General features: G+C 41.4%; 5 protein-coding genes across 15 annotated transcripts; 3 read left to right on the top strand and 2 right to left on the bottom strand.

Annotated features, from left to right (window-relative positions):
- The first annotated feature begins 12,958 nt into the window (after positions 1-12,958).
- Positions 12,959-21,045, top strand: LOC113421759 (zymogen granule membrane protein 16-like). Of its 3 annotated transcripts, none has more exons than XM_087947812.1 (4): positions 12,959-13,100; positions 14,950-15,004; positions 18,527-18,659; positions 19,383-21,045. In XM_087947812.1, the coding sequence occupies exons 1-4, from the start codon at positions 13,038-13,040 to the stop codon at positions 19,744-19,746; spliced, it is 615 nt and encodes a 204-aa protein (XP_087803938.1). In that variant the 5' UTR covers positions 12,959-13,037; the 3' UTR covers positions 19,747-21,045. The 3 variants fall into 3 exon arrangements, with proteins under 3 accessions (XP_087803938.1, XP_087803939.1, XP_087803936.1); XM_087947813.1 differs by having other exon boundaries at positions 12,974-13,100; positions 14,919-15,004; XM_087947810.1 differs by having other exon boundaries at positions 12,997-13,100; positions 14,926-15,004.
- Positions 21,046-25,232: 4,187 nt separating this feature from the next.
- On the top strand, positions 25,233-34,197 carry LOC113421754 (protein mab-21-like 4). Its single transcript, XM_026682324.2, has 7 exons — positions 25,233-26,083; positions 26,219-26,300; positions 28,797-28,820; positions 29,021-29,083; positions 31,671-31,935; positions 32,635-32,785; positions 33,499-34,197. The coding sequence occupies exons 1-7, from the start codon at positions 25,538-25,540 to the stop codon at positions 33,910-33,912; spliced, it is 1,545 nt and encodes a 514-aa protein (XP_026538109.1). The 5' UTR covers positions 25,233-25,537; the 3' UTR covers positions 33,913-34,197.
- Positions 34,198-34,934: 737 nt separating this feature from the next.
- On the bottom strand, positions 34,935-44,660 carry THOC6 (THO complex subunit 6). 3 transcript variants are annotated; one of them, XM_026682325.2, is made up of 13 exons: positions 44,482-44,660; positions 43,435-43,550; positions 43,283-43,347; positions 42,883-42,986; positions 42,745-42,782; positions 42,607-42,655; positions 42,444-42,515; positions 40,334-40,436; positions 39,062-39,111; positions 38,642-38,704; positions 37,847-37,957; positions 36,806-36,934; positions 34,935-35,377 (listed from the first exon to the last, which is right to left on the bottom strand). In XM_026682325.2, the coding sequence occupies exons 2-13, from the start codon at positions 43,548-43,550 to the stop codon at positions 35,294-35,296; spliced, it is 984 nt and encodes a 327-aa protein (XP_026538110.1). In that variant the 5' UTR covers positions 44,482-44,660; the 3' UTR covers positions 34,935-35,293. The 3 variants fall into 3 exon arrangements, with proteins under 3 accessions (XP_026538110.1, XP_087801090.1, XP_026538111.1); XM_087944964.1 differs by having other exon boundaries at positions 44,476-44,559; XM_026682326.2 differs by having other exon boundaries at positions 44,413-44,515.
- On the top strand, positions 44,280-50,369 carry HCFC1R1 (host cell factor C1 regulator 1). Of its 6 annotated transcripts, none has more exons than XM_026682331.2 (6): positions 44,280-44,351; positions 46,830-47,017; positions 48,159-48,209; positions 48,740-48,904; positions 49,001-49,174; positions 49,422-50,369. In XM_026682331.2, the coding sequence occupies exons 2-6, from the start codon at positions 46,830-46,832 to the stop codon at positions 49,555-49,557; spliced, it is 714 nt and encodes a 237-aa protein (XP_026538116.1). In that variant the 5' UTR covers positions 44,280-44,351; the 3' UTR covers positions 49,558-50,369. The 6 variants fall into 6 exon arrangements, with proteins under 6 accessions (XP_026538116.1, XP_026538114.1, XP_087801094.1 ...); XM_026682329.2 differs by having other exon boundaries at positions 46,830-47,023; XM_087944968.1 differs by having other exon boundaries at positions 46,830-47,036.
- On the bottom strand, positions 47,428-68,772 carry LOC113421758 (ras-related protein Rab-35-like). 2 transcript variants are annotated; one of them, XM_026682332.2, is made up of 6 exons: positions 67,264-68,760; positions 56,375-56,425; positions 54,736-54,859; positions 53,506-53,630; positions 51,579-51,703; positions 47,428-51,423 (listed from the first exon to the last, which is right to left on the bottom strand). In XM_026682332.2, the coding sequence occupies exons 1-6, from the start codon at positions 67,316-67,318 to the stop codon at positions 51,295-51,297; spliced, it is 609 nt and encodes a 202-aa protein (XP_026538117.1). In that variant the 5' UTR covers positions 67,319-68,760; the 3' UTR covers positions 47,428-51,294. The 2 variants fall into 2 exon arrangements, with proteins under 2 accessions (XP_026538117.1, XP_026538118.1); XM_026682333.2 differs by lacking the exon at positions 56,375-56,425 and having other exon boundaries at positions 67,264-68,772.
- Between the last annotated feature and the right edge of the window lie 1,055 nt (positions 68,773-69,827).

The raw sequence follows: 69,827 nt of genomic DNA, 5'->3' as shown, positions 1-69,827 counted from the left end.
TTTTCTTTCCCACACAAGCTAAATGGTAAAGCATATGTTATGTATGTATGTGCCATGCCAACAATCCAAGTAAAATCTCCACTTAAAAGATAGCAGACGGCAGGAAACAACTTAAATTCTGATCAGAACAGATAAATACTGTGCTAATGAATAAATCAGTGTCTCAAATCAATTTTGGGGGCTTTCAGATGTCTGGACTTCAGCTCCCAAAATTCTTAGCAATGCTGCCTAGGGAATTCTGGGGATTGAAGTTTATCAATCTACTTTCTAAATTGTATATCCCTTGGAGAGCTCTTCAAGAGATAAGGGATCTTGCCTCTCCCAATTTGAGTCAGATTAAGATCCCTTACTGTTCACTTAGACCAGTGTTTTACAACTGTGGCAACTTTAAAATGTGTAGACTTCAACTCCCAGAATCCCCTGCTGGTGGGGGGATTCTAGGTATTGAAGTCCACACATCTTAAAAGTTGTCAATTCTGAAAAACACTGACTGGCCAATGCAAATGGAGTGTAAAGCAATAATGCTCTTCCCTGATTCATTGCTCTTTGAGGATGTGATTGGTTTTTCATATAATTAGATAATTCAGTCAAAAAAATAATCTAGTATTATAAATAATGGAGTTGTATTTTATTGTGAGAAGAATTCTGAAACACCAGCCTGCCTGGCCATCTTTTTTCTAAATCCAGAAGTACAGACAAAAACACATCTCTGCATGCTCAGGAACTATTTTTTCACAGGTCCTACAACTGATTTTTCACCACCTGGCCATCCCAACACAGACTGCCCCTGTAGCTCTGTTGGAGACTTAACTTGTCATTTAAATAGGAGGCACCAGTTAAAATCTGCACCTTCCTTCAAAGTGTTAGAGGAAAAGAGAGCTTCCAAGCTTTCTTTTGTGAGAAGGCAAATTGAGGAGTGCCTAGCTGGCAGGCAGGCATGGAAAAAAACTCTTCCTGTTTCCTTTGTAGCTAAAGTATAGCCTAAAGGCATCCTGATGTGCTTCCTCTCTACAGCTAAGTAGATGAGTCTAGCCAAGATTTGGGAAGAAAGAGAAAAGTGCTTTGAAACACTAGCACTCTTCACAAATGAAGCTGAAATACAGATATATTTTTTTTCAAGCCACAGTGAGGAGAATTCCAGCAGCTATTGATTGTCAAACCTTGAGAAGTTTTAATTTCAATATGCTAGCAAAAAGGGAGTCACTTCTGGCTCTTTTACAAAATTATTGGCTTACCAAATAGACTATACTCTTAATTTTCATCATATCTTGCCTCTGTTCAGTTTTTCCTTTCCTTAATCCGTGCGGTGAGTTGGACTAGATGACCTACAAAGTCCCTTCCAACTCTGATTATCTGTTATCTGTACCTGGAGGCTGATGGAGGAGTTAGAAAGCTCACCATTTGGGACTTGAAGAAAATGAAACAAGCCTTGGCTCTGAGCTCCCATATTTGTAAGCCCCAAATCATGGCTTGTTTAAGTGCGGGTAGCCTTATAAAGCATCTCCAATCAGTTTTGTGCAAATTGGAGATTCAGCAGGTAGGTGGCCACAGACACTGCCATCTCTGAGGATAATGCCTTTTAAGATTTTCTTCCCTCTGAAGGATTGTGGGCATCCACAAAATTAAGTTTATTTTGATGTTTTGACATTTGAGGAATAACCAGCTGACCTGGGTTTCTCTTTGGCTAATTGTTGTGGTTTGGGGTTCTTCTGTTGTCGTTTGTTTTTTGGGTTGATGTGATGTTTTTGAGGGTCATGTTGTGTGCAGTTAAGTCATCTTTATGCCCACAGAGGAAAACACCACTTTTAAAAATATGCGTTGAATAAACAGACTGCAGCACAATCATAGAGGAAAGTCAAGCTGAAGTGGTCACAGCACTCGCGTTCCATTTTTGCTGGTACAATATAACTTAACAATAGAGTAACAGAATAATAGAGTTGGAAGGGACCTTGGTGGTCTTCTAGTCCAATCCCTTGCTCAAGCATGAGATCGTATACCACTTCAGACAAATGGCTGTCCAATCTTCTTAAAAAACTCCCATGATAGAGCACCCACAACTTCTGAAGGCAAGTGGTTCCACTGAATAATTGTTCTAACTGTCAGGAAATTCCTCCTTAGTTCTCGGTTGCTTCTCTCCTTGATTAGTTTCTACCCACTGCTTCTTGTCCTGCCCTCAGGGGCTTTGGAGAATAGCTTGACTCCCTCTTCTTTGTGGCAGCCCCTGAGATATTGGAACACTGCTCTATCATGTCACCCCAGTCCTTCTTTTCACTAGTCTTTCTTTTCAATGTCATCCTTTTCGTTTTTGAAAACCTGCACCCCAATTACAGTTGTTTCTTTTGAGGGGCGCAGAAAAGGCTTGGGATGTGTTATTTTTTTCACCATGGCTCTTGCTAGTACAAATAGATTTTTATACAGCCTTTCATCTTCTTGATGCTAATTCTATCATTCTATTTAGTTTTACTATCTCCCCACCCTTCAGGTCTACCTTTTACCTAATCTCAATTATTTAGTAGACCAGTAGATGGGGAATATTACAGGAGTTTTAAAAACTGAAGGTTTAAACAAACCTTTGTGTATTGTTATTATACAAACAACAATGTCATTTCTTTAGCTGGTGTTGTCTTCATACAGAATAGAGTAGAATAATAGTTGGAAGGGAGCTTGGAGGTCTTCTAGTCCAACCCCCTACCTAAGCAGGAAACCCTACCCCAGTTCAGACAAATGGTTATCCAACAACTTTTTAAAAACTTCCAGTGTTGGAGCATTGGGAAGAACAAATTCTCAAGAATCTGGGATGTTGTAATGCATCAACGTAACACATGTGTGCATCCAAGCAGTGTGGCCTTTTGCAATTGACAGATGGAATTTTTGTCAATGCACAGATTTTTCTAATGACCTTCCGAGAATTTTTGGTATGGCACCAAGCAGATAACCACTGGAATCACCACAGATTATTTATTATTATAGTTGGTCACACAGCCAGATGTTTAGACCAAATTTGGCATTTTTTTTATCCACCCAATGAATCCTTCTCAGGGATTTGGAATAAGAAGATGTTGTTTAGTGTTATTATTATTACGTATTATTGTGTGTATAATAATTGAAGTCTTAACCAAGGACCTAAAAGTTGTTAAGGCAGCATCTAAGAGTATAGTTCCAAGCAGGGTAGTTTTAAATTAAGGTGTTTAGATCTGATTACTGAGGAAGTCTTTTAGGTATCCCCTAAAGGGATTCTATTCACAATTGCTGCAAAAATGGATTTCTTTTCCCATAAGCATTCAACTTCAACCTGCCAGGTATTCCATACCTTTTTTCTTAAGAAAGTAGTCTTAAAAGATGATTGTTATTATTATTTCCACTTTTGCTTTCTTTTCACTAATTTCTTTTCCCACTTCTTGTTCCTGTTAATTTCCTTTCTCATTTCCCTGTACTAATTTTCCCCCCTCTGTGCCGGCTTTTCTTTCTTTACAGCCTCTGGTTCCTTTTGTTCAGTTCTTAGCTGCTGCTGCCGCAGCCTCCCCCAGAATTTCCTTCTCTGTCTCTCTGACTCATTCTCCCTTTTCTTCTCCTTGCCCTTATGGCCTCCTGGCTCTGCATTCCTGTCCCCTTAGTTCATACCAGCCTGTCCCAGACACCACCCAGTGACTCATCTGAAGGTGGCGGGGGCAGGGAGGAGGAGAGAAATAAGGCAAAATCGGAGGTGTTTCTCCCTCCTTGTGGTCGTGCTCTTCAGAACCTCACAGTACCTGAGTCCATCAGACCAAGCCAAACTCAACTTTCCACAACTTCTCCCCACCCCAATGGAATGACGGCCTGAAACAGCTCCATACCGGATTCAAACTAACCCGGGCTTCCCAAACTTAATTACTCCAAATGGGGGTAATAGTGATTTTGATTTGGATAACAGTACAAGAATCCAGTCACGGGAGGAATATTTCAATTGATTTAAAGCAGGAGTTGGTAACTAGGGGCCCCTTTACCACCCGTGGACTTCAACTCCCAGAATTCCTGAGCCAGTTGGCATTCTGGGAATCGAAGTCCAAAGGTCCCAAAGGGACTATAGTTGCTCTCCCTTACTTAAAGGGATTTAACTTACATTGGGTAAAAGGACTTTCTGATAAGCAGCACAGGTAATGAAGGAAAATATTTTTATGCACTAATCTAAACTGAATCCAACTAAGAGGTGAGAAAATCTTGGGATATTCAGTCAGAGCTGTAACAATTGAATACTTACAGTACAAGTAGTCCTTGCTAAATGACCAATCGCTCAGTGACAGCCATTGACTTTGACAAAGTTACAATAGACACCCCCAAAAAGGTGCTTTCAACCCAGTTTCAGAGCTCCAATGCTTGCTCGCTTTCCTCTCTCCCCCCCCCCTCTCTCTCTCTCTCTCTCTCTCTCTCTCACACACACACACACACACACACACACACAATCATGTGACTGCATTTTGGGTACCTGGCAACCAGCACACTTTTACAGCAACTTGCAGTGTTCCGCAGTCACATAACCACGATTTATGGCTTTTTAATTTGGGGGTCAGTTTCCAGTTTCCAACCTTTTTCGGACAGTTCCTGGCAAAAATACCCACATAAATAAATGAATACAACCACTGCGTTCACCTTAAAACTATCGCATTTGCTTTAAAACTGCAGCATTTGCTTTATGACTGCTGCAAAACATCAGGTCAGTCACATGGTGCCTCTATTCATGGATTTACGAGGGAAATTCTGGACTCCGTTACAGTCATAAACCAAGGACTAACTGTAGAGGCTTGACAATATTTCTTGGGGGTTTGGGGCATGCACAGAGTGCTTTCCATCAGGCCAGCATACTGTATCTCTGAACAGAAGGGAAGAAGTTTCTCCATCCCTTACTTGGCATAACAAATATGCAAGCTTCTGGATTAGATCAGTTTCTTTGTCCTGGGGTTGCATGAAAAACAGAGTTTAATTCTCTGCTTTTTCCAGTGAGGGAAAAAAGTGTCATGTGTTGTTACTGGAGCTGGTCCAGGACTTTTCTGCAGTATGGCACATAGATTGGAATAGGTACCTTGTAGGGTAAACGTTTCCTTTGCTATGTGTTGGCTGTGTTCACACATCACTGATTTTCTAGGTTTGCAACAACAAACCAAATATTAAGAGAGCCCATGTCATAAAGCACAGTTTCTCTGGAATAGCAATGTGTCCTGGGACCCCCGAAGAGACCTGGCTGGTCCCCTACCAAATAACTGTTAGGAATTTCTTAAAAACAAAACTTTTTCCAAAATCATTTCCTAACACCTCTTGTTCTTATTATTTTCTCCTCTTCTGCCTCTTTTATTTTTATCAATTTGAGAATGTGCGTTTGCTTAATTCTGTTGTTATTTTTCTTTGTGGAGATATGAGATTGTCACGGGAGGAAAAAACGGGAACGAGCTGGACTCACAGCTTTCTAAGACAGGAAAACAAACACATTTAAAATGGTGGGGGAGCATGGGGTGTTGCATGAATGCATTGACTGGGAATTTAGCTGACTTGGCTGGGCCTGTTATGTGAAGATAACTGTTGTCTGGTAGACACGAAGAATTCCACAGAAGTGTAAAAATGTCAAGGTGGATGCCGCAACCATGCCAATGAAGCTCTGCTTCATGATTGTGGCTGCCATGTTAACTTTTTTTTTAAATCGCAGCCCCTCAAACACCACCAACAGGACAGGTGATAATTACCGTTGCAGAGGTTTTTATCACTCAGATTAATTTGAGGGGCACTTCGGTTTAGAGAAGTGTTTCTCAACCTCGGCAACTTTAAGATGTGTGGACTTCAACTCCCAGAATTCCCCAGCCATCTATCCTATGCTGCCAATATCAAGAAATACTGGTTTGGATCAGCAATACATGCACATTTCTGGATTAGACAAGTTTCTTCCGCCAAGCAAATGGAAAAATATGACTTGTATCTCAATTGTCTAAGGCCTCAACGATACCTGGTGTTCTCTGTTTCCGGTGAATAACCGACAGGCCGAGGCTTGCCAGGATTTCTAGCAAAAAAAAAAATAGAAAAGGATCTGGATTTCCCAGCGAGGGCAAGACTGTGCTTTATAGCTGAGGCTGCTCTGATGTGGGTGATAATGCCAATCATCACATGAGTGTAAAAAAAAAAATGATTTATAGGGGCTGAATGAATTTAATTATTGAAGCTTCCACCCACAAACCAGAGACATGAAGTTCTGCTTGATGAGAGGAACCGTTTAGTACTTAGTCTAATTTCCAGAATTTCTTGGCAGGAGCTACTTTAAAATCTCCAGTGAAACGGATCTTCTCATTTCCTGCCTGGAAGCTATTTTGTGGTCAAGTCAAGGGGCGGAGTCATTAAGCTCTGCCCTTAATCTGGAGAGGTATAGCAAAATTCAGATTAGTAATGAAAGCCTCAGTAGCTTGCATCAACCATTTCTGTGCAAATTAATTACTCTGAGTGACTTCCAAAAATTATGCAAATGGAGGCACAGTCTTCTCTCCACCAAAATGCCAGGGATACAACTGGTTTAAGGCAGTTTAGACCTGAGTTCATAATTTTTCTTTTATTGAAATGTCATAGATCTATTTTAATTTTATTTTGGTTTTAATTTAATAAGAAACATTACAATACAAACACACCCATCTGCAAAGATATTTATTTATTTGATTGATTGATTGATTGTTTGATTGATTGTACAGGTAATCTTCAATTTATGACGCAAATTGGGAACAGAATTTATTTTGGTAAGCAGGTGAATTGCACCAAGTTTTACAACTTTTGTTGCCAAGTGGACCTTTGCAATTATTAATTGAATCATGTCATAAAATAAGGACAAGTTGTAAATCACTTTTTTTCAGTGCTGTTGTAACTTTGAACTAAACGAATGTTGTAAGTCAATGAATGTGCATTCAGTTTTACAGTATTATCTGGGGTACAAACTTTCAGAGGATCACTAGATGGCACCAGTGTTATGCCAAAGTTCTAACTCCTTGCTGCCCACTAGTGGCTATTCAGAACTTTGCAGCACAGACATGATAATTTAATTAAAATATGACTTTCAGTCAGCAATCAAGTTTTCAATAAGCTGTCTAATGTAGACTTTAAGTATGAATTTCCTATCCGATTGTGTGGATTTCTGTTCATTGCCCAAAAATAAGACGGGTAAGTTTCAAAACTAGATTGAGGAACAACTTGGATTGTAGCTACAAGGCAGCCTTCCTCAACCAGGCAGCTCCCTGCATGTCAGACTACAACTCCCATTATTCACTATGGTCTGATCAATCTAAAAGGCTGCCAAGTTGAAAATTGGTGGTAAATCCAAAGGTAGAACTGTGAATGTGCTGGTTTTTGGATCAGGAAAAAAGAGTTCCATCTTATATCTTTTCCCCCCTTTTAAATTCTCCATGTAAAAACATACATCCTTGAATTAGATAATTTTGTTCCAGGATTCACTTTTTGAAGGTTTATGTTTTTTATACGTAAAACTAAAGTAATTTCTTTCTTAGGGCGATCCTTGTGTCACCTTGATTGGATTCATGCAGCACTCAGACTAAAATGGCTTATATTGTGTGAACCCAACAAAGGGGGGAGGGAGTCACTCCAAAACTGAGCTTGATTTACCCTAGGAGTTGTCTGGTTGTCTGAACCCAGCCATTCTGTGGCATCTCCAGAATCCAGCAAGCAAAGGCTGCGTCCAAACCACCCTCCGGCCTAGGTATACTGGTCCTCGTCCAGCGCCAAACTTACTGAGCCCGTGATCTCCCTGGCCATATAAAGAGAATGAAGCCAGTGATGATCAGGAAATCCATCAAGTGGAAAAACCACCTTTCCCATCCCATCGGGCAAAAAAAAGAAAGAAGTTGCCAGCAAAGGGAGGGAGGGAAGGAGGAGGAAGATTAAAGAGATGTAAACCAGAAGACAAGGAAGCCCAGACGGATAAAGTCATGGGGAAGGAATGCATAACACTCTTGTGTTGTTGCGTGTGTGCGTGCCGGGCGGCTGGAGAGAGCAACCCAGCCAGAACAGGCAAAATGATTCACAGACGGAGAAAGAGAACCGGAGGGGAGCCAAAGCTATTTCAGACAGCCCTAAGCGCGCGCACACACACACAGGAGAACTTGGGAGTCTGAGCTCCGTCTGTGCCTCCCAGCCCAACCTGGGCTACCAAGTGGGATTTGGTGAGCTTGTCCGTCCATGATGGTGCCCAAGAGGCACCCGCTCACAGCCCCTGTGGCGAGGCTACAGCTTCCCCATCAAAAACGCCACTCGTTTTTTTTTCAGCCTTTGCAAAACGCAGAAAAGGAGAACAATGATTGTTGGAAAGACAAAATGAGTCAGAAAAGTAGGATGGGACGGGAAGTGGGGGAGGACTGACACTCCCTTTTCACTGTAATCATGTTCTGTGTCCTTTTAATAGTCAGGTTGCAGGGAGGAATTCAGCCGTGGCAGAGACAGTGAACATGAAATGCTTTCAATCCTGAAGAGGAGTGCTGAATTAAAAGACAATTTTGAGATACTCTGGATCAGGGGTCTCCAACCTTGACAACTTTAAGCCTGGAGGATTTCAACTCCCAGGATTAATTCTGGGAGTTGAAATCCACCAGGCTTAAAGTTGCCAAGGTTGGAGACCCCTGCTCTGGATATCTTGTCTAGAAAACCTCCAGATACGGGTAATCTTCTACTTTCAACCATTCATTTAGCGACCGTTCGACATTATGACAATTACTTACAACCAGTCCTTACACTTATGACCATTGCAGTGTCCTTCCGGTCATGTGATCAAAATTCGGGCATTTGGAAACCAGTAACCAATGGTTGCAGCATCCTAAGCTCCCGTGGTCACCTTCTGTAATCTTCCCAGCTGTTTCCTCCAAGCAAAGTCAATGGGGAAAACTGGATTCACTTAATGTCTGTGTGATTCACTTCACCACCATGGTAAATCACTTAACAACTGAAACAAAAAGGTTATTAAATCAGACATGACTCACTTAATGGCCGCTTCACTTAGTAATGGAAGTTCCAATCCCAATTGTTGTCGCAAATTGAGGATTACCCATAGCCATTTTTCCCTCATAGTTCCCCTTTTTTTTCCCCAAACAACAGCTTGAAAAAAATAAACAGGTTAAGTTTTTCTGATTCTTGTATCTTCTAAGACCTGACACATTTTGATTTTTCACCATTGTACAAATCTTAGGGTGAGCGTGTCGGAAAAAAGACTGTGGGATTTTTCTAAAATAAATGGTACTCGGAAGGAACAAGCCATCACAATTTTTAATTACCAGTCTGTGCCTGGAGTTAAAAAGAAAAGAAAAAGAAAGAGGAATGTAGATGGTGCAGTGAAGCCACATCCATCACAGAAACATCAAAGAAGCAAAAAGTGCATTAATTTTCCTAAAGTACCTTTAAGCCTAGTTTGGAACAAATACAGAATTTTTGGAAACTCTTATGAGGAATTTCTCAATTTTTTCCATGCTTCCTCCCAGTCTCCCTCAACATGGCTAAACTGCATTTTATGAGATAATTGTCCATTGACTCATCCACTATCTGGACACTTTATACCGGTGTTCTTCTCTGTCCTTTTTTCTAGCCTCCACAAAATCTCATAAACTACATTTTTAAAAAGGGCACAGATTTATTTATTTATTGCAACTTCTGAAAACTTCCAGGCTGTAGAAATGTTGCCCCTGTCACCACCAACTTTTAATTCCCCTAATCCAATGCAGCCATGCCAGGGATTGGGGGGGGGACGGGGGACGAAAGGTTTTTAAAAATCATTTCATATAAACCGAAAGGAGTTTGCAAGGCATGACCAGGAAAAAGTCAAGACAGGGGCTGCAACATTGCACATAAAAAACTAACCAGAGCTTTCAGTGGCACCATTGCAGCTTCATCCTGACTTTTTTGATCACAATCTGCAAACACCACTGAATCCCTGGATGCCTGAGTTTTCCAAGATACAAGTCGTTTTTCACTTACAACAGTTCATTTAGTGACCACTCAAAGTTACAACGGCACTGAAAAATGTTTTTCATGCTTACAACTGTTGCAGCATCCCCATGGTCACAGGATTAAAATTCAGATGTTTGGCAACAGACTCATACCTATGACCATTGCAATGCCCCAGGGTCCTACTGACAAGCAAAGTCAATGGGGAAGCAATTGGTTATTCACTGAGATTCGCTTAACAATGATGGCAAGAAAGGTCATAGAATGGGGCAAAACTCACTTAACAAATATTTTGGGCTCAATTGGGGTCGTAAGACAAGGACTACCTGTAATGTCGGGTAGAGCCTTAGTGATTTCACTTGCCTTGCCTGGAATCAAAATTAGGGGGGGAAATAATATTTAAATGCTAGAACCCTTTGATGACTTCAGCTTCTGCCATTCATGGACTGAAGATGAAATGAAAACAATATGATGGGGACATGTCAGTGGTGGGATTCAATTTTTTTTTAATATCGATTCTGTGCGCATAGTTTGGTGAGTGTGGCGTGGCTTGGCGGGCATGGCAGGTTACTGCAAAATCCCCGTTCCCTCCCCACCCCACTAACCTGCTTTCCAACTCTGTTCTCCTGTGCAGGGCAACCAAAGAAGACCCAGCCGATCAGCTGGGACTCGGGAGGCAGAGAAGAGATGGGGGCGGGGCCAGTCAGAGGTGGTATTTGTCAGTTCTCTGAACTACTCAAAATTTCTGCTACAGGTTCTCCAGAACTGATCAGAACCTGCTGAATACCACCTCTGGGACATGTCATGCTGGCTGGGGAATTCTGGGAGTTAAAATCCAAACATCTTAAATGTGTCCAAAGTAAAGAAACACTGATATGGATCAAAGCCCCGCCCCTTTTCAATGTCCCTCAAAAGAGGCAGGACTTCCAATCCTCCATCTTGGTTTGTTTGATTCTCTTGCTGTGGTGCTAAACATCAGATCAGGCCATCTGTGACCTGGCACTTCTAGACACATTGGAACTTCAACTCCCAGAATTCCTGGCCCATTCCACCTATCAGCCATTCAGAAAGAGAAGTTTGGGATACTGGGGTTAAAGCTATACAAGCAGTTTTATTTGTGAACAGTAATCATACAAATCAATTGGTAAAAAACAGATTTTGCTGCACTCAAAGGCAGCTGATACAGATACATGATACTGTAGAAAATTAAAACCAGTGTTTTTCAACCTTGACAACTTTAAGAAGTGTGAACTTCTTAAATTAAATGGTTGTGTGACCACAAACAGATTAATATGACAAATTTAATTGGTGCCAGTCTAGTGTGTAATATGTATATACCATGATATAAGATCATCCACGAGTAATATACATGTTACACAGAATATGACGTACATATGGAAACGTATGACTAGTTTTTTTTCCCCTAACTACTTGTATACATGATGTACAATGACAATAAAGGCTTTGAACTTTAACTCCCAGAACTCCTCAGCCAGTGTTATTCATCGGGCAATTCTGGGAATTGAAATGGAAGTTTGCTAAGATTGAGAAACAGATTAAGAAAGCATGCATTATTATGGTCTTTATTATGGTCTCTGCTGCCATCATGTGGCAGTTATGTGCCTTTGCATAATGTTCCTCTATGCTTTACTATCCTAGTAGGAGAGCACACCATCTGGGCAAGGAAAAATTCCACAGGGCTGCGAGTTCACTTGTTTCAAGAGCATCTTCGGGTTCCCAAACCACAAAATTGGGCATTTATTGGCAGTGAATATCCAGTGACTGTCTTAGCATAACATGCTAAGCTTGCTTAGTTTGAACACTGGATATTTTTTCATAGTTTACGCTGTGTTAAGCAAGGCCACTCTGTAGTTATTAGACTTTTTTTATCCTGCATTTCTCTTAGAAGCTTTAATACAGGTAGTCCTCGACTTACAACCATTTACTTAGCAACTGTTCAAGGTTGCAACTGCACTCAAAAAAGTGATTTATGACCTTTCCTCACACATACAATTGTTGCAGCATCCCCACAAATGGGACCAGAATTTCTACTGCTAAGTGTACTCAATTTTACAACATTTTTGCCATAGTTGTTATGCGAATCACTGTAGCTGGTAAATGGATCATGCAGTCATTGAGTGAATCTGGCTTCTCCCATTGCTTTTGCTTGTTGTATTATTTAGCACAGGGGTCTCCAAACTGCAATCCATGGACCAGCCCTGGTCTGCAGCATGCCAGAAACCAGGCCATGCAAATAAGTGAAGCCCCATCCGTGGGATGCAGGCAGTAGATGAAACCATGCCCCATCTGGTCCATGGAAAAAAAAACACTCTCCACGGAATCAGAATAGAATAGAATAGAATAGAATAGAATAGAATAGAATAGAATAGAATAGAATTCTTTATTGTCCAAGTGTGATTGGACACACAAGGAATTTGTCTTGATGCAAATGCTCTCAGTGTACATAAAACAAAAAATACATTCATCAAGAGTCAAGAATCATCAGGTATAACAATAGTCATAGGCATGTTATAACCATCATAAATGAATTCTAAGTGCCAAGTGCCCAAATTTTGATCCTGTGACCCTGGGGATGCTACAGTGGTTATAAGTGCAAGAACCAGTCGTAAGTCACTTTTTTATGGCCTTTTAACTTCAAATAGTGGTTCAACAAATAGTTACAAGGACTACCTGTATAGAAAGGTGACTTCACCCCCACCCACCCCAATTCAATTTCTCTTTATCCAAGTGAATCAAAAGAGGAGCCCATATTACTTTTATCTGCCATGCAAGTGACTGAAAACTGAAGTATGATTTATTTATTTTTTTGTGGTTAAAAAGACAGTATGGTGCAACCACTCAAGTGTAGATTCATCCAATGATGGCTTTCTGGAATGAAGATCTTAGGAAAGCTCACAATAGAAGCTCTGTTCGTGTGCCCTGCGGCTAACAACAGGTAAAAAGAAACTCCAGAAATGTCCAAATTGTTGCCAAACCAATAGGAGCTCCTTTCTTTCAAATCAGGCCACATTTGAGCAGCAGGAGCAGAGATTGAAAACAAGGGATTATTTGAAATCTGAAGCCTTAGGAAGATGAAGAGAATAAATCCTATTGCCTTGGGCTCCTCTCACCAAATAACAATTCAGTTTCATAAGGTAAATTACAGAGTTGGGCTGCAGAAATGTGCAAATATTATATTTAGATCCACCTATGGTGATAATTACAGGGGTGAAAAGATGCACCTTGCATCTAAGGACATTTTTATGGGGAGAATCTCCTGGATGGATGGATGGATGGATGATGGATGGATGGATGGATGGATGGATGGATGGATGGATGGGAGGGAGGGAGGGAGGGAGGGAGGGAGGAAACAGAATAAAAAGGGAACAAGGCAAGGAAGGAAAGAGGGAGGAGGGAGAGAGGGAGGAAAGAAAGAAAAACATGTGGAAGGGGAGATGGAAGCAGAAAGAGGAGAAAGAGAAGGAGAAAGAAAGAGAAGTCTTATAAATCCAATCCAAAATACATTGGCTTACAAATAAATTTACTAAAATTAACAGGACCTCCTTCTGAATTGACACAGAAATATGGAAGGGATGGTATTTTAATGACACCACAATCAGAGCTTTTATTTTTTTATTTTGCTTGCATGATTTTTTTCTTTTTAGGTTTTTGCCTTCAAATTCTTATTTCAGCCAACATCATGACATCCTAAACCCTACAGCTCCCTAATACTGTAGTAGAAGACTGAATTTTAAATAGAATAATTTAACAAAAACCTGAATTTAAAATAGCATTTTTGAACTGACAATTCCTTTCAGTTGCCTTTCCTTTAAAAAAAACTATCTCTTTTTTATATCTTGCTGCATTTTACCTGCTTCCAATTCAATTGCCTGCCATCACTGTGTTAAGATGATATCCCCGCATCTTTATTTCAGTTAGTCCTTAACTTGCTATCACAATTTGACAGAATTTCTGTTGCTAAGCAAGGCAGTTTTTAAGTGATTTAAGTGATGTCTGATTTTTGCCACAATTAAGAGAATTACTAAAGTTGTTAAATGAGCCTGGTTTCCCCCATTAAGGCTACTGACTGCCGGCCGCCTGCAATTTGGCAGAGCAAATCCCACCAGGCTCAAGATTGACTCAGCCTTCCATCCTTGCAAGGCTGGTAAAATGAGGATGCAGATAGTTTGGGGCAATATGCTGACTCTGTAAATCACTTAGAGAGGACTATAAAGCACTATAAAGCAGTATAAGTGCTATTGCTATTAACGTTGCTTGTTTGAACCAGCTGGGCAATCCCATGATCCTGGCATGCCACAACCAGCTGATTGCTATGTAACCTGAATTTTTATCACATAACCATGGGGATGTTACAATGGTCATAAGCATGACGACCAGTTATGTGTCTCTTTTTTTAGTGCCACTGTAACTTTGAATAGTTGCTAAATGAATGGTTATATGTCAAGGTCTACATGTATTGTAATGAATTTAAGGTTGGTCTTCTAAACCAGGGTTGTCAAACTCAAGGCCCAGGGGGCGGATCCAGCCTGCAGAGTGCTTAGATCTGGCTTGCAGGGCTACCCTGGAAACAGCAAAGGATCAGCCCGCAGTGCTCTGCCAGTGAAAACAGAGCTTGGGAGGGCTGCGTGCAGCTCTCCCAAGCTCCGTTTTTGCTGGCAGAGGGTTGCAGGAGGCCATTGCAGCCTAAAATGGAGCTTGGGAGTGCAGAGCACTTGGGCCACCACAGGCGCCCTCAACATGAGTGACGTCAAGCTGGCCACACCCACTCCACCCCCCACCCCCCCAAGATCAAACACAACCCTGATGCGGCCCTCAGTGAAATAGAGTTTGACACGCCTGTTCTAAAGAGATATATTCACACACAAAAAATCTGTTTAATTCAATGGTACATCATGCTTAAAACTGTATTGTAAAAGATAACATGTTAACTATAACTCTCTCCTGTTCTGCAACTTTCAGATTAAGCCAATTTCATTTTTCCAGATGCTGTTTTTTGTGTTTCTTTCCCTTTTTTGTGCTGAAGTGTCAACTACTTCAGGTAAGCTCTAGCTGGCTGGCTGGGGAATGCTGGGAGTTGAAGTCCACACATCTTCAAACTGCCTAGGTTGAAAAACATAGATCTAGAAACACTCTCACTGAATTCTATCCAATGCCTGAGGAATAAGAATTGTAGAAAATTGTGATAATTTGCACTTAGAAAGGTGTGTTTGTATACATGTGGATTTTTTCTCATGTAGCTTTTTCTCTGTAATATTACACTACTAACTAGAGCATACAAAACATTTGCTAGACCAATACTCGAATACAGCTCATCAGTTTGGAACCCACATTACGTATCTCATATTAACACAGTTGAGAAAGTTCAGAAATATTTCACAAGAAGAGTTCTCCACTCCTCTACTTGTTGCAGAATACCTTATGCCAGAGGTCTTCAAACTTGATAGCTTTAAAAAGTATGGACTTCAACTCCCAGAATTTCTCCTCCTCCAGCCATGGTGGCTCGGGAATTCTGGGAGTTGAAGTCCACAAGTCTTAAACTTGCCAAGTTTGAAGACCCTTGCCTTATGCCACCAGACTCGAAATTCTAGACCTAGAAAACTTAGAACTACGCCGCCTTCGGTCCGATCTAAGTATAGTATATAAAATCATACATTGCAATGTCCTACCTGTCAACCATAACAATACAAGAGCAAACAATAGATACAAACTCAAGGTTAATCGCACCAAACTTGATTGCAGGAAATAGGACTTCCGCAACAGAGTGGTCAATGTCTGGAATACTCTACCTGACTCTGTGGTTTCTTCCCCAAACCCCAAAAACTTTAACCTTAGACTTTCTACTATTGACCTCACCCCCTTCCTAAGAGGCCTATAGGGGGCGTGCATAAGCGCATCAATCATGCCTACCGTCCCTGTCCTATTACTTCTTTTATTTTTCTTATATGTATCCATGTATTCATAACTATGTTTTTACTTATACCTATAATCTTGTAAGCAATTGACAAACCAAATAAAATAAATAAAAATAAAATAAAAATGTCAATTGCAAGGACCAGATGTGTACTGTAGGCAAAAGTTAGAGGCAGCCCCCCCCCCCCAACCTATATGTTAAAAGCATAGAGATTTGGAAAATACACATTAAAACTTTATATTTTTATGCAGATTTATAAGGCTTAAACACTGTGACTGCATGATGAACAACCCCAAAAAACAATAAAATAGAATTAAATATATTTTTTTATTGGCCAAGTGTGATTGGATACACAAGGAATTTGTCTTTGGTACATATGCTCTCAGTGTATATAAGAAAAAATAAAATACATTCTATTAAAACAATAAAACAAACAATAAACAAAAAAGCACACCCCCAGACCATATAACTTTAAAACATGTGCATTGTATAAGATCCAAAATATACAATGACAATTAAGCATACTGTATAAGAGAGCAACTAAAGGGAATTCTTCTGTTTGCCCCTAAAGCTTGAGGGAATGGCCAGGTTTAACAGCTCTTTAAGGTGAGGATAACAGATAACAGATAATCAGAGTTGGAAGGGACCTTGTAGGTCATCTAGTCCAACCCCCCGCCCAAGAGGGAGACCCTACACCATTTCTGACAAATGGCAGTCCAAGGAGAATTGAGGCTTATCCAAATAACAGAGCAACCACAGAAAAAGCATATTTTCTAGGTCTCCTAATATTGCAAGATTTAAGAGAAGGAACCCGTTACCTATTTAATTAGAAAAGTATTGGTTAAGCAGTTTTTCCCAGCCAGCAATATATGGATAATTGTAGCAGATCTGAGTTACAAGGGCTGGCCAAAAAAGATATAATTTGAATTAAATCACTAATTGATTGCATAGATCTCTACAATTACAGGACAGGATTAAATGATTAAAAATGGGTTTGAAAATTGTAATTCTAATGTAATACTAGTTTAGTAGCCAATCTTGTAGTTTAGTATACAAATCCTTTAATCCCAAATATTAATAGATGGCTAACCCAATTCTCAACATGGGTCTTCATTCCCACGCATTTCAATTCTCTTCTGCCTCAGCTAAAGGAAGCATCTGATTGGCCTTATATGGACTAAGAAGCCAAACAGGCTCCATGATGACTCATATAAAATTTCACTACAGGATATGTTTTAAATTTCTTTTTTCTCTCTCTCTCATTTTCTCTGTGAGTAAATCTAAAGCAAAGCATCAGCTTATAGTCCTGATATGTACAACAGCTTTGTAAATACATCTGCAGAGGTTACTAGCCAAAGAAAAATAAAAAACTAGCCAACCAATAATTTATATTATTTATAAATAATACTTATAATGTGCCCCCAGAGTATGGTCCAACTGTTATCAAAAATTAAAAGTAAATTTTAGTTAAAATGGTACATAAGCAACAACTTCAAGATATACCATGATAGATTTATATAGTAGAAAGAACATTTATACCATTATAAAATCCTAAATTTATAATCCTGACAACCGTTATCTCACTTTGCTTGTACATGTAATCCTTATGACTTTAATGAAACCCAGAGTTTCAGTCACAAATTGTTGCAGTCATAAGTGAAAACAACACATGACAACTCAATTGGATGACCATTTTTACAATGGTCAGTAAACTAAGTCTCCATGGCTGCCAAGCAAATCCAGCATACTCAGTAAGTGTTTGTTGTGTTTTCTGCAAAAAGTCATAAGACTGCAGGATGCTGCAACCAGTTATAAATGGGAGTTCGTTGCCAAGATCCTAAAATGTGTTCTTGTGACTTCAGAGGATATCAGTAGTGGGATTCAAATAATTTAACAACAGGTTCTCTGCCCTAATGATTTATTCCAACAACCAGTTCCCCAAACTGCTCAGAAAGTTAACAACCAATTCTCCCGAAGTGGTGTGAACTAGCTGAATCCCACCACTGGAAGATGGGTGGTAGTTGTAATTTGGAAGATAGGTCATAAGTGGCTGTTTTGAAGTTTGTCGTAACTTCAGACAATTGTTAAGAGACTGGTTGTAAATTGATGATTCCTGGTAAGATTTACAAAAGGGGGAAAAAAACCCAGCATTTCTCAACCATGGCAACTTTAAGATGGGTGAACTTCAACTCCCAGAATTCCACAGCCAGCATGCTGATCTAACTCTTAGCCATCATTCTCAATAATCATTCACAACCACCTCTATTGATTCACCTTCTTTATTAAATAAATACATTTTCAAACATTAATGGTGTTGCTTTGTTTTGAATTTGAGTTTCAGTAGAACATATAACTTCTTCAATAATATTTGAGCTCCTCGAGGATGGGAAGTTAGAGCAGGAATCTGCAAGAGGACTTCCTATCTCTAGCAGTCTTCCTTCACCAGCCTATGTGATTGTTTGTATGGGACACTAGTTCCCCTCTGAGTGATCATGTCTATATACACATACAAGGCTGTTTAATCAGGGGACACAAAATGGGATACAGCTTCATGAGCTATTCTGCAGGGGCATAGAAAGATCAGGAATGGATTGGTTGATTGAATAACTTGTTCAATTAATTGGTTCTCCTTCTTCTTTATGGATCCAGACCAGAGAAAGTTTTCTTCCTACTCTGGGGAATATGGTGGTAATGGTGGAGACTATTTTGATCAGTCCAGCAACCAGTTTGAAGGCCCTATATCAGCGATGAAAATAAGGTCAAATGACAGAGGTATACTAAGGTATGCATATCTACATGAACCGTATATAGCTGGGCTTTAACTTGAAAGCTAAAAAATATGAATCAACTGAGGAGAGCATAAATAACCCAAATGTGGAAATGGTTTATTGATAATTGATTGACTAATCAGTCAATAAGCTATTTATATGTGAAAAGACATGTCTAAGGGCTGCAGATCGTATCTAAAGTACATACCTAGATCAATACTGAAGGAAAATAGTATTTCTGAAATCTCAGCAACATGAAGATGAATGGACTTCAACTCCCAGAATTCTCCAGTCAGCATAGCTGGTTGGGAATTCTGGGAATTGAAATCCACAGATCTTCAAGTTGCCAAGGTGAAGAAACACTATTCTGGAACCATTTCCTAGCTCTTCTTCATTCTGGGTAAGATGACAGAAGTGTAGGTGAAAGACCTTTTCCCTTTCTACGGAGGTCTGCTGGGATGAGCATCATCAATAAAAGAGAATATATGTAGTTCAGTGTTGAACTGAGGGATCCTTGGTGCTTTTTGAGCATGCTTGTTTTCTTGCAGACATTTCATGACCCAACTAGGTAACACCATCAGTGCTGCCTGTAATACTGATGACGTTACTTAATTTGGATAATGAAACACCTGCAAGGAAACAAACAAGAGAGCACCAAGGACCCCTCCTGAGTATCATTATTAATTTCCATTTAAGGTGATTCTACACCTAACATCATCTTTCTCTTGTTAATGCAGCATCCAGGTTTGCTATGGTGGCATATGGTCCAATAATGAAGGAAATACAGCAGGCCGCCCCTTGGACATGCACCTGTCCTTTGGGGAGGGATTGGTGCAGGTGAACGGCCGTTTCGGAAACACTGTGGAATACCTGGCCTTCCGCACCAATATGGGCCATGTCTTTGCCTTTGGGCCAAATTCTGGTTTGGGATTGCCATTCACCGCAGAGCCTTCGCACCCCAACACAGTTCTGAGGTTCATCAGTGGGAGGTCAGGATCGATGGTCAATGCCCTCGGTTTCCACTGGGATGAAGATCAATGGATGAAAGGGTGGAATGAATCCGTCCGCTCTCCAGATCCACCACCAGTGACCCAGATATAGATCGCTCTACCTTTAATCCTCACCCTTAAAACCAATACAAATGCTACACAATCTCTTTTGTTGTTTTCCTTTGGATCTTGGGGGAGGAGAAGAGGGAAGGACAGGGAGTAATACACTTTTGCTGTTAATACCCTGATTTTGATAGTCCCTACTTTCACCATTAAAAGTTGTTGAGCTCAAATCATGGATGAAAGCACTGAGAAAGTATAGGTCGTCCTGACTTACGACCACCATTGAGCCTAACATTTCTGTTGCTAAGTGAGATACTTGTTAAGCGAGTTGTCCCATTTTACGACCTTTCTGGCCACAGTTGTTAAGAGAACCACTGAAGTTGTTAAGTTAGTAAGAGGGTTGTTAAGTGAATCTGGCTTCCTCATTGACTTTGCTTGTCAAGGGATACTGCATAAATATGAGTCAGTCTCCAAGCATCTGAATTTTGATGACAAGACCGTGGGGATGCTGCAACCGTCATAAGTGTGAAAATTGTCATAAGTAACTTATTTCAGTGCCGTTGGAAGTTCGAATGGTCACTAAATGAACTGCTGTAAGTCAAAGACTGCCTATATCTTGAAAAAAAATAGATTAATACCTGTAATATATAGTTACGCCTTGATTTACAGCCATACATTTAGTCATCATCATTCAGAGTTAGGGCTAGGGTTAGGGTTACTAGTCCTCACACTTACAATCATCATCACATTCACATGATCAAAATTTGGACACTTGGCAACCGGCGTTTTTACAATGGTTGCAGCATCCTGGGGTTGTTTTATTGCCATTTGTAACCTTCCCAGCCAACTTTTGACAAGGTAAGTCAATGGTGAAAGCTGGATGTGTTTAACAACCAGGTGATTCGTTTGATAACTGCACTGATTTGTTTAACAAACATTTCACAAAAAGGTCAAAAAAGTAGGCATGACTCACTTGCTTAGAGCAATGGAATATCTGGGCCCAATTTTGGCTGTAAGTCAGGGACCACAGTAATCTTATCTTCTGCATGTCTAACTCTATCCAGAGACCCTGGAACCTACAGAAAAGATGGACAGTGTTCCCTGAAATACATTTGCTCAGCTCATCCAGTAGATGTCGTGGGAAGAAGGAATAACCTTGAGGAACAGGGGGAAGAGATGCAACCAGGGCAATAGATAAAAGTAACCTGGATCTGGGCAGAACTGTAACATGAGAAAGCGTCTCAGACAAAATCTCATGAAGATAAAGAGAGGGAGAGGGAAAGGGTATTCAGATTTGCAAGATTCTGTAACTGTAACCTTATAATAAAAGCAGGATTAATATTCATAACTTTGTTTCCTGGTCTGGTCTGCTTTGAAGGGCTGACAATAAGGTACAGGGTTTGGCTAAGGGCTCCTCGTGATCTAGTACAAGCTCTGGATCCACACAAAATCTCCATCCTGATGCTAGAATGCATCCACACCTTTGATCTCACGCTCTTCAAAAGCATTACAATCTGATCGGGATAAGATGCAGCTATCCAAAGTTTCCAAAGCAGGGTGAGGCATAAAATTAAAATTGAAACATGATTTGAAAAAGAGAAAATAAATTTGGCAATGGTATCTAATGGATAGATAGAAATGATAGACAGAGGGAGATCACAGATGATGGATGGATGGATGGATGGATGGATGGATGGGTAGATATAGACAAACAGACAGATTTGGAAGCAAATCAGCAGGCCTATATTGAGGAATCAAGTCATTAATTGGGTTTTTGCTATAAAACTACAGACCTGGGTTGCAAATATCTGGTTCTTTTGTGTGAGTGCGTGTGCAAGTACACATAACTTCAACTCAATTTTTGACTCCTACTCAGGGATGGGATGCTCCTGGTTTGGTCTGGTTCTGTAGAACTGGTAGCTCTGAAGGACAGCAGATACCAAACCGGTTCGGTGCAACGACCTTTTCGGTTGTCTGATTGGCCCACCCACCTACCCTGGCTCTTGGCTGTCCTTTATTTCCTGCTTTTTCAACCTCAGTTGCTTTGTGTGGCGCAGCTGAGATTGAAAAAGCAGGAAGAAAGAGGCTTGCCAAATGCTACACATCTGTGCGCAGCACTTCTCAGCTGTCCAGATAGCAAAGCTGATGTTTAATTGCTTTATACACGCGCATAGCACTCTGACCGAACCGGTAGTAACACAGGTTGAATCCCACCCCTGCTCCTATTGACGGCCTGGACAGGTCCCTGCAGTTTTTTGGGGAAGTAGTTTGCCATTGTCTGCGCCCTAGGGCTGAGGGAGGAAGACTGGCTTAATATCACTAAGCAGGCATTATACCTAAGTTGGGACTAGAACTCTTGGTTTTTAGCCTAGTGCCTTTAACTACTCCATATAAGTAGTCCTCAACTTGGAACCACAATTGAGCCCAAAATTTCTGTTGGTAAGCAAGACAGTTGTTAAGTTTGTCAAATGGACTTTTGCCCCATTTTATGCCTTTCTTGCCACAGTTCTTAAGTGAATCATTGCAGTTCTTAAGGTAGTAACATGTCGTTGTTAAGTGAATCTTGACTTTGCTTGTGAGGTCACAAAAATTGATCACTTAACCCCAGGACACTTGCAACCATGGAGATGCTGTAACGGTTGTTAAGTGTGAAAAATGATCATGTCACTTTATCAATGCTGTTGTTAACTTCGAAAGGTCACTAAACAAATGGCTGTAAATCAAGGACTACCTGTACTGTACATCAAACTAACACTCTTTGGTAGCCACTAGAGGGCAGCAAAGTTGGAAGTTTCTGTATCATTTTGTGCAGCCAGGAAAATGGCTGCCACCTCCGCTGAGGGTGCTCTGCCCCTTTAAGGCCTCTCTCCAACCCAGCCCAGCCGCCCAGCCACCAGCACTGTAAAAACAACAGAAGACAGCTGGGAGTGTGTGCGTGTGTGTTGTTGTGCAGTAGTTCCTGTGTTGGGAATTTTTCTGGGAATGAGAGGGGAGGTGGTTTCTGTTACTCTGCAGACATAGAATAAATGGAAGCAGCCTAGGGATACGAGAGAGGAGTGAGTCTACTATTGGTAGTAGGACCAGTGGTAGATCTGGGAGAGTGTGAGGGAAGGAATTGTGTTACCGCTTGTGTGTTTGTGAGTGAGTTGGCAGAAGGCTTGTGTTGGCTGATTGGGAACCCACTGAATTTGGATACCTAAAAGGATCTGTGACCCACTTGATTGTCTTCTAAGGGTTGCCTGTAATATCAAAGCCTAAATCTGGCAGCTCTGCACCCATGGCTGGGGAATTCTGGGAGTTGAAGTCCACCAGGCTTAAAGTTGCCACGGTTGGAGACCCCTGGTTTAGAGGAATACAGGTAATTATCCATTTACATCACTTCATTTAGTGATGTTTGATGTTACAACAACACTGAAAATATGACTTGAGTGTTTTTCACACTCAGAACAAGAGAATAACAAGAGTTGGGAGAAGAGGTGGCATTCAGCAGGTTCTGACCAGTTCTGGAGAACCGGCAGCGGAAATTTTGAGTAGTTTAGAGAACCGGCAAATCCCACTTCTGACTGGAGATTTTACAGTATCCTTCCCCTGCCACGCCCACCAAGCCATGCCCACAGAACCAGTAGTAAAAAAATTTGAATCCCACCACTGGTTGGGAGGGATCTTGTAGGTCATTTAGTCCAACCCCCTGCCCAAGCTGGAAATCCTACAGATGCTAGTCCAGTCTCTTCTTGAAAGCTTCCAGTAATGAAGCTCCCACAATTTCTGAAGGCAAGCTGTTGCATTGGTTGATTGTTCTTACTGTCAGAAAATCTCTCATTTCTAGGTTGAATCTCTCCTTGATTAGTTTCCATCCATTATTCCTTGACTGGTCTTCAGATGGAAAACAGGTTGCACCCCTCCTCTCTGTGACAGCTCTTCAAATATTGGAAGACCGCTATCATGTCCCCCATGGTCCTTCTTTTCATTAAACTAGACATATCCCGTTCCTGCAACCGTTCTTCATAGGTTTTACCCTCCAGTCCCCTAATCATCTCTGTTGCTCTTCTCTTTCTTTTCCTTTCTTTTTCTTCTCTTCTCTTTCTCTTTCTTTCTAGAATCTCAACTTCTTTTTTATCGCAACCCTCGCAGCTTCCCCATGTTCACACAATCAAAATTCAGACACTTGGCAACTGCCTTATGAAGATTGCCGTGTCCTGGGGTCATGTGATCACCTTTTGTGACCTTCCGACAAAGAAAGTCAATGAGGAAACCAAATTCACTTAGCAACCATGTTACTAATTTAACAACAGCAATGACTCATTTAACACTAGGGCAAGAAAGGTTGTATAATGGGACAAAACCCACTTAACAAATGTCTCATTTAGCAACATAAATTTTGAGCTCAAGTGTGGTCGTAAGTCGAGGGCTACCTGTTGTCTCTGGATAGCAGAAGAAGAAACTTCAGATTCTTGCTAGAAATCCTGATTGAAATGCTCTGCTAAGAGCAAACACACAAAGAGCTGGGGTACTCTCTGATGTGTGGATGATTTTGACACTGTGGGGTCCTTGGTATTCTCTGCGCTTGGTTGTTTTCTGGCAAACGCTTCATTACACAAGTAGGTAACGTCAGTGCTAGTGAGTATGAGTTTGCTCCCTATTTGTACACTTATTAGCACTGATGTTATTACCTAGTTGGGTAATGAAACGTCTGCAAAGAAACAACCATGCTCTCAGAGAGCACCAAGGATTCCACAGTTCAACCCTGAGGTACAGATATACTCAACTTACAACCAGTTGCGATCATGTGACTGAGTGTGAATAGAATAGAACCGAATAACAGAGTTGGAAGGGACCTTTGAGGTCTTCTAGTCCAACCCCCTGCTCAGGCAGGAAACCCTATACCATTTTAGACAAATGGTTGTCCAATCTCTTCTTAAAAACTTCCAGTATTAGAGAATTCACAACTTCTGGAGGCAAATTGTTCCACTGGTTAATTGTTCTAATTGTCAGGAAATTCCTCCTTATTTCTAGGTTGCTTCTCTCCTTGATTCGTTTCCACCCACTGCTTCTTGTCCTGCCCTCAGGTGCTTTGGAGAATAGCTTGACTCCCTCTTTTTTGTGGCATTCTTTGTTGGGCATTTGGCTACTGACCTTCATTTATGGCTGTGTGCAGTGTCCTGCAGTCATGTGACCATGTTTTGGGGTGGTTTTGCTCAAAACTTTATTTCCTGTTTTTGACAAAACAGCTCATAGCAAACCATTTCCTTAACAACTGCTGCAAATAAGGTTGTAAAATTGAGTCAATTACATGGTGACGTGATTGATGACTGTCACAGCTTATGACCATATTATCCAGGCTTCACATAGTTGTAAGTCAAGGGCTACCTGTCCTGATTATTGCTATTCCTCGCTTCACAAGCTGAAAATCAGAAATGTACAGTATTAAGCTCTCAGCTTGTATTATAACTGCTTAGAGTTCTCCTGAAAAAATGCCCTTGCAATAACAAGGAAGTTAAAAACAGCTTAAAAGTTCTCTCTCTCTTGCTTGAAGGAGCAGAGATTAGGAAAATATTGAATCATTGCTTGACGCCTTAGTTTCGCTTTTAAAATCTGCCAACTTTAAGGAACAGCAAAAACCTGCATCTTGAGGGTTAATGTTCTTCTTTTTTGCTTATCCGCTTGCTGGAGAAAAAAAGAACCGCTTTTTCTTCCTCTTCCTTCTGCCAAGTACAAAAGTCACAAAGAGCCTGCCAACCGACAGAAAATAAAATTTGAAAAGAAAAGCGAAAGGAAGCCCAGAGGGGCGAGGTCTTCATAGACGGAACGGGAGAAACAAGAATTAAGGAGGAAGGTTCAAAATGAGCGACGCCGTCGTAAGTGAGCAAGAGAAAATCCTGCAGGAATTCCATGCAGAAAGAGTTTTCCTTTCAGGAAACAAGGAATGGCTTGCAGGGAAGAATTTCTTTGTGGTGAAAAGCACGGTGGAGAGAATTGTGAAGTGGGCTTATGAATCCAGCACTGGCTTGTACCGCTTTGACCCCATTCCCGTGGGCAGCTACAACGAAGGGCTGCACCTGCAAGTGGAAAACGCGTCCAATGACTTTGACTTCCTCATCCCAATACGGTATAACTCCAAGTTGGCGCTCCGGAGCAGAACCGTCCCCATTAATTCCTCCAGCCGTCCCACCCACCAGCTCCCCACCTACATTTTTCGCTACAAAGGAATCTGTAACCGTCCTGACAAAGGGCTGCCGGTTTTTTGCCAGGGCACCAAAATGTTGGTGGATATTGAGGATGTGGCAGAGACAGATGTGCAAATCTATTGTGATAAGCCAAAATCAGCATTGGCGGAAGAGGAGGAAGAGGAGGATGATCCTGAGTATTGTAAATTAGAAATGTGCCAGGTAAGTATCAATAAGATGGCCAGGAGGAAAGGTGGCGCCCCCTAGTGTTGAAATCTGGGACATGTTTGCTGGGGAAAAGGTCTTTTTCTGCTGAGGAAAAAAAGCTTTCTTTTTCTTTTCTTTCTTTTGTGCTAGGAGAGTCTCGGCCACCATAATCTGGATCCAGAGCAAATCCTGAAGGACTTTCATCAATACGTAGGAATTGCCTTAAATCCAGGTGCACCATTTCAGAAAAATTAGCCAGTGCAATGGGAGTCCAGTGCAGGAATGGACAACTGTTAAAATAAGAGAGAGTATGTTGTGAATGCTTTAAAAAAATGGAGTGGACCTTGCAGATTCATAAAATTAATTTTCTTGGTGGGTTGGGGCTGTTTACAAAGGATTCAGTTAGCAGAAGGAACCTGATAAGGAAGGAAGGTCTGTAGAGCAAGGGGCCCTGGGCTGTGGCCCATTTCTCAGTGGTGAGTCGAGCCATGGAAGCGGCAGATGAGTGCACACAACACGTGTACATCTCCACTTCTGCAAGCAGCAGGCGAGCGTGTGTGCATGCATTCTATTTGTTCAAGTGGCATGTATGCACGCTCGCCACTCGCACAAATAGAGCTGTGCTTGTGCAAAACTATCGCCTCTCCCCCTCACACACCGGTTGGCAAAACCGGAATGTTTGGGGAACATTGCCGCGTAGAGCCTTCACCCTGCACATTTACTATTTATTTATTAAAATTTATATGGTCGCCCAACTCACGGTAACTCTTGGTGGATTACAGAAAATTAAATCCCAGTACAAAACCCAATGAACTCCCCCATACTCCCTGGGGACAACAAGGAAACAACTCTTGATGGAGTTACATGTCACCTTGGACAAGCAGTCTTCAGGGCCTTTCCAAAGGTGGGGGCGGGCAATCTTATTTCTGCAGAGATGATGACCACAGGAAGGGAGCCACCACAGAGAAGGCCCTTTTTCTTGGTTCCGCCCCCTCCCCAAGAGAGAGGACCCAAAAAGTCACTTGTTTCCCTGCTCTGGTGGGTCGGGTAAATGTAAATGGAAAAGACAATCCTTCATTTTTCTTTTTTTGAGCTAGGCAGACCTGAAAACTAATATTACACTGTCAATCATTTCAGTGTTCAAAGATCTGTCATTGTTGTGAATAAATATGGTGGAAACAAGCATTGTGCAATGTGCCAAACATCCTATTTGCCTTTTAAATGAAATAATTGTAGAAAAGTAAATCCAGATGTGACCTACTTGGTTTATATTTTCATTAAGGCCGATCCAAATAGAGGAAAGCATGCAGGCTCTTCATTAAGCCAGATGTTTCAAAAATGTTGTTTGTTTGTAAAATTTAGGGGCTCCTAGCCAGGCAAAAAGCTTTTAGAGACTTTTAGCGTATGAATAATCACATTTTTTTTCCAGATACATTAATTTGCCAATTTACTTTCAAAATAATAGCTGCTGTTGTTATTCTGCACTGCTCAATTCCCAACAACCCTGAGGTACAAATTTATGGACTTCTCGCTACAGTTAGTCCTCAACTTACAACCACAATTAGGACGAGAATTTCCATTGCAAATCAACATGGATGTTAAGCAAGCCTTTTACAGCCTTTTTTGCCACAGATAACAGATAATCTGAGTTGGAAGGGACCTTATTAAGACAATTATTAAGCAAATTAATGAAATTGTTAAATGAATCATGTCATTAAGCGAACCTGGCAGCCCTGATTGACTTCGCCTGTTGGAAGCTGGTGAGAAAGTCACAAATGGCCCTGGAACACTCCAGCTGTCAAAAATACATGCTGCTTGCCAAGTGCCCAAATTTTGATCATGTTAGAATAGAATGAGTGGGAAGGGACCTTGGAGGTCTTCTAGTCCAGCCCTCTGCTCAAGCAATTTCAGATAAGCAACTGTCTAGACCAGGGGTGTCAAACTCGCGGCCCATGGGCCGGATGTGCCACGTGCTGGCCTCATCCCCGCCCGGTTTAGTGAAGGGGGAAAAAGTTCCAATACATCACATGATGATGCCACGACAACACGAGTTTGATACCCCTGGTCTAGACTCTTCTTAAAAACCTCCAGTGATGGGGCATCCACGATTTCTGAAGGCAAGATTGATTGTCCTCACAGTTAGGAAATTTCTCCTTAATTCTAGGTTGCTTTTCTCCTTGATTAGTTTCCATCCATTGTTTCTTGTCCTGCCCTCAGGTGCTTTGGAAAATAAGTTGACCCCCTCTTCTTTGTGTCAGTCCCTCAAATACTGCAATGTTGCTATCATGTCACCCCTAATTCTTCTTTTCTTTAGACTAGCCAAACCCAAACCCAAATTCATATGTTTTAGTCTCCAGGCCTTTGATCTTAGTTGCACTTCTCTGAACTTTTTCCAAGGTCTCAACATCTTTTTTGTAGTATAATGACAAAAATTGGTTGCAGTATTCCAGATGTGGTCTTACTAGGGTTTTATAAAGTGGTACTAATATTTCACATGATCTTGATTCTATGCCTCTGTTTAATGTGACCAAGGGGATGGATTTCTCTCTTGGTGCAAGTCACGTTTTTTTCAGTGCCATTGCAACTTCAAACCATCGTTAAACCGTTTGTCAAAATACCATAGAAAGTTGTGTCTGCTGGTCTGTTCCCTGGTTCTTAAATGGGATTGTTCTTGGAATTACAACAGATTATCCTTGACTTTTCCTATTTCTCTCTCCCATCTCCCCAGAGTACACCCATCCTCGACAAAACGGTAAGTCCGGAAAGTGTAAAATGTTAACATTTTTCTATTGGGATAATATGTTGAGGGATTGGATTGGGCTCCTGGGTTCCTGTTACTGGTTTATTGGGTTTTAATAAATGAAAGCAGCGATTACAGTGATTACAGGTGATAAAACTATAAAACCAGACTGCGTTCGTTAAATTTATACTGGATTCCTCTTCAACCTTTAGATCCCGTTTTCCAACTTCGGTTGTTCCCTTCCCGAGTACCCACAATACATAATAGCATAAGAGGTAAGTTGAAATTTTTTTTTTTACTGCCCATTTTTTCAAATAAGAAACATTCATCATGAGCAGATACATCTTTGTTATCCTTTAAAATTATCCTTGTTATCCTATAAAAATTAACTGACCATAGATTAACGAATTTTAAAAATATCTTAAGAGACCCTGCATAGCAAGAAATTAGCTTCTCAGAGGTGCTTTTTCAAGAGAAACTGGACTTTCTTTGTTTTTCCTTGAAACTGTTTTGCTTCTCATAAAGAAGCTCCTTCAATATCCGACAGGTGGAGAATGGAAGGATTTATTATATCCCTTGCAGTTATATGGTTATTAGCACTCTCTCTGAGAGTAGTTGAGGCTACTTGGAAGTTTATCTGTGCCCTCCAAGTGACCTCAACAACTCTGAGAGTGAGTGTTAACAACCAGATGACTGCAAGGAATATAAATCACTCCATTCCCTACCATTCCACCAGAACTGAAAAAGCCTCTTGGATGAGAAGTGAAATGTTTTCAAGGAAAAACAAAAAAAAAGTCCCATTGCCTATTGAAAAAACACCTTTGGCACAACCATGACCTGGATGACTAAGAACCTCCATAGATTTTTCAGGAATGAATCAGATTAGGGTTAGAGGCAGATTCTTTGAATGGAACTAATGCCTTTTGGTCTTTTGTCTTTGAATTTCAAATGGGTTCCATTCCATTCCCATTGTTTGTGTCTTTACGTAACAATCTTAACCTTATTTTTAATTCAAACAAGAGGCCTTGAATTCAGTAATTTTGCTATTTGCATTTGAGCCACTTTAGAGAAGTACATTTAAATAGATCCACAACAATGAAATGTGAAATATGTACTTATGCACAAATATATACCAGAAATAAAAGTACAGGACTGTAAAGGCAGTGACTCAGAACAAAGTTTGCAATAGGAAGGGCACTATTCCAGCTCACTATCCCCAAAGAATCTATTTTAAGGATGCCCTTATGTTTGATTATATGCCATTAAGTGATGATCTGTCTCTTACTTGGTCCTTCAAGTCTTCCAAGGGTGATTCCATTGCCATGTTAACTGAGTCCATCCATCTTGATGGTGGCCATCCTCTTCTCTTTCCTTCTTCTTCTCAGCCTCAAAGCCTTCTCTAGAGAGCTGAGTCTTTGCATAATTTGTCCAAAGTAGGACAATTGTGCTTCAAGTCTGAACTCTGTCTTGATTTATTTGATGATTCATTTGTTTATATATATATATATTTTGTTGAGTATTTTCCCACGTCATTATAGCTGTGCTTTTAAAGTTGTGCAGCGTTTGACAGAATCTCATCTGCCATCATCAGGCTTGTGTATTGTGTACTCACAGACGAACACAATACAGAAGCCTGATGATGGCAGATGAGATTCTGCCGAAACGTCGCTACAACTTTAAAAGCATGACTATAATGACGTGGAAAAATACCCGAACAAAGCTGAATACCATACATATATACTGTCTATCTGTCTGTCTGTCTGTCTGTCTGTCTGTCTATCTATCTATCTATCTATCTATCTATCTATCTATCTATCTATCTATTTTTCTATCTATCTATCCTGTATATTCATTCGTTCATATGAATATTTTTTTTACTCATATGAACATGCATATATTAACCTATGTGATAATTATATATGCAAATATAGTTTATATAATGGTATATTTGTGCATTATTTGTATATTATAATTTATTAACAACTGGATAGCGTAGTAGTTAAAGAACTCTTTCATGTGGCAGACCAGGGTTCAAATCCCAGATGGGTCCCTATGCAAAGACGCCCTAAAATTCACCTTACTTCAAAATATGAGTGACGTGTGTGTGTGTGTGTGTGTGTGTGTGTGTGTGTGTACTTCCTATTCAATTAAGCCTTTAGATCCACTAGTTTTATTTTCCCCACCATGCAATACAGTACTCAACTTATAATAATTTGTTTAGTGACTATTTGAAATTACAATGTCCCTGGACAAAATGACTTATGACCAGCTTTAAAAATTTATGACCCTTGTACCATCCCCATGGCATGATCAAAATTCAGGCAATTTGATAACTGGCATGAATTTATGAGGGTTGCAGCATCCTGGGGTCACATGATCTCCATTTGCAACCTTCCCAGCTGGCTTTCAACAAGCAAAATCAATGGGGAAAGCCGGATTCATTTAATGACCATTTAATGGTGCAGTAATTAGTGCCGTACTGTAGGCTACTTCTGCTGCAGCCAACCGCCTGCAATTTGGCAGATCGAATCTTACCAGGCTCAAGGTTGACCCAGCCTTCCATCCTTCTGAGGTGGGTAAAATGAGGAGCCAGATTGTTGGGGGCAATAGGCTGACTCTGTAAACCACTTAGAGAGGGCTGTAAAGCACTATGAAGCGGTATATAAGTCTAAGTGCTACTACTATTGCCAACCGCCTTGGCAAAAAAAAAAATCGTAAAATTGGGCATGTCTCACTTAACTACCTCACTTAACAACAGATCTAAATTGCATTTGTCAAGGACTACCTGTAGTTACAACTCAAGGTTGTGCATCACTTTGGCTAATAATACCCTGGATCTGCTTTCCTCCGACACATTTCTAGGGAACATCAGATTAGAGACCTTGGATTTAAGTGGTCCAGCCATCCAGTTGGTTTTCAACGAAGGGAATGAAACTATCCCGGTGAAGCTGGTGCCAGCCGTTCGGGGAGCAATAGAATTCTCCAACGAATGGATGAGGGAGGATCTCACTCACCTTTCTGACTGGTGGGATGGTGACCTCACCAATGAAAAGAAGAGCTTCCTCCAGAAGGTCCAAGCCCTTAAGGAAACGGGGCTAGAGCTCGTCCCAAAGGGAGGATTCTGGAGGTAAAAAAAACCCAAGTTGTTTGGTGGAAAGAACGGTGTGGCCAAGGTTGAGGACATGGTTTTAAGCCCTGTGGGATGCTGGATAGGGATGCAGAATAAAACACCTGACTGGAACAGGGCCAGGATTTTCCACTAGAACCTGAGACTGCTTATCTGGGTTTTTAATAAAAATGTTTTAAGCATTTGCCAAACTCTGCTTTTAATGGGATTCTTGAACCCTCATCTAAGGAGGCCTATGCTGATGTCATCTCCCTTAATGAAAGAACGACACTGGAAAGCCTCTTTTGAGAAGTTGTGTGCTTCTCTTGCTTATATTTCAGTGTTTCTCAACCTTGGCCACTTGAAGACTTCAACTCCCAGAATTCCCCAGCCAGCATGTCTTGACTGCACCCATCTTCAAGTGGCCAAGGTTGAAAAACACTGGACTTGTTGCTCACAGTTCCCATCATATCCAGGTGACCCAGAGGTACCAATCTACCATAGCACTTCTTTGGAACTCTTTAAAGCAGCTGCATCTTTTCCCAGATTATGCATAGGTCTAGAGTCCATCGGTTTCACTTTTTCTGCCCAAGTTAAGAAAGGCCAGTTGCAAACTTAAGATACACCGGAAGGACCCTTGAGCTGGATACATGGTTCTAAAGCTCCTGTTTGCAGAACGATTACAATATTCCTAACCACCATTTCCCCCCCCGGAACCAGGCTGTCTTTCAGGTGTGCTGAGATGATGATCCTTAAGGAAGTCGACGCTGATGGAGGACAGAGACGGGCAGCTTTACGACTGCTCAAGTTTGTTAACCAGACTAGATGGACCCCGGAGTATGGCAAAATCCTGACTTCCTACCATCTTAAGGTGAATCTTCTGAACTAACTCCTGCGCTAGGCCAGATTAAGCTTCCACCTCACCCTCATGAAGATACATTGAAACTCCCCATATGCAGGTAGTCCTCAGCTTATGACCACAATTTCCATTGCTAAGCAGGACAGTTCTTAAGTCAATCATACCTGATTTTGACCTTTACTGCCACATTTTTAAGTGAATCTCTGCAGTTGCTAAGTGCATCATGTGGTGGTTAAGTGATATCTGGCTTCCCTCACTAATTTAGCTTGTTAGAAGCCGGCGGGGAAGGTCACAGTGTTTTTATAACTCTGGTCTTTAAAGGAATGGGTAAGCTGAGGACTACTTGCTGCACTTGTATAAAAGTACATACCAACTCACTTTTACCCCACGTGGGAGCATGTAAAATTGGATAGCAATAAAAACACCTCCCTTCTGCCATCTCCTTTCCCTCTCTGCTGCCATGGTGTGTGTATGTTAGGAGAGAGCTTTGTGTGTTTTAGTCCCGATAGCATCAATTGCCGACTTCTTCCATAAAATCTCAGCTCCCCCTCACCCCGCTCTACAATATAACCATTGCCCTGCCCAAATTCCTTTCCTCCTACCTCTTCTTGACATAAACCTAGGAGCGTGATGATTGGCTGACCTGAGGAAGTCATGAGGCCCGAACCTCCAAAGTCAGCGCAAGGTCTAAGCATGGCGGCTCTGTTGCCTTTCCTCTCTTGCAGACCATTTTGCTGTGGAGCTGTGAGATCTATCCCCGCAGGGAGGCCTGGGAGACGCTGCTCTCTTCTCTCAAGAACCTCCTGGGGCTGCTGAAACACACCCTGGCCGAGAAACGCCTCCCTCATTACTTCCTGAAGCCCCTCAATCTCTTCAACAAGCGTTACAAAACCAGCAACGACATCTACTGGCCCTTGTCTTTGGAGACCCTCGGCCATGAGGTTTCAGCCATGCTGGCAGATGCCACCGCCTATCTTGTCCTGGGCCACAAATCCCCAGGCTGCTCGGCCAACCAAGGCTATGAAGAGAAAACTGCAGCTCTCCGGGAGTTTAAAGAAAGCCACCGGGAAGAACTGGAAGAACTGAAGAGAATGGAAGATGAACATATGTACGAGGAAGTAGAAACTACTGAAGAATAAACCCTGCTGGGCTTTCTTCAGGAACAAACTGCTTTTGGCTGCCATAAAATCTAGCTTTGTTCCCAAGCCTGTGATTTTCTGGTGGTTTGCAGGGAATATTTGATTTAGTTTGTGTCATTTTTAGTCCAGGCTGTCAATGTGATTTTAACTTTGAATCTCTTTTTATGGTTTTATTTTTTGGGGGGGGGGGGGAGAGGAGGGGTTTGTATGCTGCCCAACGTCCAGCAGAATTGGTCAGCTCTAATGATTTGAAATAATAAATAACTTTTCCTTCATCTCAAGAAATTGTTTTCTACCCTAAAGTAATTCCAACCTTTATGACGACGGAAGAGGCCGAAACTGTCTAGGCAAATTTCTGCAGGAGGCTCAAAGGCTACAAATCTAAGAGGTTATATCCTGAACAGCTCTTTATATCTTGGCTGCTCTGTTCCCATCATCCACTGCTAATTCTGGATTCTAGCCAAATGGTAAGGTAGAAAGAGCTGAGTAAAGTCACATTTGCCCCCCCCCATAGTATCCAACTGGTAGCCAAATGTGTAATGGCAAAATGGCCAATTTTAAAAAATAAGAGTTGTGGAATTTCCAAACATACCTTCCAATGGGAGATAGTTTGGTCAATGGTTAAGGCACCAGCCTAGATTTCTAGTCTTGTCTTAGGCATGAAAGCTGGCTGGGTGACTGGGTCAACTCATTCACTCTTAGTCCAATCCACCTCATAAAGTTGTTGTGGGGAAAATAGGGTGTGTGTGCGTATGTGTGTGTGTTTGTGTTTGTGTGTGAATAAAAATGATAGAAACGGGGTGGGGAGCCATCTGAAGACCTGCTAAATCCTACACTTTGCTCCCAAATTCTGGCAGTTCATTCCAGCTGTTTGGGGAAGAACTTTCAGTGCAATTTTTTTAAAGATATAAATTGAAGTAGTTAAACTTGCTAAAGTTCCCACTACAATCCCCACCCTCAAAAAAACCAACAGACCAACAAACAATCTTGTTGAAATACTTGTGAAAATAAAAGGGAAAGTATAGATGGAAAATACGTTGATTTTTAAGAGTAGAAAAACAAAGGGGTGGGGTGATGGTTTCCATGTCTTCATGAATAGATTCAACAGTCCAGTCCTGGAATGAAAACACGCAGATCAATAGTAGACTTAGGACCTCTGCTTTCAGGCAAGTTTCAGTTCCTTTCCTTCACTTCCATATTAAGTAATCCTGCTTGTTTTTGGAGTTTCTCTCACAACCCTTGTGGGGGGAGCAACCTCCCCCCCCCCCTTTTTGCAGGCAAACTTTGCAAGTTCTTCAGCAATCAGAGATGCCCCCTAGACCATACTGGATTTGAAATTTCACAAAACCAAGATTATTCACAAAAGAACACCATGTGCATCTCAGGTAAAAATTAACGAAAAGGCTCGGTATCCAAAGTTGGTGAAGACATCAATGAAGTGGCTGCTTCCAGCTGCTGTCAATACCTGAAGGGGGGGAAAAAAAAGATTTTTGGGATGAGCCTACATGATGTGCTGAACCAGATTAGCTAGCCACAACTCCAACTTCATGCTTTGCATGCTACTCTGATTCAAAATGCAGTTGATTGGCACGAGCACTGTTTTCAGACAGGTGCCAGCAGCTGTTGGACTTCAGAACATTTTCTCGTCAACTATACTGTGTAATCTTCTCAGTGGACAGCTTAAGAGACAGCTAAAATTCTCATTTCATCTGGTTCAATTGCTGGCTTTGGTTTTATATCGCTGTATTTATTAGCTGACTTGGAACCTCCTTTAAGACAGGATACAAATGCTATGATGAATGAATCCAAACAACCTCCACATTATTCCCAAGATCCGAGTTTCTTCAAAATCAAAGATCCAAGTACCCGCCTCCTTCCCAAAATGGAAACAACTGCCACCTTTTCTAATTCCCCATTGCTCCTGTCGTATTGCATTACAGTCTGGTTTGGAAGCATCACGGCTTCAGATAGGAAGGTGATGCACAGAGTGGTGAGGATGGCAGAAAAGGTTACTGGCAGTTCACTCCCTTCTATCCAGGAAGCAGCACATAAGCGATGCTTGAGCAGGGTCCGTGGGATTGTCTAGGACACCACACCTCCTCTTGATAATCTGTTTTCCTTCTGGGAGGAGCTTCGTGGTATCCAAAGCAGAATATCCAGATTCAGCCACAGTTTTCTTTCATACAGTATCAACTCGTGAACCATCAAGCTTCCTCTTTCTGCTATATATTCAAGCTGGACAGTGATTAATATTTGTACGTATTTATATGTTAGGGTCTAGGTATATACATATGTGTATATATATATATATATATATATATATATATATATATATATATATATATAGCATATCTATATGTGTGTTATGTATGTGTACACTTTTGAGAGCAGGCAACAGAATTTCATTTTTAATATGTGCCAGTGTGCCCACAGAAAAAAATGACAATAGCAATAGCACTTATATTATCACTTTACAGTGCTTTACAGCCTTCTCTAAGCAGTTTACAGAGTCAACATATTGGCCCCAACAATTTGGGTCTTCATTTTTCCAGCCTTGGAGGGTTGGAAGGCTGAGTGAACCTTGAACCAGTGAGAATTGAACTGCCGAACTGCAGGCAGCCAGCGATCAGCAAAAGTAGCCTGCAGTACTGCATTCTAATCACTGCGCTACCGCAGCTCATAAAGGTTATCTTATCTCTTGATCCCTTTCTTATAGTAGGCCCCGCCTTATCTGATTTGAGCTCCACCCCATTCATCCAATGAACAGGCCACAATATCTACACCACCCCCTCACACACATACCCGTTCCAATTCTGCTTGCAATTCTGAAGGTACCTTACGAAATTTATTGTCTGTCCATCTTACCACAGGGTAACTCTGGTCAGCTATGTACCTTATGCTCTGCAGAGCGTTCGTTGATGGAAATGGAGTGGACACAACGAGGGAGGCAAGGGATTTGGGCTTTCACTTCCCCACTGATCTGTAAATGATTAATGGTTGGACTGTGGCCAGCAGAGAGAATCTGTGAAAGATGAAGAAAGGAGACAGAAGTACTTTAAAAAAAAAAATCAGTACAGTTAAACAGTGGCAATCTTAGGTCACCCAAAACAGAAACAGTATTTCCTCCTTGTCCCAAAAGTGCTTTTTCAAGAGGCAACCAGACTTCCTGTTTTTTCTTTGAAGACGTTTTGCTTCTCACCCAAGAAGCTTCTTCAGCTCTTCTCTGAAGAAGCTTCTTGGATGAGAAGCGAAATTATTTTAAAGAAAAATCAGAAAGCCCAGTTGCTTCTTGAAAAAGCACCTTTGGAACAACCATGAGAATCTCCATAGACAGTAACCCTCTTTGATACACAATCTTTGGAGAATCTCCTGTTCTTCGCACTGTTTACTTTCTTTTTCTTTTTAAAAATCCACTTTAATGAATTTCAAAGATAAAATACAATTAACAGAAAAAGGAAAGATTGTTTAGGAGCGGGGAGGGGATCAGACGGTAGAAAGTTAAAAAGTGACAAAAGAAAAAAGGAAAAGGAATACAAAAAGAAGGAAATCTGATTTTATTCAGTACAGGTATATTACAAACCTCCTTGTGCATCAGCCTTGTGAAATTATCCCCTCTGTATGGTAAGTGCAAGATATTTTAGGTGTTTTTTAAACCATGCCTCTTACATGGATCATCTCCAGCCATACATTCTCACTAACATTTTTTTTAAATGTTGACTTTCGTTGAATTTCTAAACCAATTTGGAAATCTTTGCACTGAGCTTTGGCAGATCAGTGGGTCTTTTTCAGATACCCACACATAAAAAAATAGAGGCAGAAGAGAAGGGTGAGGCTAATACTGATTAAATAAAGAGGCAAAAGCAGCAAAGCAAAGTGAGGGCGTCTATCACGGGGCAGCGGGGCAGGTTCTGAAACTCAGGGATGTAAGACTTACCAGATCTTGATAGAACATGGCTTGCTGCTGGCACTGAGGCAAGGGAAATATAGTGGTGGGTGTCACTGAACGTAGGTGCCAAAGAGTGAGCGCTGGGCCCCCGCCACACACCTGTGACATTTTAAAAAAGTATATTTCACAGTATCCTTTCCCCAATCTGGTGCTCTCTACAAGCTTGAACTCTCAATCCACAAACCGATCCCCCACTTCAGAATAAACTGGAGATCAGGGACTCCAAAAGAACAAAGCTATAGGGTCCTCGGTGCTCTCTGAGCTTGGATGTTTTCTTGCAGACGTTTCATTACCCAGTTAGGTAATATCATCAGTGCTAGATAGGGGGTAGGGTTTGCTCTGTTTATATAAGAATCACCTTCTAGGGAAGATGGGCTACCTAGAAATATAATTAAAAAATAAATATATCAGTGGCTTGGTTTGCCCTGTCAACGTTGGTGGGGATGTTCTTAGTAGTTCCTTGTTCACTCTGTTGTTTATTGTTTCTTTGGTAGTTCCTTGATAGGGATATTGTTTACTGCTTGATTGTTAGTCTACAAATAATCTTGGTATTAATCTCTGCTTATCTGGTTATTGATTGCTGGCAAGGAGGTATATCTAGTCTTTTTGTTTCCTTTTGAATTTTTTTTTTATTATTCTTTTGAATAGTATGCAGATGAGCTAATGATATGAAGAGAGGTAGCCCAAGAATCATGAAAACCCCATTGATGAGGCAAACAACTGGGGCACCCTTGCCTGGTGTATCTCTGGAGATGCAAGTCACTGAGAAGCTGAGGGACTCACCATCCAGTCAGAATCTGTCGCCAAACAACTGATCCATTTCCCGTTCTGAGGGCGTCTGCATTCCTAAAAGAATTAAGGAGAGTTTTTAGAGGAAAACTGCTGAATTAAGTAGTAGTTAGATTCACAGTATTAAAAACTGATCTCTGATTAGTTCCCTCACAACAAGCTCACTGAAATCAATGAGATTTAAATTCCTATTTTTAAAAAATATCTATGGGCAAATCTGGAAAAAAAGGATAAGTACAGCAATATTATACATTCTGAGTTTTGGAGAAAGAAGATCTATTTATTTATTTATTTATTTATTTATTTATTCAATCAATCAATCAATCAATCAATCAATCAATTTCTTTATAGCCACCCAACTCAATCAATGACTAGAAGGTTTACAATTCAAAATTCAGGTTAAGGTGAAAATACCTCATATTTGTTGACAGCAATTGATTGGACTTGACCTCCCATACGTAAATCTGAAAACCAAATTAAAAGGGGGAGGAAACCAGTCCTTAAAACAGCATTTTCTTTCTGATTGAAAATCACAACAACTTTCTTCAGATGTGTTGAACTGCCCAGCATTTGCAGCTGGAAGGCAACAAATTAGGGGCAGAAACAGAAGCACCACCAAATAGACTATAAACGTACAGCTCTTCAAATTCTGCTGAAGCTCACAGCAGGACCAAGCCAATACAATTTACATTGAAGGATTCCTGGGAGTTGTAGTTCAGAAACATCTGGATTTACTGTCTCCCTAGGAAGCCTTATCATTCTGCATTCCAGTCAAACCAGATTTTGGTCGTTTTGCATCCCGAGCCTGTTCCACAACAGTAGGGCCAACAACGATAAAGTTCTGCCCTGACAGGACCCAGATATAAGTTTGCTTTAAAGGTGAAGGGAAGGAATGCAGCTTAATGACAAAGCACAACGTTTATAAGCCCAAGTCTCAAATCAACCCCTGACGTGTTCAGCCAGAAATCCCAGGCGAAATCATGCAATGTGAAGTTAAGTCATAAAAGGAGTCCCTGCAGGTTTCACTAGTCGTAGCAGACTTTAGGGGACAATGCTCATCTTTGTTTTTAGGCCATTGAGCCAGCGCTGTCTGAAGATGTTTCCGCAATCCTGTGGCCAGCATGACATCATGTCACAGCGCAGAGCAGGCAGCAAAACACAGATCACTGTCTTTCCAGCAAAGTGGTGCTTATTTAGCTACTTGCATGCTTTTGAATTGCTAGGTTGGCAGGAGCTGGGGCAAGTGATAGAAGCTCACTCCATCACACAGTGGGTAGGACTCGAACCTCCAGAGCACAGATGTTCTCTGGCATCTTTTAAACCAATGAGTCACCGTACTTCTAGAGTTAAGTGGACTATTGATGAATTTAATGTAAGGCATATATATTATGCTCCTGTAGGACAGCTTGTCAGATTTGTGGAGGTAATCCCAGAATTTCCTAGCCAACACGGTCTCTGCTGAGAATTCTAGAAATTGGAGTTCACATATCCAGAAGATACTGCATTTGTCTAAAGCAGGGTTGGACAACTATGGCAACTTTATGACCTGTAGACTTCAACTCCCAGAATTCCTGAGCCAGCAAGTAGTTGCCCACCCCTGGTATAAAGACTGTTAGATGTTTTACGAAGAAACAGGGGCCACATGAAAGGAAGAGAGAACCAGAGTTTGACCCAGTAGACACTTACCCCAAAGACGTACGGTCCCATCCTCACTTCCTGACAGACATTCTCGGAGCTGCTCACGAAGGGCCAAACAGTGGATGTAATCAGTGTGGCCCTGAAATTCACGCTGAGAGAAGGGGAGGAAGGGACAGAGAAGGGGCAAAGTGACTTCAAGTCTATCTATATAGGTGTTCCAATAATGGCCCATGAAAATCAGCATTCTAGATTTGGTTAACAGTGAAAGAGACTTCTAACAAGATATTAGGTCTCTGATCTATACGATTTCCAAAATCCCCCCAATATCTCCCAGTGTGGTTCTCCTGTGGAAGGTCATTAAACTGAAGAATGAGCAGGATCTTTAAGGCAGTTGAGCTATCTGTTCATTAGATCCATGCTGTGGTGAATAAGAGAGGAGGCGATACCCTTTTTCTTCAAGAAATCATTGCTGGACCCAATGATTTTTGACAAGTTTTGTGCAGCCTCCAGCCTTCCCTTCCTGGACAAGATTGTTGAGAAATAGTCAGACTACATCTTCAGAGGACCATGGAAGGATTATCTAGACCTGCTCAAGGCAGGTTTCAGACCAGGGATACGACAGACAGCACCAATTATACCTTGTTTCCTTGAAAATAAGATCCAACCCAAAAATAAGACCTAACTTGATTTTTTACACATGCACCCAATATAAGCCCTACCCCCCTACCCCCAAAATAAGCCATAGTTAAGACCCCACCCACTCCATTGCACTGGGTTGCACGGGGTGGGGAGAAGCGCACAGATAAAAATCAAGTTAGGGTGAAGGGGGGGATGCAGCTGCCCCACATGCCCCGTACCCACTTACCTTAGGACAGCTGCAGACAGGCCTCCCATACCCCAACACCTGCCTCACGGCCCACTTCTATGGTCGCTTGCGTGCGTTGCCCGCGGCCTTCATTTCACTGTCAGAGGCCTTCAGGAAAGGCCTATGCAGCTGAGAAACGAGCTCTGGATTGACATGCATGTTGCCCCCTGGCCTCCATTTCACATCAGTGTTTGTTTCTTGGCTGCAGAGGCCTTTCCTAAAGGCTCTGATGGCAAAACAGAGGCAAGGAGACGATGCACGCAAATGGCAGCAAGCAACCACAGAAGTAGGCCGGCAGCGGCCACACAGACTCGGGACTGTTGGTGCTGCCACTGAGAAGTGAAACAGTGGAAGCCATGCCCCTAAAATAAGACCTAATGCCTCTTTTTAAGGTTAAAAAAAATTAAGACCGGGTCTTATTTTGGGGGAAACCTGGTATGTGTTGACGAAAGAACTGATTACTTTTCATAAAAGCCATAACCATGTTTCACCAGACTTTACAGAAGAAAGCTGAAGATCTATTCCCAAGAAAGTCCAGTTCCTCTTGAAAAAGCACCTTTGGGACAACCATGACTTGGATGACTGAGAATCTCCATAGACACTTCCAGATCTATTGAATTCAACTTCTGGATTCTGAGCAACAGCACTGAAATTGAAGGGCAGGTGCTGAAAAGCTCCCAGGTTGAGAAAAATCACATTTGAACTTTAGAAAGTGAAACAGGGGCAAATGCACAAGGGAGAGAATTCAAAATAGATGCAAAATAGATGCATTGGTAATCAACATTTAGAGTCTATTTGTGTGTTTTAATGCCATATCTATCATCCATCTATCTATCTATCTATCTATCTATCTATCTATCTATCTATCTATCTATCTATCTATCTATCTATCTATCAATCATCTCCCTCTCTCCTACCCTAAATCTAGATCATAAGTACTGATTTGCAGAAGGAATGGCAGAACCTGGGGGCATAGTCAAAAGAGGGGTCAGCCTAGAATCCCTATTTAGTCACAAGTGAACTAAGTCCAACTTCCCTTGAATTCCATTGACTTGCATTTAACTCCAAGCAGGTGAATTAAAAAGATGCCTCTATATGGGAAGATCAACAATAAATCAGCTTAATTGGAGCTTCATGTGTGGACCTGATCTTTTGTACCTGACATGATCTGCTGGTTAAATTATCAACATTTATCCAGATCTTAAGAAGAATTCTGAGGAAACCAGAAAGGCTGAAAGCTCCATAAAACATAGGGCATCTTGGCTTATTTCCCCCCACACCTAAAGGACTCACAGTAAATACTCCAGTCTCCAAGTCCATCATGTGAATGACACAGTCACCTCCAGCCATCAGTAGACTATTATCCTAGAAAAAGTAGGGGGAAAAGGAAAGAATGTGGCATAATGAAACCTCTTGAGCCGTATTGATCCATCCCAAGACATCCCAATGGCCATACCTTCAGGTTCAACTGCAGGCTGTTGATTTCTGGTACTTCAAGTCTACTTCTAAAGAGGAAACGAAAGGCAAATCTCAACAGGTCCAAGCACAGGAAAAAAATAATAGCAAAAAAAGAAACAGCAAAACTAGGCTTTACCCATAAGGTGGCCTCCTACTCCAAGCTTCTTTGCAACTCTAAAATGGAAGGCAAGGAAAGGCATTTCAGGAATAACAGAAGTCAGAAAACGTACAGCCAGGCCAAGAGGGAAGGGGGAGGGAAACAACCCACTCATACTTTTTTCACAATCTCGCTCCAGTTCCAGGCCTTGACCTCTCCATTGCCAGCACTTAACAGCTGCCGATCGGTGGACACCATGGCATAGATAGCTCCACTGTGGGCTGTGGAAAGAAGAGAGACATTTCATGAAGGATGTAGCCTTCTGGGGAATCCTCAACTGAACCAAAGAAACTCAACGACATTGATGCCAAATGAAGAATTCCTTCTGGGTTAAAGATATATGGGCCAACCATGCTATCTGCTGACTACACACAGCCCTAATTTGACCATAGAGGAATACCCCAGTTTACTATAGGGTAATGTTTATGTTGAAGTCCACACATCTTAAAATTGCCAATGTTCAGAAACTTTGCTAAGGTATCTCTATATTTTCTCTGCTAGCCCAACCGTTACCAACCTGCAAAGCACACCACTGGCTTCTTGCTCTCCTCCTTGGCTTCTGAACTTAATGCTGCCGACAGGCTATCCAAGAAGAAAAAGAGTGAAAGTTAACCCAAAGATAGTCTTGCTTTAAAAAAAAAAAAATTAAAGCATAGCCAGTGATAATACCTGAATACGGCAATTTCTCCATAGTTATTTCCGGCTGCTAAATATCTGCCGCAAGGTGAGACACTTTGAGTGTATATGGTCATGTGCAAAAGCTCAAGAGATCGTTGAATGTCCATCTGGCAAAGAGAAAACAAATTCAAAAAGAATAAAATTCTTTACTGGCCAAGTGTGATTGGACACACAAGGAATTTGGTGCATAAGCTCTCAGGGTACATACAAAAACATTCAGCGTAAATCATAAGATTCAACACTCAGTGATAGTCATCAGTAACTGGGTAACATCGGGTAAAAAATGAACTGCTTTAAAGCAGCATTTCTCTACCCTTGACAATTTTATGCTGTGGGGATTTCAACTCCCAGAAGTCTCCAGCTAGCATGATGGTAGGGAATCCTGGGAGATGAAGTCCACATATCTTAAAATTACCATACAATAGTTGAGAAAAAGTGATTTAAAGCATAGTATGTATACATGCTAGATTACTAATTTAGTTGCTCCTTTCCAAATTTCATCCCTGGCCCAAATTTGGAGGTCAAATGGTGGGAAACATGCTTTGCATTTTAATCTATTTAATCAATCAGCTTTCACCCATGCTGAACTATAATTCCTATCTACCCAGCAAGTCTGATGAATCGCGGCCTGAGTCCCATCATTTCCAAATTGGACAAAGCAGACGGTAGGGGGCGCGAGTCAATTCAGCATCTCCATGGTTAAACGAAGATAGAGAGACCCGACCGCAAAACCCGAAGGATGACGGGATTCCTCGTTTCAGCCTGTTGGTTCTTAGGGAACTACACTTCCCACAATCCCTGACATTAAGCATCACTTCTCTTCACGTGATGATTGTGGCGCTTCTAGTTTTCCCGTCTGGCTGTGGTGCGCTATTGTGAGACCAGCGTGACAAATAACCTTAAGGACGGTAAGAATTGTTTTAATTCTTAGTAAATTTTGCAATGGAATAGAGCATGCGCACATCCTACCGTCCGGTCCGCACTCTAACCTCTCTTTCATTTCCCGCCTCCCACCCGGCAGCGTGCGCGTACACTGACCGTTGCTAGTTGCTCAATTTCTTCTCCACAGTGCGCACGTGCAAAGGATCAAGCGGGCACCCTACCCCACCCTCAGATAGAGCCACGCCCTTTCCTGTGATCATGGTCACGCCACCTCGGCTAGTGGCAGCCTATTAGGCCAGCGCAAGGCATGCTGGGATTCGAATTTCTTGATTGAGCGCTATAAGGCGTCGGGAACTCCTTAAAAATGGCTGCCAAAGGGTGCAAAGCCTGCTGGGAACTCTTTTTCTTTTCCACTATAGACTGGCTGTTCTGTATCAGCAAAGCGAAGTCAAGTCAAAGCGAATTTGTCTTATCCTGAAGGGGCCTGATAACCCTAGGGGGGTTAAGGAAATCCCCTCTGATCCCCTGCATAAGAAGTTTCAGTCGATTGTGATCAGGAACTGAACTGCTGAGCTCCGAAAATCAAGGCGTATGCTTTCTAAAAAAAAATGTAATATTTACAATACTTTACAAAGGAAAATTCAAGAGCAAAATCAAGGAAAACTTTGCAAAACCGCATATTCTAATAAAAATACTCCAAATAATTTGTATGCAAAAAGGCAATTATCTGATTTTAATTGCCTTTTTATTAGGATAGGATAGGATAGGATAGAATAGAACAGAATTCTTTATTGGCCAAGTATGATTGGACACTCAAGGAATTTGTCTTGGTGCAAATGCTCTCAGTATACATTAAAAAAAAAGATACAATCATCAAGAGTCAACATAAATTATTTGATTTGGAATGTTTTTATTAATATGGGATTTTGCAAAATTTTTCATGGTTTTTACTCTTAAATTTTTCTTTGTAAAACAAAGTTATAAACATTTTCTTATTAATCTCTAATTTGCCCATGTTTTTTAATATTTGTCCTTTATTTTTACCAAGGATGCATGTTTATTATACAGGTAGTCCTCAATTTGCAGCTATTTGTTTAGTGACTGTTCGAAGTTACAATGGTGCTGAAAAAAAGCGACATGGCTATTTTTCACACCACTGTTGGTCATGGGATCAAAATTCAGCCGCTTGACAACTGTCGTGGATTTGTGATGGTTGCAGTGTCCTGGGGTCATGTGATTACCTTTTGTGATATTCTGACAGGCAAAGTCAATGGGGAAACCAGATTCACTTAACAGCCATGTTACTAACTTAACAACTGCAGTGATTCACTTAACTGTAGCAGTTATAAAATGGGACAAAATTCGCTTAATTCACTTGTCTTGCTTAACAATGGAAATTGGGGGCTCAGTTGTGGTTGTTGTATGCAGCTAAGCATTCTCTATGGTTTCTTGTACTCTCTGCTACTATTTTAAAAAAATGAAAATACTTTTTAGCGGAGCTTAGGTCAGCTCCTGATAATGCCTCATGTAGATTTTGGGGGCCCATTTAGAAAGTTTGCCTTTTTTAAAAACACTTTTTGAAATTCTCAGTTTAGCCAACAGCCTTGGGTTCCCTAGAAATCTTCTGTTGGGAGTTAAAATCCACCCTCTCCTAGAAAAATGAAATATTTTAGGATATATTTAAAAGGCAGACTATTTCCCATAAAAGAGAAGTAGAAACTCAGGCAGAACTCACCCCCTACACACTTTGTTAATGGGCCATTCTGTGTATTCTACATAACAAAGATCTACCTCCTTCAGGTAAAGCCATTTAATTGCCCTTCATTGCATCACCCAGCAAGTTTCAACCAAACCTAGCACACAGACAACCTACAGAGTTACCCCTGCAAGACCCCATGGGAGTTTGGCAACCAGTCACGATACATTTCTTGCCACAGAAACAGAAAGCAAGTTCAAATCTCAGCAGAGGGTATAAATATATCTCACACACCACTCCATGTGGTCAGCTACCCGGAATCACACTACTTGGCGGTTCTGGGTTCACCATTAAACCATCTTTCCAATCAGCCTCCATGTTTCCAGTGTCTTTCTTCCCACTTGGAACTGAACCCAGGATATTTCTTCCAACACTTCCATACAAAAGTTACCCAGGTTTATTGGTTATTAATATTTTAAAGGCTTTTAAGTATAGATAATATTTATTTTAACTTAGAGGCTGCTGTACTTTATAATTGTACTGAAGAAAAATGGTTGCTTTTTTATATATTTGTTTTATATATTTTTGCCACATTTTAATATTTCCCTTTTATTTCTTCCCCTATTCCTTTTTTGTTATTTTTGTTTTGTTTTTGAAATTTAATAAAGCTACATATACAAAATAAAAACAAACGCTACTCAGTTCTGACTAACTTTTTCAGCTCAAATTCAGCATGACACCCATTCAATACATTTTCATCTTTTGGAAAATGGATTCTTTTTAACTTTTCTTTTGCTTTAATTCACAGATGAATCCTACAATAAGCCCAGGGTCATCATCAGCTGTTTCTTCTGGGCATTTTTTGCACTGCTCTGTCTTGTCCAGGAATATGGGTTGTAGCCACAACATCATCCCAAGTTGGAAACGTGATGTGCCATGCACACTTCCACGGATGAAATCCAGACGCAGATTGGTGAATTTCAGTGGTGTACAAAGGTCTCGGTAATCATATGCTGTGAGGCTTTCAAATTAATATAAACAGATTCTGTAGATTTGGGATAGAGGAGAATTCATCCAGCATTTATTCACACCTAGCCATGTGACCACTGCTAATGGATCTGAAAATATGTTAAGAGAGCATGCTAGAGGCTTTGTTGCTCAGCTTCCTTCAAAGCAGGTCTGGCCAATTAATTTTCTCAAGGGGCCACGTGAGAAACCGGGACTGTTGTGAACCAATAAGGCCATACACTTATTTACATTTGATTTCTAATTTCTGATTAACCTCATGCAGGCCAGACAGTGACATCCAAAGGGCTGGATGTGGCCCAGGGGCCCCATAAAATGCCCAGCTCTGCTTCAAAGGAAAAATGATGAAGGGGGCTGAGGCAAAGAAGACAACAGCAGGCTATGTATCAGCAGGTTTATTTAGATATTTAATAATATTTTTGAGTAGCACCCAAAATGCATTACATTTAGAGAAAATCTATTCGTTTACAAAGTCGATGCCAACTTGATGGCATATAATCTGCTTTCTTCACAAAAACATTTTAAAAGCACAGCTTAGCTAAACTATAAAATCATTTACTGAACAGCATCCAACAGTTAAACCATAAAAGATAAAAGCTTGGACAAGGACTTTGTCTGCTGCTGAAATAACTAAGTTTGGCAAATATTTTAAAAATTCTGTACCTAGGCTGTGAAGGTCTTAGGAGTGGACAACAAAATAATATAAAACTGATACCAAAGGGAAGATTTTGCAGCTTAAGGTTTTCAAAAGCAATAAGGTGGGAATCTGCCAGGGAGTATCAGGAATCTTCTGTTAATGAGCAGCTGTGGAGGCACTGTTGTTAGAATGCAGGATTGCAGGCTAACTGCCCACAACCTGGGGTTTGATTCTCACTGTCTCAAAGTTGACTCAGCTTTCCATTCTTTCGAGGTGGGTAAAATGAGGACCCAGATTATTGGGGGCAATATGCTGACACTATACACTGTTCTGAGAGTTCAAAGTACTATGGAGTAGTACTATATATAAATCTAAGGGCTATTAATATTTTATTTTAAAGGTTTGTTGATGGCACAAAAATAACTAAGAATGATTCTTAGTTATTCTTAATTCAAGTCTCATTTCTTTTTTTAGATGCCAGTCAGTATCCCTTGCTTTTAAGCGACATCTGGAAAGCAAAGATCAGTAAGTATGGAGGAAAATGGGAGCTACAGCTAAGAAAGGCATTGGCAAAAAAATGCTCCAATCCATTTTTGTATTTTATATTTTTGGGTATATACATGGCACTTGATGGCTTATTCTACCAAAATTTCAAGTTTTTGTTCAGAGGTGTAGATGTTAACCTACTATATGTTTACAACACTATCTTAAGTGGTAGCAGTAGCCAAGCTCTCAATTAATAAGCTGTAATTAAGCTTGCCCTTTCATGTTGCTTTCTATCACACTGGAACCTTCTCATGCTATCATGGTGTAGACATTCCTGACAACATAACTGAGTATGGTGCAACCACATTAATTATTAGAAATGCTGTATAAGGACCATCTTGTGTTTTGGAGGTCCTGTTGTTTGCAGAAACTTCCCAAAATGTATAATGAAGTGCCACCTTTCATAAGGGGCATGTTAGTTTAACCATGATGAGCTCAGCACTACTTGGTTCTAACTAGGATTTTATTGAATGAAGGCTGAATTGTCACTGCTTTCTGCACCTCAACAGGGAACCCAGTTCTAAACATTTTCTGTCAGAGGAGAAGATGGCTGCCCGTTTTAACTCCCTTAGCCTGGACAACGACCACATCTATAGTACTAACGGCTTCCCTGTTCACAGTGAAAACCCCAGATGGGAGCAGGCATATACACAGTTGAAAGAGCTACAACGGAGGTACCAGAGAGCATGGCAGCTTTGTGCTTTTTTAAAAAGTGGGTTCAGGGAAGCAGAATATTATGACTTCTTCACATAAGGCCTTCTCCATCTCAGGCTGTCTCAAGATGGAGCAAGTGATGAAACCAACTGCACAGAAGAAGAGCTGACCACAGTCATTGTAGACGGTGAATTCATGATGGGAGACTGCCCTATGTTTGTGCCGTCTTCCTTCACGTTAGAAGGACTCGAAGGAAGCAGCGTTGCCTCTGAAGAAATGTTTCTTTCTCTGTGAGTATTAATAAAGTACATATAGTCCTTGCTTCATAACCAGTCACTCAGTGGCCATTCAAAGTTATGAGAGACACCAGGGGGTGGGAATGGTTAAGCGAGACCATCTTGTTTAACAGCTATCACCATTTGTGACTGTAATGGGCAGGCTCCATTACAGTCATAGGTCAAAGGTTACTTGTAGGAAAGAAGGTGTAACAAGGAAAATGGATGAACAATTAACCAGCTTCCTCCCTCATTTTCACAGGAATCCTTGTACCGAAGTTGTCCTGTGGAGCCCTCATAGTAACTCCCTCTTGCGCACCATCAGGACACTGATGGCTCCCTCATCGGCCCAGCCCCATGTAGAAGCGGTAGCAAACCAAGAGGAAATGGAAATATGAATCAACAGCCCCAATTTTATTTCCCTTTGAAGTCAAATTCACTTCTCTGTCTGGCTGTGTCTTTCAACAAAAAGCACCTTTATCAGTTGGTATAAACATTTCACTAAAATATTTTACTTCACCATGGCGGCATTTGTGGTTTTCAGCCAGCTGCAATAATCTGATCCTTTCTCTTCCATCCACATAATGTACAGTATACCTGCAACTAAGTCCAATATCTATATCACTTTATTTTCTCTTTCAATAAGCAATCAATGAATACTTCCCAGGACACTGTAATATACTTTTAAATAAGAGTTACAATGGGCATTCTAACCACTTTTATACTTTATTAGCACAGAAGTCATATTTTTAATGTCCATTGAAGTTGGAAGAATTGTAAGGTGTTTTTTTTTCTTGACTTTGCTTCCGATAAAGAGAACTTGACACTTTTACACTGCCAAATGTTATTTGACAGGAGCTGGCATTATGATGATCTCTTCCTGTTGGTACCTAGGGAGTGGCTATAATGGGGAAATAAAAGAAGCAGTATTGTTTTTATATCTAAATGTCTTTATTGAATAGTGGTATATCCTTAACAAGTCTGATGCCATTAGAAGTGAGTTAAAATGAGATGTTTTAGATATCTACAGAGATGTGTGTATATAAAATAATTAATGAAGCAAATACATTGCACAGAGGGTCCCAATGTTGAAAGGGGACAGAGTCTGTCTGTAATACCTCAGAGTTGGGAATCATACGTTGACAACTTATCAGCTGAATCCGGATATAATTTCATATTCCTATATTAAAATTTATGCTGCCATTTCTTATTTTGTTCCTCAGTTTCTGGAGGTAAACCGGAATGACTGAATGATACCCCAATTATAGCTGCAAAGGTTACAAAGTCCTTTTTTAAACCTACTACATGGACAGTTGGCTATTTTCTCCCACCATTTGAAGGACAGGGCTAATGAACAGAAAATTCCAAATCCTAAGAGAAGAGCAACGTATAGCTTGGTCCTAAATCATTCCTACCTAGAGTAATCAGAGCAAGCCTAGAGAGATGAGAAGGAAAACTCTCAATACAACCAGCTGGGAAATTCTGACACATTTTGCTTGTGTTTTTTTCCACTTCCTCCTATTATGATGTAAACTGTGGCACAGCACCTGAAAGAGCTTGCTCCAAAATAATCTAATGCCCACCTTCTCCCTCACCCTGCAGCCTTCTTACCATGACTTAAATTTGGATAACCAGTTGTATTCCAGCTATCAGACCACAAGTGGAGAAATAAAATACAAGGAGTAAGCAAAGTTGTAGAGAAAGGCTTTTTTTTTCAGTTATGGGGAGAAGGACAATTTCCTTGGGCTCGGCTACGCCCCACATCCTCTTTTATTCACCTCAATGATTTGTTTCAGTAGTCTTTTTTTTTTAATGCTGCTCAGTACTTCCCACCCAGCCCCCCACCCCCTTTCTGTAAGTACAACCTACAACTCCCGCAACCTGTCATCGGGCAGGGAAAGCAATGCTTCAGTTTGTGTTTCTATCCCCACAACTCAACTTCCCCAGCGAAGAGAAACAGAAGAATTCCAGGGCTAGGAGGATTCATACTGGTTCTCCTGCCCTTCCTATCAAGATCCAGAAGCCCTCCCCCACCCCAAAAAAATCTTATCAGCCATGATTTTCACCCACACAATTCCCCACAGTTCATCAAAAAAAAAAAAAAAACCCTCCAAAAGGAAGAGGCATCTGCCCCTTCAGCAACATTTCTTGACTGAAGGCTTTTTTTTGGGCTTGTTGATTTTGACGACCTCGTTCTGTTGTTGCCGCCGTGCCAGGTTTTCCTGTTTCATTCGGAGCACCATGGTGGTAATGGCGTTGAACATCTACGGATGGAATATACAAGGGGAAGGGAACTGAACAACCTTCTTACCTGTTTGTTTTTTCCCCCCAGCCCAAAGCTCCAGCCATCCCCTCTTGAAGCACTGAAGGCCTCCGTTTTCCTTCCCACCTTTGTCCTCCTAACCATCTCTTCCATTACCTCTTCAACGTTGAGGTTCTCCTTAGCACTGGTCTCAAACAGTCGCACCCCCATTTGCTCACTGAACCGCCGGGCGTCAGCAGACTCTACTTGCTTCCGTGACAGGTCTTCACATTTATTACCCACTGTTTTGAGGGGATAGGAGAAGAGGAGAATTGGAGCAAGAAAACAATCCAAATGCTTTAATACATTATGTGATACATTCTGCACGGGTAGCAGATAATTTGGGCAAGCTGTCTTCATTTTGAACCTAACACATCTTAAGGCCAATTAGACAGTCTTGAGGCTATAGTCCTCCTCCTAATCTGAGCAGCTCAACCTGGCTCCTTTTAATGACTTCTGCAGTGGGGTTGTTTTTTTCGTATGTGTGTAAAAGGATTTCATCACAGAGACCTAGTTCAGTGGCACAGCATATGTTGTCCAAATAAATGCCCCAAGGTTAGATATCTCCCATTTTAAAAGGCACAGGTAAGCAGATAATGTCAAACAGTATGTTCTCTGTCTTACACTTTGGAGAAAAGACTCTAAAGAGGATAATTCTGTGAACTAATCACTTAAGATGGAAGAATGACTCATTAAGAAATCTGCCTTCTCACTCACTAGAGTGGCTGTGGTAACAAACCATTTATAATTTGGTTAAATGATCTACATTTGGCTCACCAGAGAACAATGCAGCAAACAAAGCAAGAATTAATCCCAGCTTTCATTTTTTACGGTAGGCAAAGCCAAAGTTCCATATTTACTTGGCTTTCTAATCCATAATTGATGACGAAATTAGTTCTTCATCTCTTGGATAAAGCCAAGTGGCTCAATGTGATTTAAAAAAACCTAGCTTTAATTTTATTTAGATCAATTTTATATAAGCAATATATTCATCTTTGTTACAATTGAGCTTTTAGGTAATGGCGAGATAAAAATACAGTGAATTCATATCATTTTTCTTCTCTAGGAATCCCAATCATTATGTTCAGGTTCTATGTCAATGTCTCAGCTGAATTTTTATTTTACCCTTTTATAAACTCGCTGAGAGATTTTCATAGTTGGCAGTGTATCAGGTTAGATAAAGAATTGTCCTGCAGTCAATAAGCCACAATGCTTTTTTTTTGTCATAAGCTATCGCTCATATCAAAAGGCGTGTGACAAATGTTCAGTTGATTAGCTTCAGCCAAGCATTAGCAAGGGGATCTCTAAATCTAGCAGCTTATCTTCAAAGATCCACACCCTGCAAAGTATCTCAGTATATTATTCTTTCTATTACTAGAAACAATAGGCAGGGCCTACAGAAGCCCTAACTGACATGCTTGTTGAGGACTGTGGGAGCTGTAGTTCCAAGATAAGGTAGCTGGAACATTCCCCGTTAAAAAGAAGGCATGGTAGAATACTTTCCCCCACAAAATCTTGTTCAAATGGCCCAAATCAGCACTTCATACTCTGAAATGCAAGGAGAATATGGAAGCACAGTATCACCTGCCCTGTTCCTAGATGCAACCCTAGCAACCCAAATGATTTCCTCAGATCCAATGCTACTATTGCAATAAATAAATAAAGACTATCAGGTTTCCCTAGCTGACCTTCAATGAGATATCTCTGGAGCTATGTTTGTTTCTAGAGCAACCAAGAAGAATTAAGCAATGTGCTCAGGCTGAAAACTCAATGCATCTGAATATACTTTTCTAGGGTGGACATTCCTGAAATAAGAAAAATATCTCACTCCCCCTGAGAAATAAGCAGGACACCATGAAGTAAACACAAACCACTTCCTCTTTTTCCGGTGTGAATAAGAACTATTGAAAAAAATCTCTTGTATTTCTATTACCCTGATAAGGTTCCAATGTAATGTGATAGATTCACAAAGACTCACAACCTTGAGCAATGGCTACTGAACTGAAAGATGAGGGGAAGACAGGTTGGGAACAAAACCACTCACCCAAAATCTTGCACACATTGTCACAGTTTTGCCCAATCTCATGCAGCCAACGTTTGACATTAACAAAGGACTCGGCGTTTGTCACATCGTAAACAATGATGACACCATGAGTATTGCGGTAATACCTGCACCCAAAGAAAATGAAATGATTTGAACAGAGAAAATCCAATAATTCCCTCTTTTTCTTCCCTTCTGCGACAGGGTTTTGAAGCGGTTGTGTAGCCCCACCAAGACTTACATTTAGTTTAGTGATTAGCCCTGAGGTGTCCATAAAAACTCAGGAGGGAAGACACCCCTCAACATTAAAATACTGTCATAAAAAAAATTAAAATGGCTAGAATCCCACAACGAGGTCCAAGTATAGGTAGTCCTCAACTTACAACACTTCATTTAGTGATCATTCTAAATTACAACAGCACTGGAAAAACAGCACTTATGACCGTTTCACATTTATGACTCTTGCAGCATTCCCCATGGTCACATGATCAAAATTCAGACACTTGACAACTGACTCATATTTGCTGCAGAATCCCAGAGTTGTGTGATCACCTTTTGTGACCTTCTGACAAACAAAGACAATGGGGAAGCCAAAATCATTTAACAACTGTATTACTAAACAACTGCAGTGATTCACTTAACAACTGTGACCAGAAAGTTCGTAAAATGAAGCAACCTTTGTGCGGTCGTATATCGAGGACTACCAGCATTCAAATTTTTAAACTAATTTTTCATTCTAGATCAGAAATCTTTTGGCGTTTTGCACAAGTTTACAGGTAGTCCTTGACTTACAACCGTTCACTTAGTGACCGTTTGAAGTTACATCAATAGCACTAAAAAAGTGACATGACCATTTTTCACAATTATGACTGTTGCAGCTTCCCCATGGCCACATGATTTACATTCAGATGTTTGATAACTGACTCACATTTATGACAGTTGCAGCGTCCAGGGCTCACGTGATCACCTTTTGCGGCCTTCTGACAAGCAAAGTCAATGCGGAAGCCAGATTCACTTAACACCCATGTTACTAAGTTAATAACTGCAGTGATTCAGTTAACAACTGTGGCAAGAAAAGTTGTAAAATGGGGCAAAACTCACTTAGCAAATTTCTCACTTAGCAACATAAATTTTGGGCTCAACTGTGGTTGTAAGTTGTGAACTACCTTTATTTGTCCACACTCTTCAGTATTCAGGCCCCTGCACTCTGTTCAGCTCTTGTCCTGGACTTACGTGGAAGTAATAGTTCTGAAGCGTTCCTGTCCAGCCGTATCCCAGATTTGCAGCTTCACTCTTTCTCCGTTAATCACTAGCGTCCGGATTTTGAAATCTACCCCAATTGTTGTGATATAGCTACCTGGAGAGACACAGGGAAGAAAGAAGAATTTTTTTGCAAAAAATAAGAAAATGGTATAAAAATGCCTTTTTCCTGTGCAAACTCAGAAATATTAAAGCTAAATGAGATTCTGATGCATTATTGCAAAAGAGAAGTGTGATCAAATATTGTTGTTATTAAAAAAATAAACAAACAATAGCCGGGATTGTTAAAGGTCAGAAATTTCATTGTGGCACTCGAAAAACCAAATACAGGTGGTCCTCGGCTTATGACCACAATTGGGATCTGAACTTCTCTTGCTAAGCAAGGTGATTGTTAAGAGAATGGCAGCCGATTTTTATCATCCTTTTTGTCATAGTTAAGGGAATCAGTGCAGTTGTTAAGTGAATCATAAGTCATTAGACAAATCCATTTCCTCCACTCCATTGACTTTGCTTGTGGATAAATCACATGACCCCGGAATGCTGCAAATGTTGTAAACAAATGTCGCTCACTGACAAATACCTGAATTTTGATCATATGATTATTAGGACGTTGCAACAGTTGTAAGCATGAGGATCACTTTTAGAGTAATTTTTTTCAGTGGAATGGTTAGTAAATGAATGGTTGTAAGTCAAGAAGCCACTGAATAAATCGGGGGCAGGGGGGCGGATGTGATATTCTTAGAATTTGCAGGATTGTAATATCAGTTACGGGCACAACCTATTTGTAACAGCAAAAAATACAGCAATTTTGCTCAAAACAGATGCTATGAGAATCAATACAGCCTGCATTTTTGGCAGATGTTTTTCCTGGTCAATTTAATCAATGGTTTGGGCAACTGGCAAATTAAGGTCTGACTTTGCACACTGAAAACAAGCCAAATAAAATGGAAAGAAGTAACTCAACCAAGGCAGGAGGGAGGGACAAAAGAGAAGGAATTTATTTTGAAAAGAATTGATGTTGCAATACTTTACTAAAACATACCAGCAAGGATTCAATTACAGCACTGCTAACAGGGAAACACAATCAGCACACAAACACATTTAATTAGAACAGATAGCACCATTTGCTTCTTTTATAGCAAAACTGAATAAAAGAAGGCTGGATAAATTAAACCTCCAATCCACAATTGGACAATATTGTTATTATGACCAATTAAAGTGCCACAAAGAAGGGAGTGAGTTTCTACAATCTTTGGAACAGACCTGAGAAAAATATCTGGGAAACTCACACTCACACGCTGATTTGTGGAATTTTTGTTCCTCCCAATTGCCCAGTTGGGCACTGTGATTTTTTTTTTTTTACATTTCATGAACCAGTGCAATTATCTTGGTGTGTGTCCCCCCCCCGCCGCAATCTTTGCATTAAAATACTCTTCTGCAGTGGGCCCATTACAATTTTGCAACTGCTTTTAAAAATGAGATGTAAAAACCAAGAATCCATAAAAACCAAAGATGTTTGGCCTGGACTGAAATTGCAGCAATTCTGGTGCGTGGCAAGAATCGGGACTCCCAACCCATACAATGATTGTCAACGCAGGAGGAAGTTCCTTACCTGAAAAGGTGTTATCTGCAAAGCGGAGCAGAAGGCTACTTTTGCCAACCCCTGGACAGGAAATAAAAGGGAACAAATCACACCAACTCTACATGAGAGTTTAATCCTCCCCATCATTTCTTAACTGCTTCTGATGCAACAGATGGCCCTCAACAAAGCTGCTGAGAAGCTTCCCGCCCAAAGCAAACAACCTTGGAATATTTATTCAAAAAGAGCCACTCCTGTCTCAACCTATTATGTCCTACTACAAGGAGAAGAAGGAGGGGATAAAACCCCAGGACTGCAAGAGAAGTTTGCACAGCATTGGGGGAAGGGGGGACATCAGAGATTGTAGATTATCTTCCAGGAGGGGATGCGAATTCTCAGGCCGTGGTGAGAACATTGGATAAATAATAATTGGATCAGTGGAATGCTGAATAGTCACAAATTTTTGCTTCTAAATAGGAAGTTGAAAGGTTATGAGCAGGAAGAAAATGGAAGGCACACCTCGATACCTTGACTTAATCAAGCCACCTTGAAGGGTGGAACCATAGATATCACGGGACATAAATCCTCTCTGTCGATTTCTGAGGTCACCTGCTGACATAACCCTGAAATCAACTTCTCCAGCTCTTCTCCTTTCCTTCCCCACAGCTTCTTGAACAGACCTCCTCTTCCTGTGAAGGTTGAGAGTACACAACTGCCCCTCCAGTCTGTACAGCTGCAGTGGGAGATAAGCCAAGATCGAGTTCCGCAGCACAAGCTTTCTTGGCTGATCTTGGCTGTATGCTAGGCCGTCTCTCTCTCTCTCTCTCTCTCCCTCTCCCACACACATATATACACACACTGACAGAAATCTGTTTTTCTTCCCAGATTTCACAAATCAGTTAGGCCCCTTTGTGTGCCAGCTGATTTCCTCTGGTTCCTGTAGGAGCCTCTTTGGTCTCCACGTCATTCAATGTGACGTTCAACTGACCTGCCATTTTAGCACAGTTTTACTACTGTATATATATTACCCTAGGTTATTGGTATGTCAGCAAATTAGAATTGGCTAAATGGACACGCAGGGAAGTCCAACCTAGGCAACTTTAAGATTTTTGGACTTCAACTCCCAGAATTCCCCAGCTAGCCATGAAATCCACAAGTCTTAAAAAGTTGCCAAGGTTGGATACCTTTGCACTAATGCAAAAATCAGTTTGCAGATCATAACAGCTGAATTCATGAAGCACACTAAATCAAACCAAACTCAACATATTTATAACTTAGGTACTTAGGTGTGAATCACATATTCACAGAGCTATGTAGAGCCTGGCTACTTATTACACTTAATTCTTTTCAGGGAATGCATGTTATCCTTTTTCATTAAAAAAACTGCCAGCTTTTGAAGACACTCTCCGTATCTGAGCGTGACTGTTCTCTTTAATTATTCTGTCTTAAGATGGCTTGGGCTTTTCACACAATGAAGTTAGTATGTCGTCTACTGTATTTTGTAAAGCAACTCAAGATACAGATGGGTTTCTAAAGGCGCATGTTCTGGGATTCAGCACTAAAAATGGCCACAGACAGAAGAGAAAAAATTGGGAAGAGAATATGCTAGAATACGTTGAGCTATGAAGACCATACTGGAAATCTAATTCTCGTTCTACCACTGTATTTAGCAGGAATGCCATTAGGAAAGCGGCCAAAATATGGCTACTGAGCCACAAGAGAGAAATATCAAGCAGACCCAGGGGAAACCAGAGAAGAAGAGAAGAAAGGAGGTGAAGGAGCAACTCTCCCAAATGGTCTAATGAAGATGGAGTAAGCCAAAAGGCCATGGAATGCAAAGAATTTGCTAGAGGCATACAGAAAACAAAATAAGAAAATTAGGCAAGGAATGGAGTTTCTAGAACAAGGGTATGGCTGCCTGGCTGGAAAGTTGACCGAATGCTCCATTCTGTAACACTGGGATAATTTCACTTTCAGAAAGACTCTCCAGTTAAAATGAAAAAGGATCATGGCAGCTGTTCTCCATCTACCCTCATCTCTGTTATCTCCCTGACATGTTTAGAGACCTGATGGTGGAATAGCTGGGAAACAAGAAATAGAGGAAAACAGCTTGCAGCTGTATGACCCACTTCTAGCCCTTTCTGTTCCTCTCCAAGGGAAGACACGTCAGCACATAACAGGAAAGGAATCTGTGGAGTTTGTATCCCAAAATGTAAGTTAGCTGTATGTATATAGGTGCAACTTCTCCATTTCCACAGTACGTGACATAGCCAGACACAGAAAAACTTCACAGCATGTCCAAAACTAGAATTCTGGGTTAAATACACACAAGGAAACAAAGATTCATAAAAAAACAAGGCCGCATTTCAATTAGTAGCCTCATAGTTTTATTCGAGTACTCTTATCCACAATGCGGTGAACATGTACAAAAATTATCCTCTTTGGCACTATTATGGCATAGTACCTACTAGAAAGAATAAAATGGAAGTAATTAAGAGTTATTATACCTGATATTCCTGCTTCTTATTTATGAATGCGATCACCAGATTGTTTTTCATGTAACATGTACTAGGGATGAAAGGAAATGTCCTAAGAGAGTTTTCTCCAAAGAGAAGCTTGGATTTCAACTTCAAAGTTTTTCAGTCTCAGCCACTTTTAAGATGGATGGACTTCAACTTTCAGAATTCCCCAGGCAGCAATGTCCAATCTCCGTGATGGTGAACCTATGGCACGTGTGCCAGAAGCAGCACGCAGAACCATCTCTGTGAGCACACAAGCCTCACCCCAGCTCAGTACCATTGCACATGTGCGCGTGCCTCCCGCCAGCCAGCTGATTTTCGGGTATCTGCCATGCATGCAGGAGAATGTGCGCATGTGCACATGGGGAGGTTCCGCATGCATGCGTGGGGGGCAGGGGTGGGATTCTACAGGTTCTCACCCATTCCCTGGAACCGGTTGTTAACATTCTAAGCAGTTCGGAGAACCGGTTGTTAGAAGAAATTACTGGCCTAATCCTGTAAGGAAGGCAGGAAGGAAACATTCTGGTGTTGCTTACAGAAACTGCCTCTCCGTTAACCCTTAATTCTTGGCAGGACTAGACTTCCTGCCTCAGGAACTTCTCTGGAGTTTTTTTCCCCTCCTTTGCTGGTACTTTGCTTGTGTGGAGTGACCATTCAAAGTTACAACGGCACTGAAAAAAGTGACTTATGACCATTTTTCTCACTTACGACTGTTGCAGCATCCCCAGTCATGAGAGGCCAGGTGAGGAGAAGCGTGTCTCGAAGTGAGTGATATTGAGTTGGCCACGCCCAACCAATAACATGACCACCAAGCCACGTCCACCCATTCCTATGACCACCCAGCCACGCCCACCACCTAAGCCACGCCCACAGAACCGGTTAAAAATTTTGAATCCCACCCCTGCTGGGGGTGGCGAGGAAGCACAGGGGGGTCCCATGCGCATGTGGTGCACAGGGGGGTCCCGCTGCATTACATTATGGGTGCAGTCACGCATGCCGCTCTCTCGCGTGTATGCATGCATGCATGCACTTTCGGCACACGACGACAAAAAGGTTAGCCCTCACTGTCCCATATGAAGCAATGGTGGTGTTCACTGATGGATTCTGGGAGCTGAAGTCCATTCATATGAAGCAAAAACAGGTTGAAAAGGCTGTCATAAGAGGTTGGCCACCACAGTGGATGAAGACATTGGTTAACAAGGTTTCTACAAGTATCTTTCCACTATGAGGGATAAAAATGTTTCTGAAAATTTGGTACAGGTGGTCCTCGACTGAGCTCAAAATTTCTGTTGCTAAGCAAGACAGAACAAGTGTGTTTTACAACCTTTCTTGCCACAGTTGTTAAGTGAATCACTGCGGTTAGTGACGTAGTTGTCAAATGAATCTGACTTCCCCATTGACTTCGTCAGAAAGTCGCAAAAGGTGATCACGTGATCTAAGTGAGAAAAATGGTCATAAATCGCTTTTTTCAGTGCTGTTATACCTTCACAAAACAAACGCTGTAATTGAAGGGCTGCCTGTAATACACACAATTCTAAGCCAAGATTTAGTGGGAAGTTTTTCCCCGAGAAATCCTAGCTCAGTGATATATGGAAACTACCGGTAGTTCCCAACACTGTCATCCCAGGACAGTAAAAAAAAAAAAAAAATGACAGACTATCCAAGGCGTATCTGTTACTTGTCTCTTCTGCCTAGCCAAACCAGATCATAGAGTTGGAAGGGACCTTGGAGGTCTTTTGTCCAATGCCTGGCTGGAACAGGAGACTTTTCCTGTACCATTGTACTATACTGGACAAATAGCTGTCCGATCTCTTCTTGAAAACCTCCATAAATTCAGGAGGCAAGCTGTTCCACTAATTAATTGTTCTTATTGTCAGGGAATTTCTCTTTAGTTCTATGTTGCATCTCTCTTTGATAATCCTCCATCCATCACTTCTTGTCCTGTCCCCCTGATGCTTTGGAGAATAAGTTGACGTCTTCTTCTCTGTGACAGCCCCTCAAGACAGTTTTCATGTCACCCCTAATCCTTCTCTTCATTAGACTAGACATGCCTAGTTCCTTTAACCATTCCTCATACATGTTAGCCTCCAGACCCTTTATCATCTTTGATGCTCTGACAATGAGCATGATTTGTGACATTTTTTGCTGGTTTCTTCTGCTTTCTGGCAAAAAATACCCATTTAGGAAAGTGGATTTGGACTTATGGCCCACATGATTCACTTAACAACTGCCATAAAAAGGGTTGTAGAATTGAGTTGAGTTACAGGGAGCCTCGGAGTTACAACCAAAATTCAAGTCCCAATTGCAGTCGTAAGTTGAGGACTACCCATAACCTTCCCTGTAATCTATTTCTCTGAATCTTTAAAATGTGGGGCCCAGAAAGGAACACAACACTGAAAGTGATGAATCAATGAAGAATACATGTAGTGTATATTGGAGGTGATGACCCTTTGAGAGCTGTATGCAATGAACTTTCATTTTAATGTATGCCGATTAGTGTACATTCAGCGACAATAAAGTTATTCTAATACACTGAGTTGGGGATGATGCTTCTTTCACTGCATTCAAAATATCTTAATAAATAGATCAGCTGAATAACATCCAGAGCTGAATAATACCTCGTAGTAGTGACCAATGCAAAATTCTATAGCTACATTTTTTTAAAAGCCTTTTATCACTTCTGCTAATTCCTATGCAGTTTGCCATCAACGACTGTTTCAGGATCTTTTCCACAAATCCCCTTATCAATCCTCCAATCTTACAATTGTGCATTTTATTTTGGTTTTCTGAGGAAAGAGTTTTGTATTGGTCATTAGTAGATGCTATTCGGCTCTAGATGTTATTCAGCTGATCTATTTATCAGGATATTTTGAATGCAGGGATTGTTTTCCAGAGTGCTGTCCCACTCATATTTTTCAACAATAGATTTGGCAAGCCTTTCTCCCACGATTTTACCCAAATAATTTATCCAAGGTGGATGCATACAAATCCCAAGATCAAACCTTGCTATCACCCCACTTCAGATTTCTAAATTTAACAATCAAACTTTGAATTAATTGAATAACAGAAGGGACCTTGGAGGTCTTCTAGTCCATCTCCTGCTCAGGCAGGAAATTCTATACCATTTCAGACAAACGGCTGCCCAATCTCTTCTTGAACCCACCCCCCAGAGATGCCAGTCAAAACTTCCAGAGGCAAGCTGTTCCACTGGTTAATTGTTCTGTCAGGAAATGTCTCCTTATTTTTAAATTGGCTCTCTCCATTAGTTTCCACCCACTGCTTCTTGTCCTGCCCTCAGGTGCTTTGGAGAATAGCATGGCTCCCTCTTCTTTCTGGCAGCCCCTGAGATATTGAAGCACTGCTATCATGTCACCCCTAGTCCTTCTTTTCATTAAACTAGATGTACCCAATCCCTGCAGCCGTTCTTTATATGTTTTAGCCTTAGGTCCCCTAATCATCTTTGTTGCTCTTCTTTGCTGTCTTTCTAGAAAGTCTAAGCATTTTTTTTATATCATGGTGACCAAAACTGAATTGTTTTCAAGCACGCTGTGGATCCACCCAAGAGGTATCCAACCCACATTTCGTATTCTAAAGTGTCTGCCCTCTTTCAGACTCTTTCAATGGCCTTCAGCCTTCACATGCACCGGACCAATTTTCCACACAGATTACACAATGACATAATTATGCAAACAATGAAAACTGATGCCAATGACCCAATTTACATTCTTCCCAATAATGATTTGATTATGTGAATTGTTACATGAATAGAAGACCCCCTGCCCCCATCTGCCAATGAATACATTTGAATAAGGTTAACTTGTTTCTGCCCCCAAATATTTCTCATCCTACAACTTAGCCAGTTCCTCTGATTTAAAATATGCAAAGGACCATGACTACGTGACAGGCATTTAAATCCTAAAATCCTCTGTAAATCAGACATGTCTTAGAGCAACCTGATCCAAACAGATCCCAGGACACACCACCAAAAAATCTGCGATACTCCACTACTAAAATGTGATCGCCAGAGATCAACAGCCTTTTACCAATCTATGGTGCCAATCTATCCATCAATCATTTCATCAACTTTTCTCTCTTCTGCAGCAGCATCTACTTTCAACTGATGCTTTATTTCCACTTCTACTCTATCCTGAAACGATTTCTTCATGAATGAAGGCAAATAATGTTGCAGGATCCAATCTGAGTAGGTGACAAGGAACAGAGGTTTAGTCTTCCGAGTTTTCAAACTTGTTCTGGAGCCCATCCTCATGGAACTTCTCTCTGGCAAAATGTGTGCCTTGGGCTAATCTATGTATGACTTTTTAGTTGTTGATTGGGGTGTGATGGCCGGTTATTAAGTCATTGGTTGTTGATTCCTTCTGCTGTCAAGCCCTCCTTCCTAAGTACCTGAAAAGCTGGTGATAACTCAGCACTTTTGTTGATTGACAAGGGATCTGTTTCCCAGGCTTCAATCATTTCCCTGGCTATTTTTGTCCCTGTTCAGCCAACAATCTTAGTAGCTGCAAAATTGATTGAAATGATTGCCAGGTTGGAGCAAACCCTGATTCATGGATACACTGGAACACACATGAACGCATACCAAGATTGCTGCTTCTACTAGTCTCACTTTGATCCATCTCAGAATCAGCTTTATCAAGAGTAGAAAATAAACAGAGGAAGCCATTAAAAATTTCCAAAGTCCTAAAGAGAGAAGATAAGCCATATCATTTGCAAAGGTCCTAAAGAGAAAACAAGGAGCTGAAATCTTCATCACTCTGGCCTTTCTGACTGGAGAGAGAAGCAATATCGTGTGAGGTAATACTATATACCCTTTTCAAGAAGAATATAATAACTAAGAAAGATAATCCAGTTCTGTCAAAGGATTAGACTGCTGCACAGAGAAAGGATCAGTTTGCAACACCCGTGACTGTTCGAAAGAAAAGGTTCCTGGACAATTGTACTACAGGTAGTACTCAACTTACAACCACAACTGATTCCAAAATTTCTGTTGTAAGCAAGGCAATTGTTATGTGAGTCCTGCCCAATTTTACATTTTTTTGCCACCGTTATTAAACGAATTGCTGCAGTTATTTAGTGAATCATGTTAAGCAAATCCATTGATTTGGGTTGTCCAGCATCGGCTGAGAAGGTTACAAATGGTGATTACATGACCCTGGAATGCTGCTACTTTCATAAATATATGTCAGTTGATCTTGATCACATGACCATAGGGATGCTGTAAGTGCAAGGACTGATTGTAAGTCTTTTTTTTTTCCCCCAGTGCTGTGGAACGGTTGCTAAACAAATAGTTGTAACTTGGAGGACTACCTGAACTAGCCATGGAAGATCAGATCAGCCCCAACTGGACAAGTCTGCTCCAACCAGTCTTCCTTTCTGCTTCTTGGTTTTGTAGTGAATCAGCTGGAAGGAATAGTTCCCACCCCATTCTCATTCTCAAACCTTCCCAAGCAGTGGTGTGATGTCAGCAGTTTGTGGGAGACCACAATGTGTCTACAAACTGCAATACCATCTGTATGAATCATTCACCCTAAACTGAGGAATTCCATGTTAACATCTCAGATTTCACAGCAGGTGCACCTCACGCAAATCCCCAGTTCTCTGTACTGGCAGCTCCATCTTCAGCAGGAAGCCAAGTTTTTATTTAAGCTATGGACAAAGAATGCTAGAGCTCAAAATGCAGCCTGGAAAACGAAAGGCAAGACTTCACCAGACGGGTTGAATTAAACAGTTTTGCCCCAACATATGCAATCTGCTGCCTACCAGATGTTCTGGATTATAAATCCATCTCTGGATTTGGCCAAACTAGCTGAAGCTGACAAGTGACCAAATCTAAGATATCTGAAGGGCCCCAAGTCACCTGCCTGATTTGCAACTATTTTTTTTACAGAATTGAAATGTCTATGTAAAAAAAGTAACAGTGCAATCTTGTACAATCAGGAGTAGCTTACCTGCGGCTCACAGACTGCATGCAGCCCCGGACAGCTATTAATGCAGCCCCATAAGATAATAAACTTTTAACATTATTATAAGATAAAGTTTTCCCCTGTCTGACTCTAGAGGGGGAAGTGCTCATCTCTATTTCTTAACAAGGGAGCCAGCATTGTTCGAAGATGCTTCCATGGTCATGGAGCCAACATGACTATACACCAAGCTGCACAGAGTACTTTGACCTTCCCATCAAAGTGGTACCTATTTATCTACTTGCATTTATATGCTTTCGAACTGGTAGGTTGGCAGGAGCTGGGACAAGTAATGGAAGCTCACCTTGTCCCGCAGTGCTCAGTTCTTGAACCCAAGCTGTCAGCTTTCCAGCTGACAAGCTCAGCATCTTTAACTGCTGAGCCGTCTTATTAACTGCATTATATATTTTATTTGTGGTCCATAAGAATTCATCTTCATTTAAGGCGGCCCAGGCAAGACAAAAGGTTGGACACGCCCAATATATGTGATTAAAGACTAATATCTTTGAGTAAATTCAGCTTACCCTTAGGTAAAGAACTATAGGACTATAACAGGATATGAAACATATGGCCAATGAGAAAGGGCTGTTATAATCAGGTGAAAATTGAAAAGTCCATCCTACTTAATCTTAATTTTCCTCCTTGCTTCTCCACCCACATTTTTATTTCGCTATTCAGTTTTTTAATGTATTGCAATGTCACCTTTAAATATTAATGCAACAATAGCTTTTATTTCTATATTTGTGCTCTGCTTTAAGATAATGATATAGGAAATGATCTATATATTCATTAATGCAGGAAATAGTATTATAAACAATTTGAGGAATGATAATCAGCCATTCTCGGTTTCAGATCTACTTGAACTACAACATCTCCAAGAATTAAAGTCAGCCTGGCTGTGTAGTCCCAGCATGCCTGGAGGCCATCCACTTGAAGATAATATCCCAAGACAATAAAAAAAACATAGGAAGGAAACTATCAAAATTGTTCCATCATCACTAAAGCCAAATGAAAATATTCCAGGGTTGAGGAAACTACTGTCCAGAGGATGCTGGGAATTCTACAAATTGAATTAAATCCTGGAGCAAACCAGTAATATGTCAAAAAAAAAAAAATCAGCCTTTAACATATTTAGTGGATCTTTCTGTAAGTCAGTGGCGTCTATAGAGCAGTGTTTAACTGTGGTAACTTTAAGATGTTTGGACTTCAACTCCCAGAATTCCATGCACGGAGGAGAATTCTGGGAATTGAAGTTCAGACATCTTAAAGATGCCAAGATTGGGAAACACTGTTATAGAGAATTAGGGTTCCTGAAAAGTAGTGTGGCACAAGAAGAGAAGTAGAATTAAGGAGTAAAAATTGCTGGTTCAATTATTTCTTCTCAGAGTTGTGTGGATCTTCTTCTCAGAGTTGTGTGGATATTTGCAGGAATGAAAGTGAGGCAGAAAGGGTGGGGAAGAACAAAAGAACAAGAATAAAGAACAGGTAAGAAGATTACATATGGAGGGAGGAAAGCATTCGGCCCATCCCAAGTGCTCACAATGAATTGGAGGAAGAAGATTGACATAAAAAGTCCAGGAAGGAAGAAAAATTGGAAAGAATTAGGCTAAGTGTTCAGAATGAAAATGGCAGAAGAATAACAGGCAAGTCTAGCATGAAAAGTGTTAGGAAGATCTGAAAATTCACAAAAAAGACAGCAAAATGGTGTTTTGATAAATGTTTGAGGGAAGAAATCAGCAAGCGGCAGTTTGGTGTAGTGGTTAAGGTGCTGCCTAGAAACCAGGAGAATATGAACTCTGGTTCTGCCTTAGGCATGACAGTGTGACTAGGTGACTTTGGGCCAGTCATTTTCTCTCAGCCCAACCCACCTCACAGGGTTGTTGTTGAGGGGAAAAAAGAGAATGGAAAAAAAGTGAACAAGTAGTACTCAACTTACAACCATAATTGAACCCAAAATGTCTGTGGCTAAATGAAACATTCGTTAAGCGAGTTTTGCCTCATCTTATGACCTTTCTTACCACAGAGGTTAAGTGAATCACTGCAGTTGTTAAATTAGTAACCAGGTTGTTAAATGTGAATCTGGCTTTCTCCGTTGCTTGTCAGGTCGCAAAAAGAGATCACATGACCCCGTGACACTGCAAGTGTCATAAATATGAATCAGTTGCCAAGTATCCGAATTTTGATCATGTGATTGTGGGGATCGTAGGTGTGAAAAACCAGTCATGCCATTTTTTCCAGTGCCGTTGTAACTTTGAACCATCACTAAGTGAATTGTTGTAAGTCAAGGACTACCTGTATTATGGACGTTCTCTGCCTTGAGTTACTTATAAAGTAATCAAGGCAGGATAAAAATCTAACAAACACAGAAGGACAGAGTTAAGGCAAGACTGAAGTGGGATGACAATGAAAAAACAAACATTCTTACCCGAATCTCCAATGATAAGCAATTTAAACAAGTGGTCATAATCCTTGGCAGCCATTCACGGTGCTGGGACAGCTTCCCTCACTGTTCTATCTCTCGAACTCGGTTCTTTCCAGGAGGGCCTCTCCCACAGGATTGGCTTCACAGCCCCATCGCAGCTCGCTGAGATTGCCAACAATTTCCAAGGAAGGGAACTGAGTCAATCCGTGAGGATTCACTGTCTTTTCCTCCAAAAAATTATCGTAAAGAACATGGAAATGTTTGTAACAGCCTCAAGATGGGAAGATGTCAAAACTTTCTGGGAAGATGTCAAAACTTCCCCGCCCCCCACTTTTTTTTCTTCTTCCAAATGTTTTTCCTTCCCTTGGGGGTCAAATGACAGAGGAACACAGCTCAGTTTGTGCGTTCGAAAGCAGTTTCTTCTTCTGCCAAACAATGTACGTTGGACGTACGTTGATTGTTCTGGCGGAACAATACTGGAATCACGGTTTGTGAAGATCTTGGCTTCACTTGTTGTGAGAAGGGAAGCTGACAGAAATGGTTAAAATGGTTTCTGAGCCAATAGGAAGGGGAGAGATTTCTCCCAAATTCCTGGCTTACCAAAAAGCGGTGCAGTGTAGAAAATACAGTAACTGGGAACAAAAAAGAAAGAAAGGGCAGGAAAGGAATATATGTGTTTTCTTCTTTTTCTCCAGTCTTTTAATCCCAGCCTTTAAAAGAGAACAAGATTCAACACCCTTAAAAAAACAACGATTCTGACTGTTAAAAACGAAAGCAGGACAGAAAGGAAAGTGGTTGTTTAAAGGATCTCGAGGAAGGAGGTGAGAATTTAGATCTCCACTCCGAAAAGAGATCCGCTTGGCTCCAGAAAATAAACGTAAAGGCTCGAAAGGAGTGCAGCATCAGAGAAGGACCCTCGCCACGGTGGAGAGGATGATCCGATCGGGTTGTTGTTTTGTTTTTAAAAAAAGGAGAAACGGGGGGTGGGGGGTGGGAAAATCAGAACACCCAACCGAGGTCGGAGGGAAAGCAGGCTGGGAGTTTCCCCAAAAGGGTTTGGCGGCCAAGAGGAAGAAGAATCGCAAACTTTCCCCAACTACCTTCTCTCTCTCTCTCTCTCTCTCTTCTTTTTTTTTTTCCCAAGAAAAGAGGCGGGGGGAGCCGAAGGAAAAGAGGAGGATAAAACGCCGCTGCTGCAGGAATCAATGAAGGAGAAGCGGAGAAGAGCCGGGCGCAAGGCGGCCTGCAGGAGGCATTGCGACGTGAGCCAAGGAGCGCAACGCTGAATCAGCTGCCAGGCTAGGCGGGTCTCTCGCGGGTGGCGGAGGGCTGCCTTCCTTCCTCGTCCCCTGCCGGACGCGGCTCTGGCTGGGATCAGATGACCGGCAGATCCCCGCAGCCCCCGCGCCTTCTTCCTGCCTCTCCCCTCCGACGGCCGCGGCTTCCCGGCTGGAACGCCAAAGTAGCATTCGAAACAGTCGGAGGGAGAGCGAGGGGCGGGGCCTGCCTTGTAATGGGCGGTGCCTTGTGTTATCATGGGCGGCGCTTAGCGACGGCGGCCTAGGGCTGGGCGGGGCCGCGAGAGTGGGAGAAAATAAAGAGGGGGAGTTTTTGGAGGAACCGTGTGTGTGTGTGTGTGCGCGCGCGCGCTTAAAGATACTTTTTTTTTTAATTGATACAATATTTATTTATTCGGACGTGCAGCCCGAGTAATCCAGCCGGACCTCCCTCTTCCAGGGTTAAAACGCCTGCATGCGGTAGTGGGGCTCCAACCTGGCGCCCGCAGACGAAGGGGACTACAATGACTATCCTCCCCGGCTTGCAAGAGCATGGGGATCTCACGCATTCTGGAGGCTGCCTGCTTAAAGGACGGCAGCAGCCGGGAAAAAGGGCCACCACAAGGTTGGCCTCCCTGGATCCCTAGGGGGTAAAACCAGGATTTATGTCCTCCCCTCCCTCTCCCCCCATCCCCACTCCGCCCAGCGAGGATGCGGAGAACCCTTCGTGGAGATCGGAGGGCTTCCGAGCAGGGTCGATAGATATAGGGAGGAAAGCTTAATAAAAAATTAGGAGTAACGATCTGGGGGAAACGAATTAAGTCGTTTGGAGGGAAAGGGCGATGATGCGGCCCAGAGGAAGGTGGCACGCATTAATAAAAGGGGGTGGGGGGAGAGAGAATTACATTACAGGGTGTGTCTTGTTTGGCTGCATCTGAACACGCGGCTCCGGACGAGGTTTCGCCTTTGTAACAGCTGCGCTGAGCGCATCAACTTCCTTTGTAGCAGCTCAGTCGAGAAGCTGTGGGTCCCGTTTCCAAATGGGGGGATCAGGGTGGTGGTGGTTGGATTTGGAGCAGCCCTTGGCAGAAAAGAGCCCGGGGGAAGCACTTTGGCTGTTCTCCAAACAATTGGGTGGAATTGGAGCTGGAGGGATGGGTGACCACAAGGTAATCCCAAGACTAGATTGGAAGCGGGTGGGAAGCTTTGCAGAAGTGAGGGGCAAGCCGCTTCTCTTTTGCTGCTGAGAAAGTAGGGTGGGTACCTACTTCTGGTACCAAGGTACCAGAA

Source organism: Notechis scutatus, chromosome Z (assembly GCF_049901735.1).
Source record: "Notechis scutatus isolate UNSWTSFEM ecotype Mainland chromosome Z, rNotScu1.2, whole genome shotgun sequence".
Lineage (NCBI taxonomy): Eukaryota > Metazoa > Chordata > Lepidosauria > Squamata > Elapidae > Notechis > Notechis scutatus.
The sequence above is the reverse complement of the archived record's forward strand: the minus strand, read 5'-3'. Positions and strand labels throughout refer to the sequence as shown.

Excerpts from the sequence above, each read along its gene's own strand:
- LOC113421759 (XM_087947810.1), top strand. The coding sequence starts at position 13,038 with ATGAAGAGAATAAATCCTATTGCCTTGGGCTCCTCTCACCAAATAACA. Across the intron at positions 13,101-14,925 it reads TAACAATTCAGTTTCATAAG|ATTAAGCCAATTTCATTTTT; the intron begins GTAAATTACAGA and ends TGCAACTTTCAG. Across the intron at positions 15,005-18,526 it reads TGAAGTGTCAACTACTTCAG|ACCAGAGAAAGTTTTCTTCC; the intron begins GTAAGCTCTAGC and ends TTATGGATCCAG.
- LOC113421754 (XM_026682324.2), top strand. The coding sequence starts at position 25,538 with ATGAGCGACGCCGTCGTAAGTGAGCAAGAGAAAATCCTGCAGGAATTC. Across the intron at positions 28,821-29,020 it reads CACCCATCCTCGACAAAACG|ATCCCGTTTTCCAACTTCGG; the intron begins GTAAGTCCGGAA and ends TTCAACCTTTAG. Across the intron at positions 29,084-31,670 it reads AATACATAATAGCATAAGAG|GGAACATCAGATTAGAGACC; the intron begins GTAAGTTGAAAT and ends ACACATTTCTAG.
- THOC6 (XM_026682325.2), bottom strand. The coding sequence starts at position 43,550 with ATGGACATTCAACGATCTCTTGAGCTTTTGCACATGACCATATACACT. Across the intron at positions 42,987-43,282 it reads GCCAGTGGTGTGCTTTGCAG|CCCACAGTGGAGCTATCTAT; the intron begins GTTGGTAACGGT and ends TTCTTTCCACAG. Across the intron at positions 37,958-38,641 it reads CGACAGATTCTGACTGGATG|GTGTGTGGCGGGGGCCCAGC; the intron begins GTGAGTCCCTCA and ends AAAATGTCACAG.
- HCFC1R1 (XM_026682329.2), top strand. The coding sequence starts at position 46,830 with ATGAATCCTACAATAAGCCCAGGGTCATCATCAGCTGTTTCTTCTGGG. Across the intron at positions 48,905-49,000 it reads TTGAAAGAGCTACAACGGAG|GCTGTCTCAAGATGGAGCAA; the intron begins GTACCAGAGAGC and ends TCTCCATCTCAG. Across the intron at positions 49,175-49,421 it reads GAAGAAATGTTTCTTTCTCT|GAATCCTTGTACCGAAGTTG; the intron begins GTGAGTATTAAT and ends TCATTTTCACAG.
- LOC113421758 (XM_026682332.2), bottom strand. The coding sequence starts at position 67,318 with ATGGCTGCCAAGGATTATGACCACTTGTTTAAATTGCTTATCATTGGA. Across the intron at positions 56,426-67,263 it reads GCTTATCATTGGAGATTCGG|GGGTTGGCAAAAGTAGCCTT; the intron begins GTAAGAATGTTT and ends TTTCCTGTCCAG. Across the intron at positions 51,704-53,505 it reads CAATGTGTGCAAGATTTTGG|TGGGTAATAAATGTGAAGAC; the intron begins GTGAGTGGTTTT and ends CCCTCAAAACAG.